The sequence below is a fragment of the Rattus norvegicus genome, chromosome Y (genome assembly GCF_036323735.1).
Source record: "Rattus norvegicus strain BN/NHsdMcwi chromosome Y, GRCr8, whole genome shotgun sequence".
NCBI lineage: Eukaryota > Metazoa > Chordata > Mammalia > Rodentia > Muridae > Rattus > Rattus norvegicus.
This window is the reverse complement of record NC_086040.1, coordinates 15,049,786-15,121,874: the sequence shown is the minus strand read 5'-3', so window position 1 is coordinate 15,121,874 and position 72,089 is coordinate 15,049,786. Positions and strand designations below refer to the sequence as shown.

Genomic DNA, 72,089 nt, shown 5'->3' with positions numbered 1-72,089 from the left:
TGCTGTGACTGAGACACTGCTGGAACATGAAGGGACCGACCAGGTAAACAGTTCTCTTTACCCAAATCCCTTGGGAGGTAGAGCTAAACTTTCAGAGAGGCAGACACGCCTGGGAAACCAGAAGAGACTGCACTCTGCAGACATTACTGATTCCAGAGGAAAAGACCAAACACCATCTGGAACCCTGGTGCACGGAAGCTCCCTGAAAGGGCGGTGCAGATCTTCCTGGTGGCTTCTGCCACGGAGAGCTCATAAGCAACACCCCATGAGAAAATTTGAGCCTCGGGACCACAGGTAAGACTAACTTTTCTGCAGCAAGAGACCTTCCTGTTGAAATCAAGACAATGGCCCAGAGGAACAGCTTAAGACCTGTAGATAGGAAAAACTACACACCCGAAAGCAGAACACTCTGTCCATATAACTGGCTGAAAGCAAACAGGAGAAAAGGTCTACAGCACTCCTGAAACACAGGCTTATAGGACAGTCTAGCCATTGTCAGAAATAGAAGAACAAAGTAACACCAGAGATAACATAATGGCGAGAGGCAAGCGCAGGAACCCAAGCAACAGAAACCAAGATTACATGGCATCATCGGAGTCCACTTCTCCCACCAAAGCAAACACGGAATATCAAACACACCCAGAAAAGCATGATCTAGTTTCAAAATCATATTTGATCATGATGCTGGAGCGCTTCAAGAAACACGTGAAGAACTCCCTTAGAGAACAAGTAGAAGCCTACAGAGTGGAATCGCAAAAATCCCTAAATGAATTCCAGGAAAACATAAATAAACAAGTAGACGCCCATAGAGAGGAGTCACAAAAAAAATCCCTGAAAGTATTCCAGGAAAACACAATCAAACAGTTGAAGGAATTAAAAATGGAAATAGAAGCAATCAAGAAAGAACACATGGAAACAACCCTGGATATAGAAAACCAAAAGAAGGGACAAGGAGCTGTAGGAATGGTACTTAAGTTCCCATACTTTCCAGGACTTTTATCATTAAGGGGTGTTGAATTTTGTCAAATGCTTTCTCAGCATCTAATGAAAGGATCATTGGGCTTTTATCTTTGAATGTGATTACTTAATGGATTACGTTGATGGTTTCCATATACAAAACTATCCCTGCATGCCTCGGATAAAACCTACTTGATCATGATGGATGATTGTTTTGATATGTTCTTGGACTCGGTTTGTAAGACTTTTATCGAGTATTTTTGCATTGATATTCATAAGGGAAATTGGTCTGCAGTTCTCTTTGTTGGGTCTTTGTGTGGTTTAAGTATAGGACTAATTGTGGTTTCATAAAAGGAATTTGGTACTGCTTTATCTGTTTCAATTTTGTGAAATAGTTTGGACAGTATTGGTATGAAATTTTCTATGAAATTTGGATAGATTTCTGCACTAAACCCATCTGATCCTGGACTCCTTTTGTTTGGGAGCCTTTTAATGATTGCTTGTATTTCTTTAGCAGTTATTGGTAGTTTAAACAGTTTTTCTGTTCCTGATTTAGATTTGGTACCTGGCATTCGTCTAGAAAAATTTCCTTTTTCTACAGATTTTCAAGTTCTGCTGAATACAGGCTTTTGTAGGATGATCTGATGACTTATTTAATTTGTCCTTATTGTGCTCTTATGTCTCCCTTTTCATTTCTGATTTTGTTAATTTGGACACACTCTGTGTGCCCTCTGTTTAGTCTGGCTATGGGTAAATGTATCCTGTTGATTTTGTCAAAGAACCAGCTTTTGGTTCTGTTCATTCATTTTATGGTCCCCTTTTTTCTACTTGGTTGATTTCAGCTCTGAGTTTATTTCCTGACTTCTACTACTCCTGCGCATATTTGCTTCTTTTTGTTCTAGAGCATTTAGGTGTGCTGTCAAGCTGCTGGTGTATGCTCTCTCCTGTTTCTATCTGCAGGCACTCAGAGCTATGAGTTTTCCTTTTAGCACAGCTTCCATTATATCCCAAAATTTTGGGTATACTGTAACTACATTTTCATTACATTCTAAGAAGTCTTTCGTTTCTTTCTTCATTTCCTCCTTGACCAAGTTATCATTCAGTAGAGCATTGTTCAACTTCCATTTATATGTGGGTGTTCTTTCCTAATTGTTATTGAAGAACAGCCTTAGACCATGGTGGTCTGATAGGATGCATTGCATTATATCTATCTTTCTGTATCCTTTTATGCCTGGATTTTGACTGATTATATGATAAATTTCGGAGAAGGTGCCAGGAAGTGTTGAGTTTTATGATAGAATGCTGTAAAATATCTGATAAGTCCGTTTGGTTTATAACTTTTGTTAGTCTGTCTACGTCCCTGTTTAATTTCTGTTTCCGTGATCTGTTTAATGATGAGAATCAGGTGTTAAAATCTCCTGATATTATTATTTGCGGTGCAATATGATCTTTGAGCTTTAGTAAGGTTTCATTTATGTATTTAGGTGCCCTTGTATTTGAAGCATACATATTTATGATTTAGAGTTCATCTTGGTGGATTTTTTATTTGATGAATATGAAGTGTCCTTCCTTATGCTTTTTAATGACTTTTGGTTGAAAGTAGATTTTATATGATATTAGAATCGCTACTCCAGCTTGCTTCTTCAGAAAATTTGCTTTGAAAGTATTTTTCCATCCTTTTACTCTGAGGTAGTGTCTGTCTTTGTCTCTGAAGTGTGTTTCCTGTACTGCAAAACGCTGGTCCTCATTACGTATCCAATTTGTCAATCTGGGTCTTTTTAGTGGGGAATTGCATCCATTGAAGTTGAGAAATATTAAGGAATAGTGATGGTCACTTTCTCTTATTTCACAGTTGGAAGTTAGTTTATTTTTGTGTGCTTCTTTTTGTTTTGTTCTGAAAAGATTAATTTCTTGCTTTTTGTATGATTTTACTTGCCTCCTTGTGTTGGGGCTTGGCAGTTAGTGTCTTTTGTATTACTGGATATGTAGAAAGATATTTTGTTAATTTGGATTTGTCATGGAATATCTTGGTTTCTCCATCTATGTTAATTGAGAGTTTTGCTGGATACAGTAGCCTGGGATGGTGTTTGCCTTCTCTTAGTGTCTTTATGTCATATGTCCAGAATCTTCTGGCTTTCATAGTCTCTAGTAAAAATTCGGGTGTATTTCTGATAGCTTTGTCTTTATATGTTATTTAACCATTCTCTTACTGCTTTTAATATTTTAATTTGTTTTGTGCATTTGGTGTTGTGACTATTATGTGATGGGAGGATATCCTTTTCTGGTCCCATCTATTTGGAGTTCTGTAGGCTTTGTGTATGTTTATGGGCATCTCTTTCTGTAGATTTGGGCAGTTTTCTTCTATAGTTTTGTTGAAGATAGTACTGTCCCTTGATGTTGGCAGTTTTTACTCTCTCCTATAGCTGTTATACTTAGGTTTGATCTTCTCATTCTGCCTTCGATTTCCTGTATGTTCTGGGCTAGGAGGTTTTTCCACCTTACATTATCTTTGACAGTTGTGTCAATGTTTTCTATGGAATTTCTGCTCCTTATATTGTGTCTTCTATCTATTTTACTGGTTGGTGTTTCTTGTATCTATGAATCGTGGTCTCTTCCCTTGGTTTTCCATCTCCAGGGTGGTCTCCCTTTGTGCTTTCTTTATTGTTTCTATTTCCATTTTTATCTCCAGGATGTTATTGTTCATTTCCTTCTCCTGTATTTTTGTTTTTTCAGTAGTTCTTTAAGGTACATTTGTGTTCCCTCTTTATGGGAATCTACTTGTTTACTTCTGTATTTTATGTTGTCCTGTATTTTCTTAAGGGAGTTATGTATGACCTTCTTAACATCCTCAATCGTCATGATAAAATGTGAATTTAAATCTAGATCTTGCTTTTCTTGTGTGTTTATATATCCAGTGTTTTGTTTTTGATGGGAGAATTGGGTTCTGATGAGCCCAAGTAATCTTGATTTCTGTTGCTTGTGTTCCTGTGCTTGCTTGTAGCCATCAGGTTGTCTCTGAAGTTTGCCTGCCTTGCTATTGCTAACACTGGCTTGACCGTCGTGTAGGCTCGTGTGTCATGACTGCTGTAGACCTGTTTTCCTGTTTTGTTTTACCCAGTTATGGGAACAGAGTATTCTTCTCTCAGGCATGTAGTTGCTCCTGTCCACTGTCTTTCAGCTCTCCCTGTGGGCAGGAAGCAGAAGAAAATTCTCCTACTTCTCCTAGGTACTTCTGTGTGGGAGGGGTCACAGATGGCACAAAATGTTTTCCTCTCAAGTCAGTAATCTGGGCAGAGAGTAGTCTTCTCTGATTTCCCAGGAGTGTCTGCTTCTCTGAAGGTCTAGTTCCCCCACCTCAGGATTTTCGTACAGGGAGCTGTTTGAGCAGTTCAGTTCAGGTACAGGCACAGTCTGGAACATGGTGCTCCTTTAGCTGTACTCCTCCTATATATCTGTGTCCAGAGACACTATGCAGTTTTGTCTTGGGCTAGAGATGTGTGCATTGATGGGCAGAAATGTCAGTCTCTGTGCCTTGTACCATTGGTATTGCCCAAACTCCTGGGTGATCAGCTCTCTCTCCCACAGAACCTAGAATCAGGGAGCTCTGGACTGATATCACCGAGTTTCAGGATCCAGCTAGAAACTGGAAGTGCCTGGTCCCAGGGTAGTTCTGCCTTTGCATGTCCTGAGACCACGTGTCAGCTCACTTCGAAGAGAGAAGTTGGATTCACCTCCTGTCTAAGTCCTGAAGTCCCTCATTGGGCTGACTTGAAATTTTCCATGAGGGGTGAAACCAGAAATGTTCTGCCCCTACTGCTCCTATGTCCCTATGCACAAGAGGCCCAGATGGAGCTAGGTGTTTTTTTTTTTCCTTGAGTCAGGAATGTGAAAAGAGTTCTCAGGGGTTTCTGCCCCTCTTACTGTCTAAGATTTCCTCACCCCACATGAGATTAGGATGTAGAATATTATTTGGACCAGTTCAGATCCAGGTGCAGTTTGCACTGCAGGGCTCCTACAGCTTGACTGCTCCTATTTTCATGTTTCCAGAAGCACTATGCAGTTTCCTCTTGGGCTAGCGATGTGGGCACAGGTGGGCAGAAGTGGCAGTCTCTCCTTCTCTGAGGTCTCAGTATTGCCCACTCTTCTGGGTTATCAACTCTCTGTCCCACAGAGTTTCCAAAGGACTTTCAAATGTTCATTCCCTATCCTACAAGTCTCCAGTCTTCTCAATTATCCTACAAAGTGTGTTGGATAAGACCCCTCTGATCAAGGGGAGGTACAACAGGCCCAATCAGACAAAGAGGACTGCAAATCTTCTTATCTTATAGGTAATCTCTGTGATTTCCATATTCCACAAATGGACTAAGTCCTGCCCCCTCTCCACATGAGGCTTTACTACCATCGGCAACTGCCAAAGCATGGCAGAGAGCTATGTCCACACACAAAGACACTCAAAGATGTCACCCATCTCCAACAAAGTGCCTTATGCAATCTGCTTCGGGTAAAATGAGTTTGAAAACTGATTCTTCTGACAAAGGGGATTTCAGAAATTCCCTATTAAACCGAGAAAAACTTCAAAGTCCTCCACTATTAAAAATGGGCTTAAATCATCACTTATGATCAAATGTGGACAAAATACAGTCACAAATCCCCAAGTGAACCTCATAAAACACATAACAGCCCAAGCAGAGTCAAAACTTTCTACATGTACACCATTACAACAAGGACGATGGCCAGTTTCAGAAGGGGCTCTTGAGTGTTCCATACGCATGAAAGATGTGGGAGAAAATTCTGAGTCCAACCAAGGAACTCTTTTGCCTTCTGCAGATAAAAATGTAATCTAACACCCTCAACATCTCCACCAGTACTTCCAATGTCCCTATACAACAGAGAATTATTCAAATATCCTCTACCACTGAAAAGGACCTCCTGACATGTCATCAGGCCCAAAAGAGCCAAATTTATCACAACACACAGTCAATGAGCCATGCAGACTCCATATTTATACAATGTTCAGAGAAGAAAAAAACATCCCCTACCTCCTCAGAGTACTCTCGGTCATTCTGTCCTGAAAGGAGAGGCTCCAAATTTTTCCACATGTATGTCAGAGATGCTAGAATTTCCCAAAACTGAGCAGGTTTCTATCTCAAAAAGAGAATGTAGGACAAGAAATATCTACAAAAGGGGTTCTACCCACAGCCACAATTTTAGAAATGGCTTGTGGATGTGACAAATGTACAAAAGATGTTCTAGGACATATTCCATCTGTAGAGAAGGTTATGGATCCAACCATATGTGAACGAGGAGTAGGGGAATATGATATGCAATCACCAGTGTCTGTAGCATCCTCGACATCTCACGAAAGGGATTACTTGGATTCAATTAGTGCAGAAGAATGCATACGACCTCTGCAAACTTAACGGTAATCTATAGGAACTTCCTTGTCTCCTCAATATCAGCCATCTTTCCAACTACAGAAGATGCTACACACTCTTCCAAATAAGCACAAACAGTTGCCATTCTTTCTTTATACCCATAAGTGAACCCAGAACATCTGCCAAATACCTCAAATTGTTTGGATTTTACCTTATCTTCTGGAGGGGCCATGGAACATGTTTTGTCTATAAAGCAGTCTAGGGAACCTGACACTTCTATGCAAAAGTCTTTTTCCACTTCTCCATCAGAAGAAATTTTTCTTGGAACTTCCACAATTACACAACAATATCTTGAAACATCCTTATCTGCTCATTAGGTTCTCAGACCTCTCACATATGTCCATAATGCTCTAGGAGAAATCCAAACTTCAGAGGTAGCTCTAAAACCTTTCCCCCATTCTGACGTCTCAGTCAGGCGTTCTTCACATATACAAGGTACATAAGACCTTCTTGATCTGAGAAGGATGCCTTAGGATATACTTCATCTGAACATCATGCATTACAACTATCCCCATCTACACAAGTAGATTTATTTCACATGTCCACTATGGGGAGTAATAGTCACACTCTACCAAAATGGACCACAGGCATCCAGTTTCTAGAAACAAAGTGTTAAGGTTTGATCCTTCTGATGAAGAATTGAGAATTTTCTCCTCTAAAGAAGACAGTTTCAATCTTCCCCCTAAGCCCAAAGGGATCTTGTGCCATTTTCTGCTGCCAAAGAGACACCAAAAGCTACAACTACTCCTCAGGTGAGTCCCGCACCTTCTCCATCTGTCCAAAGGGTCTTGGTTTTCCAAAAATGACAAAGGAATTGTTGAAATTTGCCAATCCTAATAAGGGAAAGCTGGATATTCTATATTGTACCAAGATGCTCAATTAACTCATCCTTGTACCCAAAAGTCATGTTCACCATCTGCCCTAGGGTTTCAGGGAATTTCTTCACCACTCTATGGCTCCAGAAAGTGTTCTCCGTGCTCAAAGTAATTTGTCATTCTGCAAATTAGAATTAAATATACAAAACCTTTTTTATATTTCCAAAGGTTGAAGAAAATCATCTAGAAATTGGGACATATCAGAAATTTTCCATGTCTTCTAATGCATCTAAAAATCAATCTGGCTCTAGCACTCTTTATGGGAAACATTTACCATCACCCATACAATCCCCAGGATCATCGAAATCTAGGAAGGTGTATCTAGGAACTTTACCATCTGCCCAAAAGTCTTTAGGATGTTCAGCAACTTCTCCAAGAGCTTGGTGAAACTAGAGAATAAAAGACTAAAGCCATCGACCCAGGGTGTTCAGGAAGATTTCGGATCTTCAATAAGGAATCCAGCACCTTTTCTCCATCTTCAAGAAAATAAAGAACTTTCGTCATTAGCACAAAGGGTTTTAGTACATGTTCCACATGATCAGGAGGACATGGAATCTTCTTTAAACACACCTGGGTTTACAGGACCTTTAATGCCTTTGTAAAGCCCTCTGAATCTTTCCACAACTATCCAGAGTACTGCTGCACCTTCACCAAATAAGCAAGGGGCTCTGCCAGCTTTGGTGTCTCTCCCAAGCAAAGTGGGACATGCCAATCTGCCCAAGAGATGCTAGGCCCTTTGCCAAGTGGGACAGAAGGTCTGGTAATTTCCACTTTGGAATTTGTGGCCCTGCAAGGACAGTCCCTATCTGGACAACAGACTCTAGAACTTTCCAGACCTACACAGGGCATTCTAAGACAGTCTCGGCGTAGTCCAAGAGATATGGCACCTGCTCTGTCTTCTCAGGATACCAAAGGAGCATTGCCATATGTGGAAGTGGATAAGAGGACATATGTACATGCTCAGGGATCTCCAGGACATTTGACAGATGTGTCAGGTTTTCCAAGGCACATGATGTCTGAGCAGGATCCTGGGAGTATTCCCTTACATGCTCAAAGAATTCTCACACATTTGTCCTCCACTCATGGAGCTAAGGGACTTTCTCTGTCAGCTCTCCAAGCACGAAATCTGTCCACCTTAGAATAAGGGACCATACACCCATTAAAGTCAGCTGAAATGGCTCTGATGAAACCTGCTTCTTCAAAGAACATTTAAAACGTGTTCCTGGTGCCCAAGATGCTTTGGAACATTTGCTACCTAGTGTGTGGGCTCTTAAACATTGTGTGGCTAATCAAGGGACTCAGAAATTTTTGGGATCTGCCCAAGAGGCTCATGAAACTTTGCAATCTAATGCCAAGGCTTTAGAAACTTGTTCAGGCACACGGGGTCTGCAATCCTCTCTGTCTGCTCCAAAGTCTCATGAATATATGCTACCTGCCAAAGATCTTGAAGAAATTTCCTTATCTGCACCGTCTTTGGATCTTTTACTATCTTCCCAAGAGACTCCAGAATGCTTAGTACCTTCATGGGAATATGTGAAACACTGCCAATCTGTCACGGAGAAACTCAGAACTTTGACACATTCACAAATTGTTGTGGAATCTCCTCCAAATATTTCAGGAACACAAGGGGCTTTGCCATTACCTTCAGGGCATACAGGATTTTCCTCATTAGGAAATGATAGACAAGAACATTCATAACATGCTAAAGGGGTCTTGAAATCTTCCTCTGTAACAGGAACTGAAGCATCTATGGGCTATTCCCAAAGATCCTTAGAAAATTCCTCATCTGGACAATGGGTTTTTCATTCTCTGACATCTTGTCAAGGAATGAAAGAATGTTTGCTTTTTATGCCACAGGCTGTAGAAAAGCCCAGGTACACAAAAGTGAGAATGGAAAATGCATCATTTCTTGAAAGGACAGTGAAACCTGTTTCTGATTTTCAGAAACTATCAGGACATTCTCTTTTGATTTAAGGTCCCCACCAACATTTAATATCTGTCCCAGGATTTCAAGGACCTTACACACCTGAAAGTGCCATTCAAAGACTTTGCAATCTCCAGAAGTTGGAGGAAAGTTAACAAGTGTACCAGGCGTTTTGCAACCAGGCCCTAATACCCTAAAATCTCTAGATCATTTGCAAACAGCGGAAGGAGCATTTGAACTATTTGTTCCACTACCAGGAGGGTTGGATCCTTCACCATCTACACAAGGTACTCTACAACCTTTGGTCTCTTCTCCAGTGGTTGTAAAACAATCAAAATCAAGATACAGAAAGCATGGACATTTTTTAAATGTGGGAAAAGACACAGACATTTCTCCATTCGACACAGGATCCGAGGAATATCTCATTCTGCTACACATTCGTCTCTTGCTACGGAGGCTTTGGTATCTTCGTCATCTAGCCAACTATCTCAAGGATCTTTGCTAGCCAGTAAAGAAGGTGTAGAAGACTCTCTCTGCACCAGATGCACAGAAGCCTTATCCTTCTACTACATGGGCCTTAGAAACTCTGGTAACTACCCAAGGACCACTGGACATTTACACACCTTTTAAGGAGAATCTGCATTCTTTGTCTTCTACAATAGGGAATTTACAGTTACAAAATACTCTCGAAATGCCCTCACTGCCACAAGGGAACCAAGAGCCTTTGGCATTTGACTAAGGGTAAGGGACAAAATACCAATCAGAAAAAGACAATCTGGGACAATCTATCTCAGGACATGTAAGAGTAAGAAAATCACCATGCAAGACAGGGGCTTTAGGGTCTTCTCAGCATGGTCATATGAAGGCAGAAATTTTGCCATCTAACCAAGGGGAGGAGAATCATTCTCCATCTCATAGTGGTGCTATGGTATTGCCCAAATCTGATTCTAGGACACCAAATGATTTACCATATGAACAATGATCTGAGAAAAGTTTCAATTCTTTTCAGAAGGCTTCTATACTTTCTGTATGTATACATGATACTCTGTGACATTCAACAACTGCTACAGAGGCTCTGAGATCTTCTTCATCTAGAAAAAAAACATTATCTTCCTGAAAGTTGTGAAAATTCCATTATCTGCACTACCTCCTCTGAAACCTCACACTATACCAGCAACACAAGCAACAGTGAGATGGAATCAAAGACATTCCATGTCAGTCCAAGGGTATGGAAGTTCTTTGTCATCTACCCCAGGGTTTTTAGAGCATTCAACATCTTACCAGAAGAAGCTAGGACACTCATCATGAATGGTAGAATCTCAGAATCCCTGACAAACTGTCCCAGGGACTATAGATGCTTTGCCATCTCACCCAGAGCCTATAATGCATTCAGCACATGATCACGGAGCTTAGGAATCATCCTTAGTAGGTTCAAGGGATCTATCAGAGTTGCTATCTAGGAAACTTTGCTTATCTGCTCAGTCAACTCTGGGACTGTCAACATATACTCAACAGTCTCTCCAGCAGCCATCATTTTCGAAAAAGATTCTGAGAACTTCTGAGTCTGCCCAGTGTACATATAAACATTTTTCTACCGACTTGGTTTCTTCACAAATGACTTCCCAGGTGCCAAGGACTTCAGGGACATTACCATATGTCCCAAAGCCTCTTGCCCATTCCTCACCATCACAAGCAAGTCCAGTCTCTCTCCCATCTTTGCAAAAAGCTGTGACAACTTTCCTATATTCACAAGCAAGTCTTGAGCTGACTGCATCAGGACACTTTTCTGTATTTCCCCCACTATCTACTCATGTAACCATACAAGCTTCCCTTTACTCAGAAGCCACTTTTGGAGAGTCCATATCTGTAGAGGGAAATGAAGAAATTTTGCATTCCAGTTCTGGGACTCTAAGTTATAAGGAAAGTGACAAGCAGGAAGTAGAAAGTTGTCCATGTATCCAAGGACCTCAGGGAGTTTCCTTAACTACCGAGGGAACTTTAAGATCTTTGTCTTCTGCACAAAGGGGTCTGAGTATTACCCTATCTGACCAAGGATCTCTGAATCTGCCCATATATAAACAAGAAAGTAGAAGAACTATGCCATATGTTCAAGGTTATTTGAAACATTCAACTCCTTCCCAGAGGAATCTCAAAATTTCTCCATCTGTTCAACATACTGTACAATGCTTATCAAGTTCCCAAAAGAAAACTGGAACTCTCCTATGTAGCCAGGCGAATCAGGAAACTTTTTTGTCTTCACCAGGTTATGCACAACACTGCTCATCTGCAGCAGGTGTTCAGGTACTACAACTATCTACTACAACAGCTGTAGGACATTTGCTATTTATCAGTGGCAAAAGGAAAACCCACAGCTGCAAAGGGAAATTTGCCTGAGCAAAGTCCTTTGTCATCCATTCAAAGAAAGCCAGAACATTCAACAAAATCTTCAGGGATATTGGCACAACATAAAGACACAGAGAGTACCCTGGTCCATTTGGCAGAAGTTAGGGAGGTTGTGGCATCTTTTCAGTCTGCTTCAGCTACACAAGGACCTTGGCTACCATCACCTCCAGAATATGATAAACATTCATCACCTACTCAAGGAGTTGCAGAAACTTTCCCATCTCGTCAAGGGTATCTAGCACATTTGCAATCAGCTGTGGATCATCTGAAACTTTCCATCTCAGCTAAACCCATGACGATTTCATCACTGTATTCTGAAAGTTGTCATGGTCCTCTGGGTTGTTCATCCTGGGAACATGGAACTCAAGTATCTTCTGATTTGTCTCATGCAGCTGTGAGTCCCTGTCTTTCTGCACAGGCGGCCATGTTTCTGCCCACATCTACAAAAAGATCTATGCAATATTCTACATCTGCCCAAAGGCTTTCAAGTCCTTCTTTACATACACAAGGTACAGGAACATCGTCCACCTCTACACACTGCACAGTAGCAGACTCATCATCTTCCCCATTGTTTCAGGGAGATACCCACCCTGCTCAAAAGATGGCAGAATCCTTGAAATTTGACCAAGTATCTGAGACTTTCTGCAAATGCACAAGGCTCTGTAGAATCTTTGGCATCTGCCCAGAGGCCTCTATAATATTCATCATCTGCACCAGATTCACAAAATCTTCAAAAGCTACCCTAGGACATGTGGTATATGATGACTCACCCCTGGATATTTCAATATCTGTAGAACTTAGTTCCTTATTTTCTTCCCTAAGCCTTTTGGATCATCCTTTTACACAGAAGGGGCCTTTGATCTCTGTAAATCTACGGAAAGTACTCTAAGACCTTCTACCTTATGCCAGGGAACAATAGAGTCTTTGGATTCTATTCAAGGCCTCCAAAAAAAGACTCATCTGCTTCAGACTCTTTAGGATCTGTGCATTCTTCCAAAGGTTCCAAGGAAATTTCTTTATATGCATAAGGAATATTAGAATCTGTATCATCTGCACTTTGTTTTTTGGCAATGTCCCTAACTGTTCAAGTGAGCCCGAAAACTTTGTTATCTGTTCAAGAAGTTAGAGGGTCTTGCCAGTCTTTACAGGAAAATCTAAAATGTTGCCCTTATAGACATGGTGAGCCAGGAATATCCAGTACTTCACCAGGAAATTTCAAAATTTTAGCAACTACTATGGTGAGTCTAGGATCATCTCTATCTGATAACTGTGTATGGAAAGTGTCACAACCTGTCTTATTGTCTCTGAGAGCTTCCCTGTCTGCTCACAGTTTCCTAGGAACATCATCATCTGACCAAATAGCTGTATATCTTTCCTCAGATATCTTGGGGAGCACAGAAAGTTTGGGATATGGCCAAGATGATACAGGGCTCAGTTCTCCTTGCATGGGAACTCAGAGAACTTCTGAATCTTCCCAGAGCAAAGAAAAGAAGTTACCAACTGATCACATGCCTGCAGAACTCCTATTTAACCCACAAGAGCCCAGGACCCTGTTTGGAAAAAGAAGCAATAGGACATGTGCTGTCTTATCCAGAATATATTGGACTTTTGGAATCTACCCATGGCACAGTAGAAACATTGCAATGTATGGAACACACTGCAGAAATACCACCTGTCACCCAAGAGTTTAAGGAAACTTTATCCCCTGCACAAGATTCTCTCAGATTTCTAACTTCTTCACCATTTACTGCAGAGGTAGAAGAACCTCTGCCATCTACCCAATCCAATTTTAAGATTTCAGAATCTGTGTGAAGGACTCTAGACTCTTGCCCATCTGTGTCAGGGGCTTTGGGGACTCTAAAACATATTAAACATACTCTGGACCATTTAGTATTTGAAGAAATGATCCTAAAAACACCACCATTTCCCCAGGAATTTCTAGTACTTCCTCAGCCAGGCCAAGGGCATCTAGAGCCAATGCCATCTACCCAAGATACTGTGGGAACTTTATTTTCAACAGACATTCCTGGACTTCCTCTTTCTTCACAAGATGATGTTTTCTCTTTTGATTCTCATGAGGAATGCCCAACACATTTCTTGTTCCAAGAAAGGCCCTAGACACATCAAATCTACCAAAAGGATGCGAAAACATGCCCCATTTTCTGAAGGGGACATTGCTTATTCCCTTTCAGAACTTGACAACTTAAAATGTATCCCTTCTGCTAAAAGTAGGTTCACATCTTTCAAGAATGCCTGAAAGAACTCAAGTCCTACCTTTACTCCTCAAAGGAGCAGCTCTCCCTTAAAATCGTCAAAATTAAGTTTCAGATCTCTTACTCCTCCTAAAGAATGTCTCAGACATTCTCCCCATCCAGGACATTGCCCCAGGCATTCTAAATCAGAAAAAAAAAATCAAGGCATACCTCTTCAGATCAAGAAGTTGTGAAAACTCTCTATTCAGAAGATGAGGGGTGGAAACACTGCCATTCTTCCAAATAGGGGTATGAGCTGATATGAGGGGTGCAAAGCTTAAAACTGAGACCAACAGAAACCTTACAACTTCTGATTCTGCAAAAGGAGCCTGTGGATCCTGTAAATCTCATGAGATGGTCATCAGAAGTCCCCCACCACCCCAGAGCAATAACAGACAGTCCAAGTATACTAAAACCACAAAAAAAAGGTTCCTTCTGAGCAAAGGGACACTCAATCATTCCATTCAGAACATGAGAGTGTCAAACTATCCTCTTTGTCAAAAATGGAGCTCAAACATTCTTCAGAGTCCAGAAATATGTCCTCTAATCTAGAGTGGATCAATTCTGCACTTGGTAGCCTCCAAATTAGCCCTTCTGCCCAACGAGTCAACAGACCTTCCCAGTCTGCAAAATGGGACCGCTAAGGCAGCCTATCGCCTGGGCCCTAGATTCCCTTAACATGACATATTCAACTCTATTTATTCACAAGCTGCCCTCATGTTTTCCCATGCTCTGCTACATTTGAAAAACAGGGGTTTAGAACTTTTACTTGTAATCAGCCATTTATCAAACTTACAGATTCTACGCCTATCTGCCTGAGATGCACACTGACACATCAGATAGGACCCTCTAATTAAAATCATGGCAAGCATTCTCCTTTTGATTAAGAGTATATCACAATTGGTAGCCAGGAGAACATGTTATAGAATTTGCTCCTCATGGAGAATAGCATGAGCTTCCATTGACCACTTTGGACCTACACCTATTTTATCTCACATAATAGTGACAAATCAACTCTCTTGATCTAAGATGCACAGAGTATATCATCTTGTGATACTCTGATCTTATAACCTCTGTTCAAAGAACTGTCCTCTGAGGTCCTAGTACCTAAGAGTAGAGAGCAGAGGCATGGGCAATGGATTTTATTTGTAAGTTTAATAAAGCTGTAAGTTTGATGAAGTTGGTCAACAGAAATGAGACAGCCAGTCATGATCAGAAGTAGGCAGCTGATTTATCAAGAGATCTATCTGGGAACTGCCTCCTAGAATGTTGGAGATTGATTACACTACTGGACACCCTGCATGATACAAATGTCCTAGAGTCCATTAAGCCTCAGTAAGGAATTATTCAGGCCTTTTCTACACTCCAAATTTACTCTTGATCTTCCCCTGGTATGACAGTCTTTGGCATTTCTGCTTTCCCCAACATATTATGAGACTTTTTGGCTCTAAAGGATGGTAACCATAACAGTTTGTTTGTAGATACATCTCAGTACTCATTCTATCAATGGGTCATACAAGTTGTGTTTTTGACAAAGAGGCCTCAGATTTATTCCTTCAGAACCATGGAGATTCACACTTTCCCCAATACCTGAAGTGGAGATCAAATCATTCTCTACGGCTCAAGGAGACTTCAGGCACACCCTATCTAAACCAGGAAGTCAAGCGCAATGTGCTTCATAACTTTCACCAGTAAGTCATTGGGGTTTCAAATATCGTCTCAACATCAAATGTGTTAGAAACTCCCCAGTAATCATAGTGCCATTACACTCACAGTTCCTTCATGAACTAAGAGACCTCCTGTGGAACAGTAAAAGACCCTGGTTCCCAGTTGAGGAAGTTTAAAAGCCTGGTGACTGTGAGGCGTACTATGCATTTTGACTCACTCCAAGAAAACCAGACCATTCACTAACCTGCAGTTCACCCTAGATTTGTTAGTATCAGTCATGTCAGGACAATGCCCCAAATCCCTTCACATTTAGAGAACATGACTACTGGTCACCTAGGCCCAAAACAGATCTCCCTTATAATGAGATACTGAAAGGCCTGGAGGCTTTACCAATGAATTTCCCTTTCCAAACACTCCTCCCTGCAGAATGTATTTAATCTCAAGCCCCCTCTAAGAAGTGGTGTACAGTTTTACTCATCCACTTTCTGCCATAAATACCTTGAAACTATAGACTGCTTCCTTTCTTCAGAATCCATCATAAGGAGTAACAGAGAAGTGCTGTGCCTTTAAAGAAACTATCTAGTCTCCTGAAGAAAGCCTTTGTGTGACCATCCATGGTGGATGCTGATGGAATGATTCAGTATAAGGTTTAAAGGCATTTATTTCATGGCAGAAGGTGGATGAGGAAAACTCTACCCCACTTCTCAGAGAGGGCCTGAGATTAACTTTTGCAGGGAACAATATCTGGCAGGGGAAATTAATGGGCAAGTCTCCAGGATTTTATGTACCTCATTATAAGGGAGATCTGTCTTGAGCCTTCATAAACCATGGTCGTCTCCTCTACCTGTTAAGGACCTTGGGTGTCACCTTGGCATGACAGATGGTCATAAATCTATGGAGGGGTTTTGGGCAAGTGACCTGCCTTGTTTCCCTGGAATCAGTTGAAATGCCTACCATCCCTCAGTTTCACCAGGTTTTCAAACCTCCTCAACCAGGAAAGATGGATTTTCACTGTTCGAGAACCTCAGACATTTATTAATTGTTCAAATTTACCTCAGAATTATGACTTTAGAACAAAGCTGTCACATAGGTTTCCAATGTTTGAAGAGGTTCTGTGGCATGTGACATAATAAGCAAAGAACGTCAGATCACAACAAAGTCTTAAGAATGACACAAATATAGCCCTTTTAATATCAGCATACAACAGAATTAATGAAATCACAACAGGGACTAAGATATGACTTCTGGAGCCAGGAAAATTTATTCCTCCAGCTAATAACTCCACAATTCATGCCCTCTCACTGGTAAACTATACCATGACTTCTAGGGGGCTGACATCCAGTTGGAATGTCCTCTGGAGGGGATCTTAGGCTTCTTTCCTCTAACCATAGTAGCCCCTGACTTTAATTTTTTACAAAGGAGTCAGATACCCTGCAATAAAAATACTTTATCTTCCTCTGCACGGGAGAGGTCTGACACATGCCCCTCTGATGAAGCAATCTATAGAATTGACCTTGTAACTAAGGAGTGTGTCTCAAACCTTCAGCCTCTGCTGTAGTGTACCAGAGGCTGAATCCTTGTGAACAAGAATCCATAGTAGATTCTCACTTTGTTCATGACTGACTCGGGTCTACCATTCAACTAAGAGATACCAAAACTTGTTCCTCAGACCTTATTGGATAGCAAATACAACTTGCACCACTAAGAAATGTCGGAAAACTATGGATTGTAGTCCCATGGCCAATGAATAAAAACACCAGCCTGGATCGAAAGCCATTTATCTAAGATTCTCACCAGAAAGGTCAATGTCCCTCACACCCACACCTGTGTTATTTACAATAAGTTTAAATAGGGAATAGATCCAGGGACTTTGACACAACATCTCAGAAGAAACCTCAGATTGCTCTGAAGTCTGGAGTGGAGGCCTCGGAGATAAGAATTTTCTTGAGTTCTCTGAAGATGAGGAGGCCAGGAGTGCTGGGACCATCCTCTTTTATATACCGTAAGCAGGGGTAGTCCTCTACTGTCAAACAAGATTGAGACCTTTCTTCTTTCAAAAACATTGGTATTTTTTTTCTACTCAGGATGAGTAGGCCTTAAAGTTACCCATTTGACCCAATGGTCTCTCAGAAGAATCCCTTCTGCCTGGGATCCATGGGATATTTTACTTAGGACCAAGGAGCATTGCTCCCTCTGGTCAGGGTTCACAGAAATCCAAAAGGAGGGAGTAAATCCAGGAACCTTATGCTAGTTCCTTGAGTAAAGTCACATGACAAGTTGTGAAATCGTCAGTCTGGTGCCCTAATCTTGTATGTTGAATATAGATCTTCGGAGGTAATCTTGCTTAGGACACTCTCAGCTCTTCATGAATCATGGGATCTATACTTAGTCTCTTGCAGACTAAGCTAAAGATGTGGATATGCTACACTGTGAAGTACCCTTAGAAGGTGAGGTAATGCTGGGACCTCATGAGCTATGGTAAGTGATTTAATTTTGCTCATACATGAGAAGTTGAATACTCTGATCATCTCTGCTGACACAGGGACATCAGCAAATCTTCTTTTCTCAGGGACACTTACCCCTTCTACATTTGATAAAGGAGGCATCATATCTTATCCCTGAAGGATAGGTTTCTTCAGATCATTCTAGTTTGTCCAAAGGAGGCGTAGACATTAATTTAGGGTGAGGAAATTCACACTACTTCCTGATATTACAGACTGAGCCACAGATATTTTCCTAAAGTTTCCCAAGTTTCTCCTTAAGTTCAAGGCAAACTGGAGGCTAAGTTGTGATGCGATGAAGAGTCCCTGACAAACATATTCTATCAAGGAAGATGCGTATATTCAACTTTCTTTGAATGAGGGAATTCTAGACGTACCCTTAAATTTGAACAAGGCTCAATACAAATTCTTCTGATTAAAGAAAATGCAGAGAAGCAAATGAAATGAAATCTCATACAGATGTTTATTTTTTCTTTAGGAAACTTTAAATTAATATCCCCTGACAAGAGTTTCTTCAGAGAATCCACTTCTATCAATAGCATCTCAGTTTTATTCTTCTAAGAGGTCGTAATGTTTCCTTTCTGACCTGGATGGCGAGGCATACATAAATGTTTGAAGGGATGGCAGACCACATGGACATGATGTCCTCAGACATGTCAGTGCAAACCTGAGCCCTAATCTTCTGTCTTTAATTTTGTCGCTTGAAATGAAGCAGTTCCATGTTTGTTGCCCATGTCTACCTTGCAGCTGAACAGCTTGTGAAGAACATAGAGCCAGAGATTACCACTCAATTTGTAAGAGCAAATTCTCTAATTGATGACATAAACACCTCAGAGTCCCCAAATCTTGGGTATTCTGGAGTGTGAAGGCAGTTGCACTTGATTACCTTCTAACAATTTATAGGGTAAACTTTTACCTGAAGGATTCTGTGAAATTCTCTTCTTCCCTATCCTCCTAACATGTTCTCTCTGAACAATGGGCCCATGAATTAAAAAAAAAGTTGTCTTATACCTAAGTGATCATAGATATTTCGAAAAGTGACTCCTTCTATAAACCAGGGACTCTACTCCACCCAAGTTTGAAGTCACAGAGTTGAAATTTAGAGTCAGAATATAAAACCCTTTCAACTGCCATCAGGCAAATCAATAGAAAGATAATAATTTCAAAATTTTCTGCTTAGATCTGAACAGCTGAACAAACCAGAAGAATTAACCTAGCCAGCAATAATTATCCAAAGCCTTTGGCAGAAGAAATATGTCCCTGCCTTTTCTCTCCTGCATTAATAGAATTTATGAATATATAAAGCTCTGAATGAGAATTTGAAACTTCTGATTACTGCTGGAAACTTTATCCACTGTATAAGGTACCAGGGACTTTTCTGTAGACAGAAATGTATATGGCACCTATATACCCTATGCCTGAAGAAGTTTCTCTTCATTTTAAATAGGGCTTTAGATTTTTCCTCTCTTACATGTGGTTCACTTTACCCAGTATTAACTTACTCCTTCTGATTATATTGTAGAGCATGTCAGTACTCGCCTAAATATAACATTACCCTAGACCCATTTTGGTAAAGGGGCCTAAAACATGTTTGAAGCTTTACACGGCCCTTTTATGTTCCTATTCCCATCAAGTGGTGTTGTCTTTTCTCCTTAAAGGGCTGCAAAACCAAGGGAGCCTTATACCACTCATCCTACATGAAAGAACATCTAACATTCCCTGTCTTTCCAGTAAGATTGTGGTCCAATTGTCTACTTCATTCCACTAAGTCGATTTTAGACCTTCAACTTCTGCAAATGGGGGCCTGGGAAATCAAATTCTATTGAAAGGGCTCTATAAATTATTCCCAGTGCACATCAATCGTCTCAGACCTCCACCCTGTGCACTATGGGAATTTTGGAGTACCTGTAGAACTAAAGAATCTCTAGAGCTGCCCTTCGGCCTATGCCTCACAACCCCCCTATTAACTAAGTTTGCTTAAAATTAACCTCTTTATTCAAGGTATTCATACAACACATATTCAAACAATGGTATCTTATATTTCTCTGCTTCTAAATCCTAGTTCAGAAGACACAAAGCTAAATTGACTCTTATACTATGTGCCTTAAAGTAGGTCTTCAAATTATGCAACATTCCTATATTTTATTCACATTTCTGTGCAGCTGAACACATCCTTGAAGAAGCATCATCGCTTCCTTAACCAATTATACTGTTGCTGTGACCATTGCCTGGACTAAAAGATATATAGGGTATACATATAGGTAACATACTTAGAAGTTACTGAGACAGAGTCAGAACATTCCTAGAAGACACAGTGTAGCCGATAACCTTCCCTTACTGACCATGGGTGAAGTGGATACTTCTTTTCTTCAAAATATGACTAGGGACCTCCACATTGTGAACCAATACATTCAGGATTTCTCTTTTGCTAAAGATTTTCTCAGAACTTCCCATTCTGCGAATCTCTTCTCAGAACTCTCCTGTTCTCAGATAGCTGCTAGACTCCTTCCACTTTGAAGAGGCCCTGAGAACTACCCTGAATGATGATGTGACTCCTTCCCCATCAGTGTGGCCTTGATGGAGTACACTGACTTTGACCAAAGGAAACTCACACATTCCTTTATTCACAAGGTGACATGAGACATGCTTTTTCAAATAATAGTGTCCCATACCTTCACCAAATCAGGTAACAATGACATACATGTTTCACAGGATGTTGCATGATACCAATCCCAACTCCAATGGTTTTCTAACACACACCATTGCACAATCAGATCTCAAAGTTTGCTCTTTCTTAAAGGGGTCGTGATCTTCCTTTTTCCCTCAGTTACCTAAGTTATTGAACAGAATGTCAGACCTCCCTCCTACAACTGAGTCTACTCTACACATTCCCTGTTTGCCTTGTGTCATCTCAATTACTCATATAAGGAAAGACCCTCAAACTTTGATTTTTTGAAAGTGGGTTCCAGTCACTTCACTTCTGACTAAAGAATCCCATGGTCTCATGGCATACCTCTGTAGAAGTCAGAATCAAATTCACTAACATGCATTTCATTGTAGTACAAAATGGGACCTTCAACTACAAAAACTATAGGCAGTCAGTTCCTGGCCAAGGGTGTATATGCTAAGGAATGATGCTCACACAGATATCTCAGCTTTTGCTCATATGAGCAAGTCTCACTGATTCCAACTTTACTTCTGAGGAGTTTCAGTTGTACTCTATATCTCTGGAAGGCACAAGACCATCACTTAATTACAAGGTCATCTTATACCTGATTTAAACTAGTTTTTTCTTAAGTGGCAATCTTGAACAAGATTGCAAGGCAATCATAATTGTAATCTCCCAGTGGGACATCATAAGATTCTTGGTGTAGATCAGAGGGCAGAGTATAGAAAGCTAAAATTAACATATATTCAATCTCACTACAGATGGTTGTCAGAAATGCAATGTTCCCGTCTCTCATTTATGGATATACATATATACATAAGTACATATATATAGGTACTTATATATGTATATAAATATATATGTATGTATGTACATTTGTATATTTACCCATATGTACACATGTACATATGTACACATGTACATATATACATCATCTATACATATACACATCATCTATACATCATATATACATCTATACATCATCATATACATCATATACATCAGAGTTCAGAAAATCACTTACCCTGATGTAAGAGAATGCTGACTGCTTCTTGTACTCTTCCCAACAGTCTCTAAATTATATTGATAATGGATGCTGGGAAGAATATTTGGGAGAAAGTTATGCAATACCTTACTGTTTTCCCACCACCAAAGGTGAGCTGGAATTTTCCCTTCTGCACAGTTAGGTGACCTGATCTTGATAATTGGATAAAAATGGCCAGGAACTTTCTTGTTACGCAAAGGAGTTCAAGATGACCCCATAAGTTGCACTCATGAACACAGGTTACTCAAATTGCACCCATTTCCTAGCCATCTCAACACCATCCCCTTTAGATGAAGGGGAATCAGGACTTCACTTTGATTTGTGGACTTCAGGCCTTTATTCTTTGACAAATAATACCTTACACCATCCCCTTCTGTCCAAGATCAGTTATAAGAATGACAGGAGTTTACTATTGAGATCTCATAAATTTCTTTTTGAGCAAGGGGACCAAGATTAAAGAGTCCTTAGAGCGTATTCAACCTTCATACCAGCTTCAAATATAACCCTCGAATAGGGAGCTTTAGATCATGTCCATCTAATTATGACCACTAAGAAATTGCAGGTGTGACCAAAGGTACTTCACTTACTTATGATCTGTTAGTAGATCGTGAAACTTTCATTATATGTCCTATATGCCATGCTTCATGCTTGTACCCATGTCATTGATGATTAGCTTCAAAAGGACTTAGAGACTGAAAATTATGACTGCTGAATAATACTAATGCTTGGATTCCTGAAAGGCCTACCATGGTGTAACTTAAGATGGGAATATATGAAGTAGCCCTAGCTTTCCTGCTCAAGGTAGGCTTGGACACTCCCTTATCCTAAAATAGGTTTGTCACTTTAAGCAGACTCTAAGTCTTCTTTAATATTCTAATCTTAAACAACATTACTTTAGATCACCAATATTTGTCTACTATATTTCAAATGTACTTTCTGTATATAAGAGGGTCCGATATCTTTCTTAAAAGACTGACAATTCCTGAGATCATCTCTGGCACCCAGGTCTCAAACTCCACTTCCAGTCAAGAAGGTCCTCAGTAGCTAACCTATTTGACAAAGAATGATTCTGAACCATGCTACTTTTGATGAAAGGTGGCACAAAAATTACACTTACCTGTGTCTTATATTCAAAACTTCCTCTAGGTTGGACATCAGAATGACACCTTTTGCTCCAGTTGTTCTCAAATTCACAACTTCTTTCCAAGGGGTATGTAAATGTCATCCTTTCATAGAAGAGCTTCAGTGTCTCTCCTTTTCCCTATGGGAGTATCAACACTCCATATCTACTCACAAGTATGTCACCTTTTTTCTCTGTATAGTGGGCAACAACACTTTCACCAAAAGCCCATATTGACCTGAAATATCTTCTTTTTCCCAAGGGGTACTCATGCCTGCACTCTCTTGTAGCCGTCAATAGCACCTCTTCTCTTGATTTTGTGAGCCTGCTATATCCCAACTGTCTAGGATTACAACCAAACGTCATCCTGCTACATGTATTCTGAGACATTCCTGCACTGAAGAAAGGGGCATTGATCTTTTCTTTTGTGACAAAAGTCTTCAAAGCGCAAAGACAACTGGTGGAATAAAATGCAACCTGTAGGAATGATGGAAGAATTGCTGCCTGGACTTTCAAATAACACAAAAATATATGGACATTCTAAATACTAAAAAGAACAGGAAGCTGATCAAGCAATACTGGATCTTCCTCTGCTCCACAAGGAACTTACACTTTCTCCAGCATGAAATGGTCTTTCTTGTTATTTTAAAAACAGCCAGAGATTTTACCCCTCTAAAAGACAGGTATAGAATATCTCCTTTGCACATTTTCTGAGAAATCCTGGTGATGTCCATGGTGCAATAATAATAACTTTTTTCCCATGAAGTCTGGCAAATTAACTTTTTGAAGACTGACACAACAGTCCTACTTCTGTGCAAGTTCCCTACCTCCACCATCTTACCCAGTAAGATTTAGACTTTCCCAATTAAGAGGACTCCAGGAGGCCAAGGAATTATCACAGATTCCCCGTATGCCAAATGCATTTCCTCTCTAAAATTTCTAAGTTTATTGGCCTGGGAAACACTGTTCTGACCCAAGAGATCTCAGAGAAATCTGGACTGAGTTCTCAAACCAGAGTCTAAAAGCATGCACAAATCAGACTACTGTCTTCATTGTGTTCCCTACACAGAGATGTCCTTTCACATGCAGAGGAATGTGTAGATGGACATATATTTGAATAAGACACTGAAACTAAGACTACTGCATTAAAGCCTCTTACAAGATTTCTAAGACTGTTGCTATGCCTACCATGGACATTCAGATGTGTCTTCTTTAGTGTGATTTCCAGTTTGGAGTTGCTGAAGTAGTGTGTGGCTGGAATGTTCTATAATTTTCAAGGTATCAATCAGCTTTCAACTTCTGCTCAATAGTGCTCCAGACATAAGAGGAAGAGAAGCTATGCACATTTCTTACAATCCAGGGGAGATCCTATTCCACCCTTCTATTTTAGAACATCAAAAATCTATCACCTTTTCCTGGAGTGACAGCAACAATACCTCTTCTGCATGCAGAGAAATTAGATATACCTCGACCTATTCAAAGGAATCTGTGTATGCTCTTTTCATTTATTGGATTTTTTAATTTAAATTTCAAATATTCCCTATCCTGGTATCTTGTACATAAGACCCCTATCTGCTCTCCCTCCCCTTCTTTGATAATAGTGTTCCCATCCACATCATCCACCTGTCTAGTCTTTCTGACCTTCCTTACACTGGGAGTCCACATTTGGCAGGACTAAGTGCTTTTCCTTCCCTTGGTCCCCAAAAAGGCCATCCTCTGCTACATATGCATCTACAGCCATGAGTCAATCCATGTATATACTTTGGGTGATGCTTTACTCCCTGGGACCTCTCGTTGTTGGGCACTATTGTCCCTATGCGGTTGCAAGTCCCTTCAGGTGTTTTAGTCCCTTCTGTAATTCCTCCACCAGGTGTTCCATTGTCAGATTAATGTTTTGCTGCTACCATTCAAATATGAATTTGACCTGTTCTGGCTGTATCTCTCAGGAGACATCTATATCCAGTTCCAGTCAGCATGTACTTCTTAGCTTCATCAATCTTATATGCTTTTGGTGACTGTATATGTGTATATGGGCCACAGGTGGGGCATGAATTGCTGTTCCTTCAGGCTCTGCTTCTACCTTTGCCTCCACAAATCCTCCTGTGAATGTTTTTGTTCCCCCTTTTAAGAAGGAGTGAAGCTTCCACACTTTGATTATTCTTCTTGAACTTCATGTGGTCTGTGGATTATATCTTGCCGAATTTGAACTTTTGGACTAAAATCCACATGTGATAGAGTGTATACTATGTGTCCTTTTATGTGATTGTGTTACCTCACTCAGTGTGACGCTGTGTAGGTCAATCCATTTGCCTATGAGTTTCATGAATTCATTGTTTTTAAAGCTGAATAATAGAACATTGTACAGATGTACCACATTTTCTGTATCCATTTGTCAGTTGAAGGGCATCTGGTTTCTTTCCAGTTCCTGGCTATTATAAATAAGGCTGCGGTGAGCATAGTGGAGCAAGTATCTTTGTTGTATGTTGCACCGTTTTTTGGGTGCATGCAGAGGACAGGTACTACAATCATTTGGTTGCCCTTTTGTCCTGATGACAGTGTCTTTTGACTTACAGAGGCTTTGCAGTTTTTTTTTTTTTTTTTTTATTAACTTGAGTATTTCTTATATACATTTCGAGTGTTATTCCCTTTCCCGGTTTCCGGGCAAACATCCCCCTCCCCCCTCCCCTTCCTTATGGGTGTTCCCCTCCCAACCCTCCCACCATTGCCGCCCTCCCCCCATAGACTAGTTCACTGGGGGTTCAGTCTTAGCAGGACCCAGGGCTTCCCCTTCCACTGGTGCTCTTACTAGGATATTCATTGCTACCTATGGGGTCAGAGTCCAGGGTCAGTCCATGTATAGTCTTTAGGTAGTGGCTTAGTCCCTGGAAGCTCTGGTTGCTTGGCATTGTTGTACTTTTGGGGTCTCGAGCCCCTTCAAGCTCTTCCAGTTCTTTCTCTGATTCCTTTAATAGGGGACCTATTCTCAGTTCAGTGGTTTGCTGCTGGCATTCGCCTCTGTATTTGCTGTATTCTGGCTGTGTCTCTCAGGAGCGATGTACATCCGGCTCCTGTCGGTCTGCACTTCTTTGCTTCATCCATCTAGTCCAATTGGGTGGCTGTATATGTAATGTGAATGCTTCACTCCTTCTTTAAATGAGGAAAAAGAATACCCTTGGCAGGGAAGGGAGAGGCAAAGATTAAAACAGAGACTGAAGGAACACCCATTCAGAGCCTGTCCCACATTTGGCTTTGCAGTTTTATGAAGTCTCATTTCTGATTCTTTTTTTTTTTTATTTTCTTCATCCTCCATCTTTTTTTTTCTCTTTTTTTTTATTAACTTGAGTATTTCTTTTTTTTTTTTTTATTTTTTTTTATAAACTTGAGTATTTCTTATATACATTTCGAGTGTTATTCCCTTTCCCGGTTTCCGGGCAAACATCCCCCTCCCCCCTCCCCTTCCTTATGGGTGTTCCCCTCCCAACCCTCCCCCCATTGCCGCCCTCCCCCCATAGTCTAGTTCACTGGGGGTTCAGTCTTAGCAGGACCCAGGGCTTCCCCTTCCACTGGTGCTCTTACTAGGATATTCATTGCTACCTATGGGGTCAGAGTCCAGGGTCAGTGCATGTATAGTATTTAGGTAGTGGCTTAGTCCCTGGAAGCTCTGGTTGCTTGACATTGTTGTACTTTTGGGGTCTCGAGCCCCTTCAAGCTCTTCCATTTCTTTCTCTGATTCCTTCAACGGGGGACCTATTCTCAGTTCAGTGGTTTGCTGCTGGCATTCGCCTCTGTATTTGCTGTATTCTGGCTGTGTCTCTCAGGAGCGATCTACATCCGGCTCCTGTCGGTCTGCACTTCTTTGCTTCATCCATCTTGTCTAATTGGGTGGCTGTATATGTATGGGCCACATGTGGGGCAGGCTCCGAATGGGTGTTCCTTCAGTCTCTGTTTTAATCTTTGCCTCTCCCTTCCCTGCCAAGGGTATTCTTTTTCCTCATTTAAAGGAGTGAAGCATTCACATTTTGATCATCCGTCTTGAGTTTCGTTTGTTCTAGGGATCTAGGGTAATACAAGCATTTGGGCTAAAAGCCACTTATCAATGAGTGCATACCATGTATGTCTTTCTGTGATTGGGTTAGCTCACTCAGGATGATATTTTCCAGTTCCAACCATTTGCCTACGAATTTCATAAACTCGTTGTTTTTGATAGCTGAGTAATATTCCATTGTGTAGATGTACCACATTTTCTGTATCCATTCCTCTGTTGAAGGGCATCTGGATTCTTTCCATTTTCTGGCTATTATAAATAAGGCTGCGATGAACATAGTGGAGAACGTGTCTCTTTTATATGTTGAGGCATCTTTTGGGTATATGCCCAAGAGAGGTATAGCTGGATCTTCAGGAAGTTCAATGTCCAATTTTCTGAGGAACCTCCAGACTGATTTCAAGATTGGTTTTACCAGTCTGCAATCCCACCAACAATGGAGGAGTGTTCCTCTTTCTCCACATCCTCGCCAGCATCTGCTGGCACCTGAGTTTTTGATCTTAGCTGTTCTCACTGGTGTGAGGTGAAATCTCAGGGTTGTTTTGATTTGCATTTCCCTTATGACTAAAGATGTTGAACATTTCTTTAGGTGTTTCTCAGCCATTCGGCATTCCTCAGCTGTGAATTCTTTGTTTAGCTCTGAACCCCATTTTTTAATAGGGTTATTTGTTTCCCTGCGGTCTAACTTCTTGAGTTCTTTGTATATTTTGGATATAAGGCCTCTATCTGTTGTAGGATTAGTAAAGATCTTTTCCCAATCTGTTGGTTGCCGTTTTGTCCTAACCACAGTGTCCTTTGCCTTACAGAAGCTTTGCAGTTTTATGAGATCCCATTTGTCGATTCTTGATCTTAGAGCATAAGCCATTGGTGTTTTGTTCAGGAAATTTTTTCCAGTGCCCATGTGTTCCAGATGCTTCCCTAGTTTTTCTTCTATTAGTTTGAGTGTGTCTGGTTTGATGTGGAGGTCCTTGATCCACTTGGACTTAAGCTTTGTACAGGGTGATAAGGATGGATCGATCTGCATTCTTCTACATATTGCCCTCCAGTTGAACCAGCACTATTTGCTGAAAATGCTATCTTTTTTCCATTGGACGGTTTTGGCTCCTTTGTCAAAAATCAAGTGACCATAGGTGTGTGGGTTCATTTCTGGGTCTTCAATTCTATTCCATTGGTCTATCTGTCTGTCTCTGTACCAATACCATGCAGTTTTTATCACTATTGCTCTGTAATACTGCTTGAGTTCAGGGATAGTGATTCCCCCTGAAGTCCTTTTATTGTTGAAAATAGCTTTAGCTATCCTGGGTTTTTTGTTATTCCAGATGAATTTGCAAATTGTTCTGTCTAACTCTTTGAAGAATTGGATTGGTATTTTGATGGGGATTGCATTGAATCTGTAGATTGCTTTTGGTAAAATGGCCATTTTTACTATATTAATCCTGCCAATCCATGAGCATGGGAGATCTTTCCATCTTCTGAGGTCTTCTTCAATTTCTTTCCTCAGTGTCTTGAAGTTCTTATTGTACAGATCTTTTACTTGCTTGGTTAAAGTCACACCGAGGTACTTTATATTTTTTGGGTCTATTATGAAGGGTGTCGTTTCTCTAATTTCTTTCTCGGCTTGTTTCTCTTTTGTATAGAAGAAGGAAACTGAATTATTTGAGTTAATTTTATACCCAGCCACTTTGCTGAAGTTGTTTATCAGCTTTAGTAGTTCTCTGGTGGAACTTTTGGGATCACTTAAATATACTATCATGTCATCTGCAAATAGTGATATTTTGACTTCTTCTTTTCCGATCTGTATCCCCTTGATCTCCTTTTGTTGTCTGATTGCTCTGGCTAGAACTTCAAGAACTATATTGAATAAGTAGGGAGAGAGTGGGCAGCCTTGTCTAGTCCCTGATTTTAGTGGGATTGCTTCAAGTTTCTCTCCATTTGGTTTAATGTTAGAAACTGGTTTGCTGTATATGGCTTTTACTATGTTTAGGTAAGGGCCTTGAATTCCTATTCTTTCCAGGACTTTTATCATGAAGGAGTGTTGAATTTTGTCAAATGCTTTCTCAGCATCTAATGAAATGATCATGTGGTTCTGTTCTTTCAGTTTGTTTATAAAATGGATCACGTTGATGGTTTTCCTTATATTAAACCATCCTTGCATGCCTGGGATGAAGCCTACTTGATCATGGTGAATGATTGTTTTGATGTGCTCTTGGATTCGGTTTGCCAGAATTTTGTTGAGTATTCTTGCGTCGATATTCATAAGGGATATTGTTCTGAAGTTCTCTTTCTTTGTTGTGTCTTTGTGTGGTTTAGGTATAAGAGTAATTGTGGCTTCGTAGAAGGAATTCGGTAGTGCTCCATCTGTTTCAATTTTGTGGAATAGTTTGGATAATATTGGTATGAGGTCTTCTATGAAGGTTTGATAAAATTCTGCACTAAACCCGTCTGGACCTGGGCTCTTTTTGGTTGGGAGACCTTTAATGACTGCGTCTATTTCCTTAGGAGTTATGGGGTTGTTTAACTGGTTTATCTGTTCCTGATTTAACTTCGATACCTGGTATCTGTCTAGGAATTTGTCCATTTCCTGAAGATTTTCAAGTTTTGTTGAATATAGGTTTTTATAGTAAGATTTTATGATTCTTTGAATTTCCTCTGAATCTGTTGTTATGTCTCCCTTTTCATTTCTGATTTTGTTAATTTGGACGCACTCTCTGTTTCCTCTCGTTAGTCTGGCTAAGGGTTTATCTATCTTGTTGATTTTCTCAAAGAACCAACTTTTGGTTCTGTTGATTCTTTCTATGGTCCTTTTTGTTTCTACTTGGTTGATTTCAGCTCTGAGTTTGATTATTTCCTGCCTTCTACTCCTCCTGGGTGTATTTGCTTCTTTTTGTTCTAGAGCTTTTAGGTGTGCTGTCAAGCTGCTGACATATGCTCTTTCCTGTTTCTTTCTGTAGGCACTCAGCGATATGAGTTTTCCTCTTAGCACAGCTTTCATTGTGTCCCATAAGTTTGGGTATGTTGTATCTTCATTTTCATTAAATTCTAAAAAGTTTTTAATTTCTTTCTTTATTTCTTCCTTGACCAGGTTATCATTGAGTAGAGCATTGTTCAATTTCCCCATATATGTGGGCATTCTTCCCTTATTGTTATTGAAGACCAGTTTTAGGCCGTCTTGGTCTGATAGCACGCATGGGATTATTTCTATCTTTCTGTACCTGTTGAGGCCCGTTTTTTCACCAATTATATGGTCAGTTTTGGAGAAAGTACCATGAGGAGCTGAGAAGAAGGTATATCCTTTTGCTTTAGGATAATATGTTCTATAAATATCCGTTAAGTCCATTTGGCTCATGACTTCTCTTAGTCTGTCGATATCACTGTTTAATTTCTGTTTCCATGATCTGTCCATTGATGAGAGTGGGGTGTTGAAATCTCCCACTATTATTGTGTGAGGTGCAGTGTGTGTTTTGAGCTTTAGTAAGGTTTCTTTTACGTATGTAGGTGCCCTTGTATTTGGGCATAGATATTTAGGATTGAGAGTTCATCTTGGTGGAGTTTTCCTTTGAAGAATATGAAGTGTCCTTCCTTATCTTTTTTGATGACTTTTAGTTGGAAATTGATTTTATTTGATATTAGAATGGCTACTCCAGCTTGCTTCTTCTGACCATTTGCTTGGAAAGTTGTTTTCCAGCCTTTCACTCTGAGGTAGTGTCTGTCTTTGTCTCTGAGGTGTGTTTCCTGTAGGCAGCAGAATGCAGGGTCCTCGTTGCGTATCCAGTTTGTTAATCTATGTCTTTTTATTGGGGAGTTGAGGCCATTGATATTGAGAGATATTAAGGAATAGTGATTATTGCTTCCCGTTATATTCATATTTGGATGTGAGGTTATGTTTGTGTGCTTTCATTCTCTTTGTTTTGTTGCCAAGACGATTAGTTTCATGCTTCTTCTAGGGTATAGCTTGCCTCCTTATGTTGGGCTTTACCTTTATTATCCTTTGTAGTGCTGGATTTGTAGAAAGATATTGTGTAAATTTGGTTTTGTCATGGAATATCTTGGTTTCTCCATCAATGTTAATTGAGAGTTTTGCTGGATACAGTAACCTGGGCTGGCATTTGTTTTCTCTTAGGGTCTATATGACATCAGTCCAGGATCTTCTGGCCTTCATATTTTCTGGCGAGAAGTCTGGTGTGATTCTGATAGGTCTCCCTTTATATGTTACTTGACCTTTTTCTCTTACTGCTTTTAATATTCTTTCTTCATTTTGTGCGTTTGGTGTTTTGACAATTATGTGACAGGAGGTGTTTCTTTTCTGGTCCAATCTATTTGGAGTTCTGTAGGCTTCTTGTATGTCTATGGGTATCACTTTTTTTAGGTTTGGGAAGTTTTCTTCTATGATTTTGTTGAAAATATTTACTGGTCCTTTGAGCTGGGAGTCTTCACTCCCTTCTATACCTATTATCCTTAGGTTTGATCTTCTCATTGAGTCCTGGATTTCCTGTATGTTTTGGACCAGTAGCTTTTTCTGCTTTACATTTTCTTTGACAGTTGAGTCAATGATTTCTATGGAATCTTCTACTCCTGAGATTCTCTCTTCCATCTCTTGTATTCTGTTGGTGAATCTTGTATCTACAGCTCCTTGTCTCTTCTTTTGGTTTTCTATATCCAGGGTTGTTTCCATGTGTTCTTTCTTGAATGCTTCTATTTCCATTTTTAATTCCTTCAATTGTTTGATTGTGTTTTCCTGGAATTCTTTCAGGGATTTTTGTGTCTCCTCTCTATGGGTTTCTACTTGTTTATTTATGTTTTCCTGGAATTCTTTCAGGGATTTTTGCGATTCTTTCAGGCATTTTTGCGATTCCTCTCTGTAGGCTTCTACTTGTTCTCTAAGGGAGTTCTTCACGTCTTTCTTGAAGTCCTCCAGCATCATGATCAAAAATGATTTTGAAACTAGATCTTGCTTTTCTGGTGTGTTTGGATATTCCATGTTTGTTTTGATGGGAGAATTGGGCTCCGATGGTGCCATGTAGTCTTGGTTTCTGTTGCTTGGGTTCCGGCGCTTGCCTCTCGCCATCAGATTATCTCTAGTGTTACTTTGTTCTGCTATTTCTGACAGTGGCTAGACTGTCCTATAAGCCTGTGTGTCAGGAGTGCTGTAGACCATTTTTCCTTTCTTTCAGTCAGTTATGGGGACAGAGTGTTCTGCTTTCGGGTGTGTAGTTTTTCCTCTCTACAGGTCTTCAGCTGTTCCTGTGGGCCTGTGTCTTGAGTTCACCAGGCAGCTTTCTTGCAGCAGAAAAGTTGGTCTTACCTGTGGTCCCGAGGCTCAAGTTCGCTCGTGGGGTGCTGCCCAGGGGCTCTCTGCAGCGGCATCAACCAGGAATACTTGTGCCGCCGTTTCCGGGAGCTTCAGTGCACCAGGGTTCCAGATGGTCTTTGGCTTTTTCCTCTGGCGTCCGAGATGTGTGTGCAGAGAGCAGTCTCTTCTGGTTTCCCAGGCTTGTCTGCCTCTCTGAAGGTTCAGCTCTCCCTCCCACGGGATTTGGGTGCAGAGAACTGTTTATCCGGTCTGTTTCCTTCAGGTTCTGGTGGTGTCTCAGACAGGGGTCCTGCCGCTCCTGGACCCTCCCCCACGGGAGTCCAGAGGCCTTATACAGTTTCCTCTTGGGCCAGGGATGTGGGCAGGGGTGAGCAGTGTTGGTGGTCTCTTCTGCTCTGCAGCCTCAGGAGTGCCCACCTGACCAGGCGGTTGGTTCTCTCTCTCACAGGGTCTGGGGGCAGAGAGCTGCTGCGGGCCGGGATCCGCGGGTCTCATTTCTGATTCTTGATCTTACATTACAAAAAACTGGTGTATGGTTCCGTAAATTTTTCCCAGTGCCCATGTGATCAAGACTCTTCTCTACTTTTTCTTCTATTAGTTTCAGTTTATCATGTTTGATGTAGAGGTCATTGATCCACTTGGACTTAAGGTTTGTACAGGGCAATAAAAATGAATCGATTTGCATACTTCTACATGCTGCCCTCAAGTTGTTGAAAACCCTATCTTTTTTTTTTCCTTGCATGGTTTTAGCGACTTTGTCAAATACCAAGTGACCATTGATGTGTTTGTTTGTTTTGCGGTCTTCAATTCTATTACACTTATCAACACTCCGGGCTCTGTACAAATACTACTTTATTGTTGTTGTTGTTGTGGTTGTAGTTTGTTTTTTTTAATCACTATTGCCCTGTAATACTGCTTGAGGTAAGGAATGGTGATTCCCCCAGAAGTTCTTTTATTGTTGAGTAAAGCATAGGTATGTTGTGCTTTTATTAAATTCTAAAAAGTCTTTAATCTTTCTTTATTTCTTGATTGACAAGTTATCTTTGAGTAGAGCACTGTTCTACTTCCAGGTATGTGTGGGCTCGCTGATGTTTTTGTGGATATTGAATACCAGCCTTAATCTGTCATAGTTTGATAGGATGCATGGACTTATTTCAGTCTTCTTGGATCTGTTGAGGCCTGTTTTGCAACCGGTTATATGATCAATTTTGGAAAAAATACTATGAGGTACTAGGAAGAAGGTATATTCTTTTGTTTTAGGATAAAATGTTCTATAAAAACCTGTGAAGTCCATTTTGTTCAAAACTTCTGTTAGTTTGTCTAAGTCTCTCTTTAATTTCTGTTTCCATGATCTGTCCATTGGTGAGGCTGTGGTGTTGAAATCTCCAAATATTATTATGTGAGGAGCAGTGGGTGCATTGAGCTTTAGTAAGTTATCTCTTATGAATGCAGGTGCCCATGTATTTGGAGCATACATATTTAGGATTGAGAGTTCCTATTGGTGGGTTTTTCTTTGAATAAATATGCAATTTCCTTCCTTACAGTTTGGAAAACTTTTGGTTGATAGTCGATTATAGTCCATAGTAGAATAGGAACTCCAACTTCCTTCATTTTTTATCTTTATTAACATTGTTCTCATACTGGAAACTATTATTTCTCTGTCACCAATGTGATTACTATCCCCTTCTCTGTTTTCAGTACCATTTTCAACATCAACCATTTTATAGTTGTTCTTTATTGTAGAAAATAAAATATTCTGTTTTTCCCCTAATAAATTATGTACCAAAAGTTTGTTCCATTGAAACTTTAGACATGAAAAACAAAGTTGTTACAAAGTGCTAGTTCTACTCAGAACTAACACAGAAACCTGGCTATGTGACAGGAATCCTAGGAAGAAAACTTCTGGAGGAGAAAGCAGAGCTTGTAGAAGACCTCATGCAGAGAAGAGCTTCATGCATCTGTAAAGAAAAAGTGTAAAAGACCTGAACATTCATATTGAGTGAAAGTTGTTGAAGAATATTCACAAGTGATTCTGAGTAGGTAACATAAGCAGGTTTATTTATAAATCCATGATAAATACTAGAAAAATGGCATCAAATTGTAATAGAGCAGAAAAGGAAATGAAGTTAAAAGTTGGTACAGGTTTCATTATGGATGTTGGTAATTTGAACATGCTGAAGATTATTGGACGATTTAATGGGATGAATGCCTCAGATACATTAACAATATTGCATGATTCTATAGCGAAACTACACAGAGTGAGAACACTAACAATCTGTGACAAAAATCTATTAAGATATGGCTACATTCTTTAATATTTCTTTTTAAAAACATTCATTTAATTAAATAAAATTCAATAAGGATCCAAAGATAAACCTTTTCATCTTTTCTATATCCAATCTCTAAACAGATAGGAGTATAATGGGTGAAACTTTGCCTACTCCAGGTATTTTTTAATTTCAAATAATAAGCAGGGCAGTGTATCATATTTGTTCGCATTGATTACTAAGGCCCGATTATCTCCTCAGAAGGACGTCCATTAAAAAGCAATCTAAAATATCTTTGTTTCTTTAAATATTAAAAATCTAAAATATTGAGCTTTCTTATCATTTTCACAGCATAGGACACCATATGTAATTATTTCGATTTTACATATCAATATCAGTCACTCTACCGTTCTGATTTTGATACATACCAAGCTTACCAAAGAGGAGTCTGTACACACTTCGCAACAGTCCTTACATTTCTCCCATTGTCAACTGCATCTGGGCCATATTACAATCAATGAAATTAATATTTTAAGTAAATGATAATGAGATGCAAATGTAGATTTTGATATTTCATTCAATAACAAATCAAAATATCCAATAAATATATAATTACAGAATTTACTTTTATATGAAGACAATAGGTTAAAAATACCTTATAATATCCATCCTTATTCATATTGAGTCAGTTCTGGAATACGTGTAACAATGTTTGTAAAAAGAATGAGTAACTTTTCTGTATCTTTTTAAAAACAATTGGACAAATCAATGAAGAAGTGTCTAGCTTAGATAAGAAGTAGAAATAATTCAAAAACTTTTTAAAATTATTCTTATAGGTAGTTCTAGAATATTTGAGTTCAGTTCTCAGTATAGTGGTGAACAGTTGTATTCCATGTGCATACACAACATTAATTTTCATAGGAAATAAATGTTTTAAAATCTCGAATGCTATATTTATTGAACATTAAGATTTTAGAACTATAAGATTAAACTTTTTTCCATTTTTATTAAATTAGGTATTTATTATTTACATTTCAAATGTTATTTACTTTCTGGGGTCCCTTTCCATCAACCCTAAATTCTTCCCCTCCCCTTCTATATTGTTTGTCCCCTACACAGCCATTCCCCTTCCTTAAAGCACCCCTCTTTACTTTCCCTACACAAACGTCCAACCTTAATAAGACCAAGGGCTTCCCTTTCCAATGATGCCCCAATAAATCTATTCACTGCAAAATTTGCAGTTGGAGCCCTGGGTCAGTCCATGTAAGACTTTGGGTAGTGGTTTAGTATGTGGAAGCTCTGGTTGTCTGGCAGTTTTTTTTTTTCTTATGGGGTTTCAAGCTCCTTCAGCTCCTTCATTCCTTTCCTTAATTCCTCCAAAGGTGGTCCCATTCTTAGTTCAGTGATTTGAGGCTGGCATTCTTCTCTGTGTTTCACGTATTCTGGCTGCGTATCTCAGGAGGGTTCTATATCCAGTTACTGTCAGCATGCACTTCTTAGCTTCATCTATCTTATCATGTTTTGGTATATACATACATACATACGTACGTACATACATACGTATATACATGCACACACACACACACACACACACACACACACACACACACATATATATATATATATATATATAAAATCTGTGACTCTGAATGGCCATTCCTTCAGTCTCCTAAAAACATTGCCTCCCTAGCCCTCTTATGGATATTTTAGTTCCTCTTTTAAGGAAGGAGTGAAGCATCTGCATTTTGGTCCTATTACTTGAGTTTCATGTGTTCTTGCATTGTATCTTAGGATATTTGAGCATTTGGGCTAATAGGCTAATAACTACCTATTAATGTGGTGTGTTTTTCTGTGATTGTGTAACCTCACTCAGGGTGATATTTTCTAGGTCCTTCCATTTGCCTATGAATTTTATGCACTCATTGTTTTTGATAGCTGAGTAGTAATTCATTGTGTAAATATATGTCATTTTCTGAATCCATAACTCTGTTGAAGGACATCTGAGTTCTTCCCAGTTTCTGGATATTATGAATAAGGCTGCTATGAACATAGTGTAACATGTGTGTTTGTTGTATGTTGGAGCATCTTTTGGGTATATGCCAGGGGAGGTATAGCCGGTTTCTCAGACAGTACAATGTCTAATTTTTCAGGAAACTTAGGACTGATTTAGAGAGAGGTTGTACAAGTTTGCAATCCCAACAGCAATGGAGGAGTGTTCCTCTTTCTCCACATCCTCACCAGCATATACACACATGAGTTTTTGATCTTAGCCATTCTGACTGATGAGTGGTGAAATCTCAGGGTTGTTTTGATTTCCAAAATCCTGATGACTAAGTATATTGTACATAACTGAAATCATTTTAAGAAATGATTGTATCCCAACTGCTGGTCTGGATGTAGCTGAATGCCAATTGATCCAATTTTATCTCTGTCTTCAAAGTTCAAGTCCAAGTGCATCAAGGAAATCCACATAAAACCATATATGCAGAAGTCAATAGAAGGGAAAGTGTCAGAAAGTTCCTAGAAAACTGCTGCATAGGAGAAAATTGTCAGAACAAAGGACCACAGGTTCAGAGTCTATGATCACCAGTCAATATATGGAATCTCATCATTCTGAAAACTTTCTTTAAATCAAAGTACACTGCCAATAGGAGAAAACAGAAATCTACACATTTGGAAAAGACTTTATCCAATCCTGTATCTGTTAGAGTTCCATAATAAAAATATAGACATAATTCTGAAAGGTACACTCCCACACAACCAAGTAAACCAACTTTTAAACTGGGTTAGAGAGCTAAACCAAGAATTCTCAAGTGAGGTATCTCAACAGCTGAGAAACATATCAAGAAATTTTCACCATTTTTAGTTATCAGGAAAACGCAAATTAAAATGAACTTGAGAGTCGACATTACACCAATAAGTGTGACTAAGACAAAAAACTAATGCGATAGCAGAGTAGGCTATGATGTAGAAAAAGTGGAACACTCCTCCACTGCTGGTTGGTATCTGTGTTGCCACTTTGGATATCAATCTGGAGGTTCAGAGAATATTGCAAACAGCATTGCCTGAAAACCCGGATTTACCACTCACTTCAATGCAAATACTCAAATATGGTGCACATATAGCAGTGACATGTGGTTGAAAATGTTCTTGGCAGCCTTCTTATAATAGTCAAATGCAGGAAAAATCATGATATACGTCAATTCAACTGAGGAATAAATACAGAAAGTGTGCTATATTTAAAGAAATACTACTCAGGTATTAAAAATGAGGAAACCAAGAACTTTGTAGGCAAAGGGATGGGCCTGGAAATTAGTGAAGTAACGGAGATTGAAAAGGAACATGACATGGGACGTACTTAGTGAGAAGTGGATGTTAGCCAACAAAGATCAGTATACCCAATACACAAATCAATTATGACATAGAGGGAAAATGTTAGAAGGCCAAACTGCAGATTCTTGCAACCCACTTAGAAATGAGAATAAAATGATAATGGAAGACAGAGTAATGGAGGGACCTTGCTAGAAGTAGAGAAGGATGGACAAAATGGGGAGAGTAGAAACAATATAAAGCAAAAAGAGTGAAATCTATAGGTCCCGTGGAGACGTCATATCCCAGAGAAGGGGGATGATAGAGGACTAAAATGGAAGTGGCATGTAGATGGGGGAGCACCATCTTACAATCAAAGAAGATCAGAATGGCTTGTGTGATTCAAGGAAAAAAGACAAATTGGGGAAATGACATTTGAAATGTAAACAAATGAATAGATTATTGTAGATATATAATGTTTATAACATAATACATTTATGTTTCCAAAAGAGAGAGTCACATCTCACTCCTTAAGGACTATACAGTCATTATCTGTACTACAGTTTACTGAAAGCTGAAATCCATAATTTTAAGATGTACTAATTATTGAAAATTTACATAGATAAATCCAATCAATATTTTATTATAAATCTTTATTATATTTATTTATATATAATATATTATATATATAATAATAATATTATATTTATTATAATAAATTTTTATTAACCTTGATAAATTTTAAAAAAAAGTGTTTCTACTCCATTAGGTTTCCATTCTATGACTGAAATTTCACTCAATTTCAGCTGTACATCTCTATTCCCTCCATTGCCACCCTCTTCCCTGTCTCTTCACATTTGACATTCCTGTTCCTGACAGTGTACCTCAGCAATTCATAAGTACACTTGTACTTCCCAAAATGAGGACAGCAGACACTAAACAGATCATACAGATACACATTTTGCTGAATTAACATTCAGATAAAAGTGAATAAGTATCCCATTTTTCCTTTTTATCTGGGTTAAGTCATCCATGATGACTTTCACAGGATACATTCACTGTCCTGAAAATTACATGTTTTCCTTTTTCTAGTCTATCACTTCACCATATTTTCCTTATGCATGCATTTGTTAAAGAACAACTTGAATATTTCCAAATTATCAAGGTTGTCTATACTAGAATAAATCAACATTTGTATATATGTCCTCGAGTTATATCTTTAGGTGTATCCATTTCTACATTCTTGAAGAAACATCATACTGATTTCTAAAGTTGCTGTAGAAGTTTGCATTCCCACCAGGAGAATAACAATGTTATCCTCTCTCCATAACACAGTAAAGATAAGTTTCCTCATGTGTTATTAAACTAAAGTTTCTGAAAGGGATGAAAAAATGTCAGAATAATTTTGATTTGCATTTCCTTAATGTATAAGGATGATATATATATATATATATATATATATATATTGCATTAGATTCTTAGTCATTTAAATTTCTTCAATTGTGAATACTTTGTTTAGATATGTACCCAATTAATTATTTTTTCTGGATATACAGTGTTTTAGTCTTTTAATTATGATTTATAGAAGCCCATTTATAAATGTGTACATGGGAAAAATGCTTACTATATTTGAAAATAGCCATTTTAAATTTACTAAGGTCAAATCATATAATGTGCTCCCTCTAAACTCACAGAATTGGCAGATCTGTTGTAACTAAGATAATTCATTAAGGTCACTTTGTGAAACATCCCTATATAATAAAACATTCTCTATGTACATAATATTGAGGAATATTATTGAATTGTTTTATTTTTTTGAGAATTTTCACCAAAATATTTTGATGATAATTTTCCCATTTATTTTACCTACATCACTATATTTCTTTGAATCCTACATTTGTATATCTTCTACATTAAAATACTGTTTAATATCCCCATGATGATCCCTTACAAAAATCGTTCAATCCTCCAACAGAAGACACTAACTGTCCATAATGTGTCAGTTAGGAGTAACAGCCTTCAGGCATTTACACTGCATTCTGCACTGTTGACTGGTTTGAAGCTTTGCAGGAAACCACAGCTGCTATGTGTCATAAAGTCAGCACTATGTGTATGCAGAAGACACGATTTCCCTATGATCACCCCCACATCTTGGGCACCTACAGTCTCTTTGAACCTTGTTTCAGGGTAGCCTTTGAGCCATGTGGAAGGGGTCTAACATGTATAACCAACTCATCCTGGCTGAAATCAATAAAATGAGGACAACAATATAATGAATGAAAGAAGAGTTCATTCGTGGAAAGTATTAACAAGATATTCATTACCTCTGGCCAAGTTAGTTAAAGAATGTATAGAATTAATAAATTAAAGAGAGGAGAGGAGACGTGGAGAAAACACTTTTTATATTTACAGTCCCAAATCTAGAATATTTTTAAAGCATTAAATATTTACTGGATGTATTGGATGTACTATTACATCACCTCAATATGCATAATTTCAACAGCACTATACTGAACAATGACAAAGAGTCTGGCATTTAATATCTCCCTCCTAAAATATAGGACCTTATGTATTCAGTTTAAAAATTTGATTAGACATTTAAAGAGCATTAAAGTTTCATAGACGATTCCATAAAGCGGACAAAAGGATTGAATACATTAATATTCCATGTTGAATCGGGTATTATCCAACAATTGACAGAGAACTAGAGAGAGAAAGTGAGGCAGGGGTAAAATGAGGTAATTAGAAATGTACAGAGTGAGGGTGAAAGAATTACAGACAACTGACAGAAAGAGAGGAAGACTGAGTATTCCAGACTAATTTACACCGATACACACATTCTCAATAAAATCCTTGTGAACAGATTCAAAACAACATTAAAAATAATCTTCAACCAGGTAAGCTTTCTTAAAATACCAGACATACAAGTCTGATTTAACATATAGACACATATACGTATGTATGTCAATTCTACTTCTAATCTGATCTTTGTGGAAGGATGCTACATCTTGACCCAGAACTTTAATCAAGATCTATTCTTTATTATTAATTTTTTAGTCATCTGCAGATACATCTTTTTTTAGGAATTAATCCTTCGCACTGGAGACCAGAGAAGAGACCTGAAGTTCCATGATTAATAAATGTCATTGCAAGATATCAAAGCAAAAATGTAATAGTGTGAATGGAATAAATAGTTTAGGACAGTGTTTTGCCAGCAATTTCTTTCATAGACAGTCTTTAAAGGAGAGCTCTGAAATTTTGCATTACATATATAATTTTTCTGGGACTCTAACTAGAATCAAATCACAATTGTTTGGGATTTTCTTGGCAATTAAACAGTTTCTGAACAGAGCTGAATTCATCATATGGTCTGTGTTATGTTATGTCTATGTTAATATTGCTACAGTGAGGAACAACTCTGCTAAAGTTCTTCATCTGTTTTTCAGACAGCATCCTCATACAAGTGTGGATTTCTGTGGGTTGTGGTAGGGAAAGGTTGAGAAAACTGGCTGAGAACTGTAAATGCAGAAGTACATTCTTGAGGCCAGTGTGTAGATCATAAACAACCTCACGGTATTCATTCTTTTAATAATCACTAGGAAGTGGACTTCTGCAAAATCACCTCAGCAGATTAGCATGATAGAAAAACAGTAACTGATTCACTGGAGATTAAGATGCACTGGATTGTTAGATATGGGCTTAGAGGTAGAGACATATCAGCACATGAAGAATGGATAGTCTATCCTGTGTGATCTGATAAACTTCCCTACACCATGGTTTCAGGGAAACAACATCAGATTTTACCACTGAGGATTAGAATAAAACCAATTTGTTGAAAATACCAATCATAAGAAAATACTAACATCCTCCATGTTGTACATCAAATCTCAGGTGCACTGGCTTCAGCATGACTGAATGTCTGCGGTCTTCAAGGGTTTTTACTGCCATCCCTTTCTTAATTGCAGAGTTCCAATCTGCTTCAGCCACGTCATCAGCTCCCCATTCTGTTGGAGGGAGATTAGATCACTGTGTCTGCCTATGCAGTCTTTCTTTACCTATGAAGAGCCAATGAACTGTTCTCAATCCACTGAGCTGTTGAAAGTAATCTTGAATAGCATTGGTGTTGTTAGTGGCTGTGATGTCTACAAGCATCCAGAACACCATGTTTGAAAGGGAGATGATTGAGAATTTCTTGCATATTTCTGCAAAAAGGTACATGTGGGAATCGATGAACAGAACTGCCTTCCCAGACTGGATCTTGCAGTTCACATACACATGAGTCATGCTGACAGGCTGCAACTTCACAGAAAAGTAAATTCAGTTGAAGATACTGGTCTGTTTGAGAATTGAACTCTCAATGTATTCTAAACCATGCATTCAACTTGAAGTCTATAGAAAACATGGAAGAAAGAAGCTTTTCCTTTTTCCTTCTTGCACTCACATTGCTACCAAACGCTCACAGACATTAGAACCTGCATTCTGAAGATTTATCAATATACTAATGACCAGATGAGATATCTAGACTTTTGGATTAAAAACTAATGGATTCTAGGACTTCCCAAATGGCCAGCCATTTTTAAATTATGTGGGCCATATCCTTGATAATTGTGACAAACCCCTTTTCTCTCTACGGAGAGATTCATCCTTTACATTCTGTTAGGGAATACCGGCTTCTGCACCAGGAATCTAGAGAAGACCTTTTAGAGCTGTTTGTGTCTAATAAGAGGTTCATCTCAATTACAAACTTCCAATGGCCACATTCCCTTAGCATGAATTTCATATGATGCTTTGATACAGTCCTTCTTATTTTGTATAGTTCTTGGCAACAGAATAAAAGTAGAAAAAGTAATCTGTCAATTCACAGTAATATATTTGCATGAATGCATCATGTAGAAGAATTACAGGATAAACAACAATTGGAAAACCAGATGTCTTTCCCTTTGTGGACCAAGACCTGGAAAACAGAACTATATAAAAATCTGAGACAAGTTGTCTGAAGTTTGTTCATTCTTTCAATCATGGGACTCCTAGGGAAGGATTTCAGGCATCAAGAGTCATCAAAAATTACCTTTATTGCAGACCCAACTCACCTGCTTAATACCTCATTCTCGGAAATGAAGAATCTTTGTATCCATCCCGCTATTATATATATATATATATATATATATATATATATATATATATAATATATATCACTCATATAGTGGATATATATATATATATATATATATATATATCACTCATATAGTGGATACTTTGACTCTTAGTTTCAAAACAACAGTCTGGGGAGACACAGAATTAATTCTTTCACACATTAATTCTCAGGCTGAAGTTTGGTCTCAATAGTTCATTGCAGGAGTTGCTTTTCAACAGTCATTATGGATGAAACACATTTTAAATGTTGAGAAATCTATTAGAACAATATCAACTACCGTTCTCCCTTCCCATTTTTTAACTGAATCATTTTTCGCCAAATGTCTGTTGTCTCTGCTGCAAGTTTCATCCCCCCAGATTAGTTTGAATGTTGCTCTTAGCACTCCATTTATGATACATCAATGTGATTTCCTTTCCACTTTCAGCACTAGTAGAGTTTTTCAATTCTTCATTACATCTGATGTGACAAATCTACCTTGTCACCAAGGATGAGATTTGAGACTTTAGAGATGCTGAGGTATAATGCAGTATCCACGAATAACCTACATGGATGACTGGCAGTTTAGAAAATGTCCATGTCTATACCATATATGTATTCCTGTAGGTATCACAAAACTTCTCTCTTTGGTTGAGTTTGATCCAGTTCAACTAATGCAGTACAAAATAAAGGATAAAACTCACGCACATGGGCTGGAAACATAGCTAATGCATTTTGAGCATTTGCTAAGCATAGAACCAAAAAGGTAACCCAATTCCATGTGAAAATCTCTCACCCAACTGGATACAGTGGGAATTGCATGTATATGGTGCATAGCACTTAAAGCAGGCAAAACACGTATATAAAAAAGAAACAATAACAGTGTCCTTTGCCTTACATAAGCTTTGCAGTTTTATGAGATCCCCTTTGTCGATTCTTAATCTTAGATCATAAGTCATTGGTGTTTTGTTCAGGAAATTTTCTCCAGTGCCCATGTGTTCGACATGCTTCCCCACTTTCTCTTCTATTAGTTTGAGTGCATCTGGTTTGATGTGAAGGTCCTTGATCCCCTTGGGCTTAAGCTTTGTATAGGGTGATAAGCATGGATCTATCTGCACTCTTCTGCATGCAGACCTCCCATTGACCAATCACCATTTGGTGAAAATGCTATCTTTATTCCATTAGATGGTTTTGGCTCCTTTGTCAAAAGTCACGTGACTATAGGTTTGTGGTTTCATTTCTAGGTCTTCAATTCTAGTCAACTGGTCTGTCTGTCTGTCTCTGTACCAATACCAAGCAGTTTTATCACTATTGCTCTGTGTAATACTGCTTGAGTTCAGGGATAGTGATTCCCCCAGAAGTCATCTTATTGTTGAGGTTTTTGTTATCCTGAATTTTTCCTTATTCCAGATGAATTTGGAAATTGTTCTATCTAACTCTCTGAAGAATTGGATTGGTATTTTGATGGGGATTGCATTGAATCTGCAGATCGCTTTTGGTAAAATGGCCATTTTTACTATATTAATCCTGCCAATCCATGAGCATGGGAGATCTTTCCACCTTCTGAGATATTCTTCAATTTCTTTCTTCAGAGGCTTGAAGTTCTTACCATACAGATCTTAAACGCAAATCTTCACTCCTTCTTTAAAACGGGAACAAGAAATACCCTTGGCAGGGAATAGGGAGGCAAAGTTAGGAACAGAGGCAGAAATAACACTCATTCAGAATGTGTTCCACATGTGGCCCATAAATATACAGCCACCCAATAAGATAAGATGGATGAAGCAAAGAATTGCAGGCCAACAGGAATCGAATGTTGATCTCTCTTAAGAGACACATGAAGAATACAGCAAATATATAGGCCAATGGCAACAGCAAACCACTGAACTGAAAATGGGACCCCCATTGAAGGAATCAGAGAAAGGCTGGAAGAGCTTGAAGGGGCTCGAGACCCCATATGGCAACAATGCCAGGCAACCAGTGCTTCCAGTGACTAAGCCACTACCCAAAGACTATACATGGACTGACACTGGGCTCCAACCTCATAGATAGCAATAAGTAGGTAATAAAAGCCCCAGGGAAAGGGGAAGCCCTTGGTCCTGCCAAGACTGAACTCCCAGTGAACGTGATTGTTGGAGTGAGGTTTGTAATGGGGGGACGATGGGGAGTGGAATCCCATAATGTGGGTGAGGGGGATGTGTTAGGGGGATGTTGGCCCAGAAACTAGGAAGGGGAATAACAATTGGGAAGGTAAATTAGAAATGATCAAGTTAGTAAAGATTAAAAAAATAAATAAGTAACAAAAGAAATATTAGCAATTAAAATGTTAATAATAATAAACTGACACAAACAGCTATTTAAAATAGGCACCAAATATATATTCAAGTCCAAAAACAAAAAAATTAAGTATAAAAAAGGTTTTAAGAAACATGGAATTAATTATCTCTCCCAAGTGGTTCCCACTGTGACTATATTTCATGAAACCTGAGGCAGATAGGTCTGGTTTTCCTAATTTCTATTTTTAATCCATTAGTGAATGTTTTCATTTCCTGAGAATCATTAGATCAAAACTATTGGGTTTCTCACAAGTTTGTTCTATACCATCATCCCTAGAGTACTATATTTTAGGAGAACCTAAATATATGACCACAATGATGCATCATGGATATCTTTCCATCATCAAATTGCTATCCACATTGGGCCATATTAGCGACATCGAAAGTGCAATCCACATGTTTACCTCTGGCTTGTTGTGAACAAATTGTCAATCCCAAGGGCCCTGAATGTTTCAGTGGTCTACCTCTGCATATGTTTCATCGGATTACATGAAGGCTACATCACACATAAAAAACAAGTTTCCGAAGATTTGAAAAACAAATTTATTCTGAAAAATATATATTAGCTTTTTTCAAAAAGTGATTAAATGATACAATCAGAATATAAAGTTTAGGACCTTAACTGAACTGAAAATTAACCAGAAGAACAAAAATTAAAAAAAGAATGAATAATAAAACTTCCAACCAAATGGAACAATGATAATAGCAGAAGAAATCAAAACTAAAAACAAAAACAAAACACAGTAATTAAGCTAATCAGCATTCTCTTGTTGAAGATTTAGCACCACATTCATACCCTGTGGCTGGCCTTGGGAACACAGCGGGAAGGCAATCAATGACCAATTGTAATAGAGTTTTAAAGATGAATCTAGCTATGCCTCTTTGGGGCCTTTACAAATCAAGGTGTTCCAAGGCTAATATGAGACATGTACAGAATTTGGTTTCTAGATTTTGAATTTCTCCTGACTGATTTCCAATAATAAACTTGAAAATCCCTCAGAACAAGAATGAATTAACATTCTGAGACTCCGCCTGGATGCTCAGCACTTTTTGATGTGCGTCAACATTTCTTTGAAACCCTCTGATGTTCATGTTCAGTGTGAAGGAAATTCCAATGTCTGAATGGAAACTCACTGCCCTTTACTACCTGGGCTGCTGCATTTACTCAGCTCAAATATTTTCACTCCTAAGGAAATAAAGATTTTAAAAATTCATCCTCTCAATGTGTAGCACCATATTAATAGCATATAATTTCTACCATTCAAAGTCTTATTAATCCATATTTCCTGAAGCCCTTAGCTTTCTTCATTTTAGTAACAGGTTCTGCATCAGGAAGTCCTTATTTAGATACAATGTTTCTCCTTGGCTTTGAACGAGCTGCTCAGTCTTAGGTACTGGATTTACCCAAGCACAAGTTTCTCCCTTTTGAATTAAGCTGTTCCCAGTACGGTTTCTTAGGTTTTTCAACTTGAAGAATTGTCAGAGCTCTTACTGTCCTTACAGAGTTATGACTAGTAATGACCTGGTTCAATCCTACAATCATGAGAACTGAGCATCTACAGTTCCATAAAATCAAAATTGAGTCACTAGACATCTCTGAAATGTTATTTTCAAAGTGGGATTCAGTTGTTACTGTTTTCAAATCATTACTCTTAATATTTAAAATGTAAGCATTGCTCATGTACAGAATTCTTTCTCAAGAAAGGAGGAGGAATTCTGAATTCTTTCACTGACATAGGGTTTGACTTACTTGTGGAGAATACACCTCATAACTTGGATCAATCCAGCATGCCCCAACAGCAGAGAGCAAGTCACTTATATGCAGGATGTGTCTGTGTGAGTGTGTGTGTGTGTGTGTGTGTGTGTGTGTGTGTGTTTGTGTGTGTCTGTGTCTGTGTCTGTGTGTGTAGGTCACTCCATGAGAACTCCTGCTACATGTTGGAGGAGCACGTTTCTTCAAAGATACCATGGCCTCCTTTGTGTTGTATACCTCTTTAACATATTTAATCATTTCAAATTGAACCATTTATGTAAACCTCTGGGTAACAGATTAAACTCATAATATCCTCCAATATCCATAGGAATCCAGAGCTCAATGTTAAATAAATTTTGGAGTATTTAGATTCAATTTTTGTCCAAAAACTCATTAAGTATTTATTGTTCTCTAAATGCAAATCCTGCTGATATTTTGGACATTTGAGTTTCAAGCCCAGAAATCATCAGCTAAATGCATTCCTTCCATTCTTGGGAAATTCCGGCTATGCTTCCCGAATATCATGTTTGCTGTGACTACCTAGTTATACAGTCTTATGATATGCAAGTGAGATCTAATATAGTTTTCTTAATACTCAATGGTTCTGATCAGAATCTGTAAAGTGAGAAATCAATCTCTTTGTGTTAAATGTAGGTTGGCAACTTCCTCTGGATAGATTTTGAATAGCATCTTCTATAGATGCATGTTCTTTTTAGATGGTTTTTCATTATTTATTAACAGTCTACATACCATAGTATCAGATTATTTTAAGTTTCCATGTGAAGTGATTTCTTGTCCCTCCTGGCTTAGAATTGTGTGGGGATACTTAGATCAATCTTTGTAGCTCTACAGGATTCTTCTTGGTATATTTTCATCTATAGGTGGTGTAATATCTACAACCTTTGATATACCTTTCTTCACCTGTGTATACCAAAATATTTTCATCTATGAATGGGGTAATATCTTCAACCTTTGATATACAGACTTTTATGCACCTTCCTTCACCTGTGTAAAAGAAAAATACTTACAGCAGTCAGATCCAGTAATGTTTTGGATACTTCATGATTTCCTTAGCTAAAATATGACTGTGCATGCTTATTCAGGCTCAAACAGGTTCAGGGGAGATGCCACTGACTAAAAATGTCAACTACTACTCAGATGTTTTCTATGTATACAGTCAGAGGAACAGTTACTGTAGTTCAGGTGTGGAACTGATGAATTCTCAGCCATTTTCCAAATTAAAAAACATTACTAAGACAAGGAATGAGGGGATGCTTTCATCTATGTAGAACATTAATTTCAGCCTCACTTACAAATGTGTGATGTGATGTAGTTGCAACACTGTACTGCAGAAAGAATAATATACTTTTGGGTATGGTCTTTCAGGAATAGAGTATGATACCAATAAAGTCTTCTGTGACAGATTTTCAAGCACATATGAACATATGAGAACTTCAACAGAGTAACTATGGCTCAAACAAATACACTTCATGTCATATGTGACCCTCACTGGGACCACCTAATATTAGGTGACAGAGTTCTGACTCATTTCTAGGTCTTTTTTTTCTTTTGCATCTCATGATAATTTTTGATGCTTTCTTTCCCCCATGGAATACTTAGTCAAGAGGCCTGTGTACCAGATATCAGCTGCATGTCCAGAGATTGGTTTTAATTTACCTCACTGCTGAATTCATAGATACCAGAATGTTTTTGTTTTTGTTTTTGTTTTTGTTTTTGTTTTTTTTTTGAGAAGGCCTTGATTTTCTAGAGTGTAGAATGTTGTTGTCCGTGGCTTTACTTTGCTCCTTCCATTCTCAGAAGGTTCATATCAGTGAAGAAACTGCACACAGAATGTGAAAAACACTTCCTGGGACACAGGATAGACACATTCAACAAATCTTTCCTTGCATGGGATTAGAAGTTAGTGGACAGGAGATACATTCAGCTTAGTCAATGAAATGTTCCCCCTGTATACCTAATGGACAAATGTTTACACACCTGGATTGACTTGTTAGACATGCCTGCTTACTCTGCTTACCCAGTTCCCAGGAGACTTTATTCTCAGCAAGGGATAAGGTGGTGGACCATCATCTTATGCTTGCTCAATTTCTCAGTTACTCCAAGAAAAGCAGATTCCTCCAAAAGGAGTTCCCATTTCCATCGTCTACCTGACTTCAGGTCTGACGTTATGACCCCATCAACAAGAAAATCTCCATAATCAAATCAAAGAAAATCTTTTCTTCTTTAGTGCTGGGGAGGATAGGGATCTCTGATGGTGTCTTCCTTATTGTAGGTTCTTCTTGAAACAGTAGAGGGGGAAGAGCATTGGAGGATGGTAAGTCTTGATCCATTTAGAGTTGCAGTATAATAATCATAATCATCATCATCATCATCATCATCGATATCATCAGCATCATCAATAAAATCATGATCACCATCAAAATTAATTTAGGCTGGTAAGATGATTCAGCATTTGAGTGCACTAATGCTTTTTCATAGGTCATGAGTTTAATTCCCAGCAAAAACATCGCGGCATAAAACCATGTATAATGGCATCTGACGCCCACTTCTGTTGTGCCTGACATTTACAGAATACTCATACAAATCATATAAAATAAATCTTTAAATTTAATAAATTAAAGTTTACTTATCAAAGTTTAAGTTACTGTGCTTCTGTAGCTGACCAGCTTTTTGTATTCCTCTGAGGACAGAAAATGAATTCTCTGTCTACTAAAATAAATGATGAGAGTTCAAACATTACTTGCTGTATCCCAGACCTTTATTCAAAACACAGCTTTTGCTTTTCTGAGAAATTAAATAGCTTCTCACCACACTTCTATCCTTTCTTAATGTTCTGCCTCTGAGAGGCACATAAGAAAATAAGTTTGTACATGAGGACATTACAGTTGCATTTTCCTGTGGTGTGAGGTTAACACAGAGGGGTCAGGAGAGTCAACAAAGAAGTGGGATTAATGGCTATCTTTTGTACAAATGTTGTTGGTGCAATGGGTTAGCATTTCTGGGAGTTTACCCAACTCACTGGTCATCTTCTGGAGCTCATTAGTCAATGTCTCCAACTTCTTAATCTGTTGTACTTGCTCACTGATGGTGGAAGGTTAGGATGATGCCTTCCCAGTAGAAAAACACAAGGGAACATTCATAGTAATGGCCCAGACACAGAAGAGAAAATGCTAAGACCCACAATGAAGCATGACGAAAGGGAAAATCTACAGACACTTGGAAGCACTGAAAGAGGAGGAATGCTCTCTTCAAGGTGGACCTATTAGCTATTTTCTTTCTCCCAACCATGATTGCTAGACATATGCCTCATTCTCTGTTGCAGTCCCCCAGTCCTTAGCAACAAAATCTGGCCAAGACATGAAGAAATGGAGGGCATATTCAGTTCATATCTGATGGGATGCAGGTAAGTCCTGGAGACTGTAGTGTTCAGGACCACCATGTCTTAATCATGTATGTTCAAGAAAAAGAGTCAGAGACCTTGATGCATGTCCAGGGGAGTAGCTCTGTCTCCATTTTGTTATAAAATTCCAATGGCATGTCCAGGAATCCTCTGAAGATAAAATTCAAAACTCTACCCTGAGAGTCAAAGCTTTTATCCCTGTGGCTCTTACTGTTATTCTTCTTCATTCAGAATGAAATTAATGAACTCACAGGAGACCAGCTGCCTGCTTGACAATTCCTGGCTCTCTGCCAAAAATTCATCAAATACTCCTGAAACTGGGTGTCTTCTTTAGTAATCCAGAGCCTTCAGGTAATAAGTTCTACTCCTAGAAGGCCTAAGCCAAGACCACCTCCTCTATGAAGCTCCTCAGAACCAACCCATTGCTCTCACTCGCCCTTTTCCACCAGATGATTTATGTTTTCATTTCTATAACAAGAAAGTATCTTAATTTCTTCTTCCTCTCTCTTTTGTCTCTCCATGCTCTCTGTTTTCTCTATAAGTAGCTTGATCATCCTGAAACACATTTGTGTGGGTAAACCAATAACTAATCCCACAAGGGCAGTTTCTGTTTCCATAACACTAGTGACATCACAGAGAATACCGTGGAAATTCCAGCATACATTAGAGAATCCAGGAGAGAATCCCCTTCAACAACACATAATTACCCATTAACTAGATCTTATCCAAATAAACAAGTTGTCCTTTTAAGGATCTTTGACTGAGACACAAGGGAAAACTTTCTATCACTATCCCTTCTAACCCAGAGATATCACTGATCTATTGTATTTTTTACCACCTTCATGAATGAATAGTGTAGACTCAATTTTATTTTTTTATTATTTTTTTATTAACTTGAGTATTTCTTATATACATTTCAAGTGTTATTCCCTTTCCCGGTTTCCGGGCAAACATCCCCCTCCCCCCTCCCCTTCCTTATGGGTGTCCCCCTCCCAACCCTCCCCCCATTGCCGCCCTCCCCCCATAGTCTAGTTCACTGGGGGTTCAGTCTTAGCAGGACCCAGGGCTTCCCCTTCCACTGGTTCTCTTACTAGGATATTCATTGCTACATATGGGGTCAGAGTCCAGGGTCAGTCCATGTATAGTATTTAGGTAGTGGCTTAGTCCCTGGAAGCTCTGGTTGCTTGACATTGTTGTACTTTTGGGGTCTCGAGCACCTTCAAGCTCTTCCAGTTCTTTCTCTGATTCCTTCAACGGGGGACCTATTCTCAGTTCAGTGGTTTGCTGCTGGCATTCGCCTCTGTATTTGCTGTATTCTGGCTGTGTCTCTCAGGAGCGATCTACATCCGGCTCCTGTCGGTCTGCACTTCTTTGCTTCATCCATCTTGTCCAATTGGGTGGCTGTATATGTATGACTTAATATGTAGACTCAATTTTAAAACACAGCCCAGAAATGGTCCTCCGCACCTTAGGTAGCACACTAAAAATGACAAAGAAGAAAATAAACTGAGAACATAGTTCAGAATGCTTGTCAGTAATGTGATGATTCGACACAGTTAATCCATCTCAGGGAGATCTTCCGTAGCTAAATGACCAATTTCTCAAAACTCTTCATCTATTCCTCCTGCTAAGTAATGTTGGATGGTTGGGATGATTTCTTCCCATTGGCCCATGTGCATAGATAAATACAATTAAGCAAAGACTTGGGGAAGATCCACAGATTAAAAAAGTTTTGAAAAGGGAGTTAAAAATACAGAAAACATATAAATTATTATAAGAACTTTCCTCAGTGCTTAGAAAATTAGTTATTTTAGCCATCAGGCTGCTTGTGATGTGATCAGTGGAACACAGTTTTGACTACAGGTGCATTGATTAACACAGCTGTAATTTGAGTCATCAAAACAAACACTCAGAGAAAGCATGATGGGTCAATCTTGGAATGAGCAATTAAGAAGTCAAACTGAAGTATAGAGAGGTATCATGAGGAAGAAACAGACAGACAGAGACAAAGACAGAAAGACAGACAGACAGACCGACAGATACACACACACACACACACACACACACACACACACAAAACAAAGCAGCAGTCATAGGGAAAAATATGTTGTAGGTCATTGGTAAGGAGCTTCAGCCAGGGAAGTAAAGTCAAATTCTCAATTTGTGACACATAGGCAACTTCTATACTCCTGAAAGGCAGTCACTACTACATTTATATACTACATCCATTAGGAAAATACAGACAGGGAAGGGTAAAGTAAGGGAAGAGACTAGGTATTATTACACGGTGCATATTTATTATATCCCCTTTATTATATACCTTTTTTCCTGAGGCTGGGAGTCCCTGTAAAGAGAAGCCAGTCCATGATCAGCCTGGGATGAATTTCTTGGATCTCTGAAATTTTTCCTTCCATACATGATACTTGGGCCCTAGGCTTGTTGGGAGTTGTTGAATATTCTACCTCTTCTCAGTTGTTAAAGTTATGGTCTAGTAGATTTGGACATTAATTCTATTTTTAATTGTGGTTCTCCAGTAGACAGCGAGTTCAGATCACACTGGGTTTATGAGAGAAGCAAGTGCGTAAACTGACATGAAATATGCTATCATTAGTAAAGACTGTTGTAGGAAAGCTGAAAAATGGGACAAGGAGGCACACAGACAGAGAAAGAGAGATGAGACTGAGAGACAGAGAAAGACACATATACAGAGAGAGAAAGTGAAAGAATATGCCTTGTGTATATGAAGCTAGAAAATAATTTCTGAATCTAGAAAACAAGGTGTAAATGACTGCCTGTAAATCCCAGTAACTAAGAAAGAACCCTGGAGACAGTTGTGCTATTGAGACTTCATACAGATTGGCCTATACCAATGTGAGACACTAGACTTCCATGAGCAAATCTTTAGCCTGAAAAATGTATTTATGGTGGTCCAGAAAAAAAAAACAGAATTTTCCCCTCTGTCTGCCTCTCATTACACTGATCTCCCATGTCACAAGAGGGTGAATGGTCTTCCACATACCCTGAGATGCAGCTCACAAGGGACAGAATCTATCTTAATGGTGCTTCATCTGAGCCTACCCTTGGATTGTGGATGGTACTCAGGAAGCTAACTGACAGGTTACACTTTGCCTAGCTTGGTGTCAAAGTTCAGACATGAGACCCCACTCTGTGATTGTCAACACTTCCATGTTTCCATTGAGAGGACAGTGTCACCATGGCCTGATGCTGTCTTGCCACGACTTTCGTATGATTCATGTGACCAGTTTGATAGCCTCCTTCAGCTTATTCACAGATCAACAGGATGCAACGTTGCTTCAGATCCTTCATGTCTGGCCACAGAAGGAAAGAGAAAATTGTCACAGTTAACAGTGATAATGTAGACATGCTAGGGCATTTCATCCAAGTTTTACTTTCAAGTGTATTATTTTATTGCAGATTATGCTACCCTTTGTAGAAGGTCATGTTGTGGAAAACATGAGGTTGCTGCCCCATCCACACTTTATAGATTTCTCACATAGACTCCTTTCAGTGAGGAGGTCTCTGTAAACTTGCATACAAACTAACCATTGAAGCACACAAACAGGAATACACACACACATACACACACACACACACACACACACACACACACTCTGTATGGATAATTGAGAAGAGTTTATTGAAGAAAATTAGGTCAGTTGGTCTAAAATATAAAATGTAAAGTGTTTCACTAAAATCTACTACCCTAGAATGGTGGATCGGAAAATGGGAAAGAATTGTGGGTCATGCTTCCCCCACAACTTGGCCACATGAACAATGAAGTATGAGACAATAGATCTGCCTGATCAAACCCAAAGACCAGGAATATACAGATCCAATTGAATGTGAAAACAGCTCATCTCTCTGATCTCTAATGGAAGAGTTCAGGTGTTTCCTACACTACAGACCTTTAATTGAGTGAATATTTCATTACATTTCCTTATTGTACTTTCTTTATATGGAAATATATATATATATATATATGTACATATATATATATACATATATATTTCTGAATGTGTATTTAAAAATTGTGTGTTCCAATTCAAGTTTTTGCAATGATTTTGGCAACAAAGTGGGCACAGTTATATTGTGAGCATAGCATTGTAAATACCTTGGACCTTCCTTAAATGATAAACTCCCGAATCCTTATTTTATCCAAAAATTACCATACATCATTAAAGAAAAGTTCAGGTTGGACTATAGAATTCGGTTCCCTAGTCCCATTTGATGTCTGATCTGCATTATCTACCTTATTGCGTTTTCGGGAAGAGACTTCAGGTTTTTGGATGTTTTACCATGATTCTTTCTCCAGGCAAAACATAAGATTCAGGAGGATGTGCAGGAGGAGGAATAGCTTGAGGTCGAGTGAAACCTCAGCTTCATTAGTTTCATAAGAGAAGGAGAGAGTCTATTTCGCACTGTCATTTGTGGATTCAACTTTCTTGACCTTGTTTCCCAGAATCCATGTTAAAATTCAATCTAACTTCATAGCTGTAGCTTACCTACACACACACACACACACACACACACACACACACACACACACACACATATATATATATATATGATACAGATACAGATACAGATACAGATGATATAGATGATATATATAGATATAGATATAGATATAGATATAGATATAGATAGATATAGATATAGATATAGATATAGATATAGATATAGATATAGATATAGATATAGATAATGTAGATAGATATATCTGCCACCAAAACTAGATAAGATTGATGAAGATTAGAATTGCATGATTAGAAGAAATGCACATAGGTCTTTCCTGTGAGACACAGCTAGAGCATGTCAAATACAGAAGTGAATGGTAGTGGCAAACCAGTGAACTGAAAACAGATATCTTGTTGCTAGATTTTGAGAAAGGATTACAAGATCTCAAGGAAGTTTCAATCCAATAAGAAAAACAATGCAAACAAACCAGAAGTTTCTGGTACTATACTGATATTCAAAGATTGTGCATGGATATACCTATGGCTCCAACTGCATATGTAGCAGAGAATGGCCTTGTTGAGCAACAATGGTAGGAGATGCCCTTGGTCTGAACTAGTTTTTATTACCAATTCAAGGGAATGACAAAGGGCATTAAGGGGGATTATACAAGAAGGTGAGAGGCACCACTTAGGTATCTTATGGTCAGGAAACTGGGAAAGGCAAAAATATTTGAAATGTAAATATGGAAAAATCAAATAAAAAAGCAAAAAAAATTGTTAAAAAATAAAACAAATTAAAATAGTTAAAGATAATACAACTGCAATCTACTCAAACCTATTGACTGAGAAATCTAAAGGGTCACTATCAGGCAATGGGAGTCAGAGTAATACAAGTGGAAAGACTGATACGATGAACTAGAAACATGTCTCATCCCAAATACCAGTATCAGACACAAACTGCACTATAGGTATCCAAATAATGAGCTGAGGACACAATACTTGTAGGAAATTTTTAGGATCTTTAGGACCTTTTTCGTCTGGGCAAAAAAGTAAAAGTCATGAGCTCTAAGGAAAAGAACAGTGCCCTTCCCAACACCTGGATTTTGGAACTAAGTCATTAATGATATAAACTCTCTAACTTACAGGAACCACTAGAATCAGAGAAGTCAGATGCTTCTGACAGGCTCCGCGCTCCTGATCCCATGTGTGGAAGGATCAGATCATTTCTATCTCTTCAACACTCCTACTCAGCTCCTACCAAGGACTCAGTGAGATTTCCCAGTGTCCACATATTTCTTCATTTATTAATACCAAGACAGAAGGCCATCTCTGTTCTCCCCATGTCTGAGCATTTCATCCCCTACATTCTCACTCCCAAATTGCTGTTTGCTCTGAACTAGAGGCCAATTAGTAAACCCTATATGTAATGAAGGAATATGTGAGAGGCATTTGCAGACAGGACAACACTTTTGACATCACAGGAGAAGCTAGGACTCTCCTGGATACAAGAGATTTTTCATGGAAGGCCTAATGATAATGTAACTGGGAACTGCCATGGCCTACCTCTAAACACCTTTCCTTACATTGACTAGTTTCGAGAGTGCCTTTTCCAGGAGTGTCTCCTGTGGCACAGGGGAAACCTTTATGTACTCCATCTCTCTAAGGCTAGAGACTTCTCTTTGCTTCACTAGTGGTTACAGGCTCTAAATGGAGAAAGTAAATAAGTGTCCAGGCATGGGTAGAAATGATCTAGGAACTTGGAGTGGAGGAGTTTCTTCTGGATAATATTTTATTCCCAGGTACATTCCTGTGATATACAATTCAATTTTCTAGGTTTTCTCTGTATTGTAAAGGCCAGTATTTTCCGACCTGTACATTTTGCAAATGAATATGGTATTTCACTTTCTTATTGTGCATTCCTTGATAGGAGACTTTGTAATTATTCCTGAATGTGTACTCAAAAATTCTGTTTTCCAATTCCACTTCCTGCTATTGGCAACAAAGTGGGCCCACCAATAGAGTGAGTATACAAGCATAAATACTGTGTACCTACTTCAAATGATAAACACAAAAACCCTTATTTTATACAAAGATTACCAGACCTCAATAAAGCAGAGGACCACATGGACTATATATTTCTTTTCTCTAGTCACATTTGATATCTGTACTACATTATTTACCTCCTGTGTTCCCATGGCCAGACTTGAAGGTTTTAGATGTGTTACCATGATTCTTTCTTAAGTCCAAATATAGGAAACAGGAGGATGGGCAGGGAGATGACAGGCTTGAACAGTGAAATCTCAATTTCAATACCTTCATAAGTACAGGAGGGAGTCAATTTGACATTGTCATTTGTAAATTTTACATTCTTGACCTAGATGCGCAGAATCCATGTTAACATTCCCCCTAACCACCTAACCAAATAGCTGTGGAGGCACCAAACTATATATGTGTGTGTGTGTGTGTGTGTATATATATATATATATATATATATATATATATATATATGCATACATATATATGCATACATACATACACACCCACCCACACACACACATATATATATGTATATATATATACATATATATATATATATATATATATATATATATATATATATATATATATCAGCCACCAAAACTTGATAAGGGTGGTGAAGCTAAGAAGTGCATTCTGCCAGGAAAAAGATATAGATATGTCCTGAAAACACAGCTAGAGCATGTAAAATAAAGAAGTGAATGCTAGTGGAAAACCATTGAACTGAAATGGACCTCTTGTTGGTAGAATCTGAGACAGGATAACAAGAGTTGAGGGAGGTTTCAAACCCATAAGAACAGCAATGCCAATGAACCAGAGCTTTCTGGTACTAAACCAATATTCAAAGACTGTACTTGGACAGACATATGCATCCAAATGCATATGTAGCAGAGGATGTCCTTGTTGGGCACCTAGGGAAGTAGAAGACCTTGGTCCTCCCTGGGTTTGACTGACAGTTAAAGGAAATGTGAATTGACAGTAAGGTGGTTTATAGAATAAGTGGAGAGGGACCAGTTAGGGATCTTATGGGAGGAAACTCTTAAAGTAAATAATGATTTAAATGTAAATATAAAAATTTATTTATTTAAAAAAACAGTTAAAATTTGAAAAAATAAATAAATAATATAAGAAATAAATGAAAAGAAAACTGCCAGCTAAGAACAGCTATTGACTCAGAAATCTAATGGGTCACTGTCACGGAATGGTAGTCAGAGATATAATAATGGAAAGACTGAGATGGTGAAGTCTCAAATAGAAGCACTTCTCTCTCACAGATATCAGTGTCAGACACTAACTGCCACATAGATAACTAAAGAATGGCGGAGTTTGCTCTGAGCTATTGACACAATACTTGTCCTTATTTTCTTCCTTAGGTCCTTTTTTTTCTGGTCAAAAAGAGTAAAGGCCATGTGCTGTCAAGAAAACAACTGTGCCCTTCCCATCACTTGGCTTTTGGAACAAAAAGAATGAATGATATAGACTCACTGACTTCCAGGAACCAGAAGAATAGAGAAGTCCAGATGCTTCTGAGAGGACCCCAGCTCCTGATTCCCATATGTAGAAGGCTCAGATCAATGTTATCTATTCAGCAATACCACTCAACCTCTACCAAGGAGTCACTGAGCTTTCCCAAACACACATGTATCTACCTTTTTTTAGGCCAAGACAGAAAGACAGCTTCTGATCTCTTCATCCTCTTTGTTCTCACTCCCAAATGACTCTTTACTCTGAATTATATGTCAATTACTGAAACCTAGAGGTAGTGAAGGAATACCTTAGAGGTAGTTGCAGACAGGACAACACTTGTGAAATCACAGAAAAAGCTATGGCTCTCCAGAATACAAGAGATTTTTCAGGGAGGCCTAATGATGATAGCACTGAGAACCGCTATGGCCTACCTTCTAAACAGCTTTCCTTACATTGACCAGATTTCAGGGTGCCTTTTCCAGGAATGTCTCCTGTTTAACACTGGAAACCTTTACATACTACATCTTTCTAAATCTAGAGACTTCATTTTACTTCATTAGTGGTAACATGCTCTGAATGGACAAAGTTAGTCAGGGGCTTAGCATGAATAGAAAATTTATAGGAACATAGAGTTGAGGAGATTCTTGTAGATAACATTTTATTCCCAGGTTCATTCCTGTGACACACAGTTCAATATCCCAGGTTTTCTCTATTTTCCAAAGGCCAGTATTTTGCCTACAGACCTTAATTGAATGAATATTGTATTTCACTTTCTCATTGTACATCCCTTGATAGGATTTTATTAATATTCCTCTATGTGTACTCAAAAATTCTGTTTCCAATTACATTTTCAGCAAAGCAAAGGACAAAATGACTATAGAATACAGTTCTCTAGTCCTATTTGGTATCAGTACTACACTATCTACCTTCCTGTGTTCCCATTGCTAGACTTGAGGGTCGGATGTTTTACCATGATTCTCTCTGAAAGCCAAACATAAGATAGCAGAGGATGAGAGGATGGGCAGAAAGAAGAATGGCCTGAGGACCATTGAAACCTCAACTTCAATAGGTTCGTAAGAACTGGAGGGAGTGTGTTTGGCATTGCCATTTTGGAAATCTTCATTCTTGACCTAGTTGCTCAGAATCCATGTTACCATTCCACCTAACCACATAGCTGTAGGAGCGACCAAACGTGTATGTATGTATGTATGTATGTATGTATATATATATATATATATATATATATATATATATATATATATATATATATATCAGCCACCAAAACTAGATAACATTGATATAGCTAAAAAGTGCATTCTGCCAGCAACCGGATATAGGACTTTCCGGAAGACACAGGTAGATCACGTCAACTACAGAAGAGAATGCTAGTGGCAAACCAGTGAACTGAAACAGACCACTTGTTGGCATATTTTGAGAAAGGATTACAAGAGCTGAAGGAGCTTTCAATCTCATAAGAACAACAATGTCAATGAACCAGAGCTTTCTGGTACTAAACCAATATTCAATGAATGTACATGGACAGAGCTATGGCTCAAACTGCACGTGGTAGAGGATGGCATTGTTCATCATGAATGGAAGCAGAAGCTATTGGTCCTCTCTAGGTTTGTCTCCCTGTACAAGGGAATGTGAAAGCGCAGTCAGGAAGGTTAGAGAAGAAGGGGAAAGAAATGGGTAGAAATATTATGGGCAGGAAAATGGGGAGCGAAATAACATTAAATGTAAATATAGAAACATCAAGTTAAAAAGCAATAGAAATTGCTAAAAATAGGAAAAATTAAAGAAATAAAAGAAGAGAAAACTGACAGCTAATCATAACTATTGACTCAGAAAAGTAAAGTGGTAGTCAGTGGAAATATTAGTGGAAAGACTGACATGATGATGTTTCAAATAATAGCACTGCTGCTTCCCAGACTGCACTAAAGATATCCAAACATGGAGGGATTTACTCTGAGCTAGGGGCACAATACCTGTCTCTCCTTTTTTCCTTAGGACTTTTTTTCTTCTTGTGCAAAAGAGTAAAGGCCATGAGCTCTCAGGAAAACAAGTGTGCCCTTCCCAACTCTTGGCTTTCGGGATAAAGAAATTAATGATATAAACTATCTGATTTCCAGGAAACCTAAGAACAGGTGTCAGATGCTTCTGAGAGGCTCCCAGCTCCTGATTCCCATAGGTGGTAGGCTCAGATCAAGGCTATCTCTTTATCAATCACACAAATCCCTAACAAGTACTCACTGAGCTGTACGAAGGACCACACATTTCTTTCTTTTTTTATACCAAGACAGAAGGCCAGCTTCCTTTGTTCTCCCCATATCTGATCTTTTCATCCTCTTTGTTCTCCCTCCCAAATGGCTGTTTACTCTTAGAGGCCAATTAGTAAACCCTAGAAGTAATGAGGGAATAACTGAGAGGCAGTTGTGGTAACGACAACACTTGTGACATCACAGAAGAAGATAGTGATCTCCAGGTTACAAGAGATTGTTCAGGAAGGGCCTAATGATGATGTCACTGATAAGTGCCATGGCCTACCTCTAAACAGCTTTACTTACATTGACCAGTTTTCAGAGTGCCTTTTCCAGGAGTGTCTCCTGTGACACACTGGAACCTTTATGTACTCCACCTCTCTTACACTAGAGACTTCTCATACCTTCACATGTGGTTACATGTTCTGAATGGAGAAAGTTAATCAGGCACGTGGCATGGGTAGAAAAGATCTAGGAACATCGGGTGGAGGAGTTTATTCTGGACAATAATTCTATTCCTAGGTCCATTCCTGTGACATACACTTCAATTTCCTGGGTTTTCTCTGTTTCCCAAAGGCCAGTATTTTTCCCTACAGACCTTTAATTGATTGAATATTGTATTTCATTTGCATATTGTTCTTTCCTTTATAGGAGACTTTATATATTCTTGAATGTGTACTCAAAAATTATGTTTTGCCATTCCATTTTTTGCAATGAATTTGAAACAAAGCCGACCAGCATAGAGTGAATATAATTGTAAATATTGCATACCTAATTTAAATGATAAACTCGCAAATCCTTATTTTATCCAAAAATTATGAGACATCAGTAAACAAAGAACATCATGGACTATAGAATGCAGATCTCTATTCCCATTAGATATCATTTCTATAATATCTACCTTCCTGTGTTCCCAGTGCCAGACTTAAGGGTTTTGGAGGTTTTACCATGATTCTTTTTTCAGGCCAAACACAAGAATCAGGAGGATGGGCAGGTAGAGGAATGGCTTGATGTCCAGAGATACCTCAACTTCAATAGGTTCATAATGACAGGAGGGAGTCTGACTAGCTTTGACCTTTGCTGATTCCACATTTTTGACCTAGTTGTACAGAATCAATCCTAAAATTCAACATAACCACATAGCTGTAGAAACCAATAAATACATATATATATATATATATATATATGTATGTATATATATATATATGTATATATATATATATATGTGTATATATATATTCATACACATATGTATATGGAGATAGGGATAGATAGAGATACAGATAGATGATAGATAGATAGATAGATAGATAGATAGATAGATAGATAGATAGATAGATAGATAGAATCTGACACAAAACTACAAAGACTGATGACGCTAAGATGTATGCTGCCAAGAAATGGATATAGATCTTTCCTAGGAGACCCAGGTAGAACATGCCAATTACAGAAAAGAAGGTTATTGGCAAACCAGTGGAATGTAAACAAACGTCTTGTTAGTAAATTTGGAGAAAGGATTACCAGGATTGAATGGGCTTTCAGTCCCGTAAGAACAACAATGCCAATGACCCATAGCTTTCTGGTAGTAAAACAATATTCAAAGACTGTACATGGACAAAAGTATGGCTCCAACTGCATATGTAGCAGAGAATAGCCTTGTTGGGCATCAATGGGAGGAGAAGCTCTTAGGAGTACCAAGCTGGAACCCCCAGTGTAGGGGAATGTCAGGGGATGCTGGGAAAGGGAGTGGTTGGTGAGGGGGAACACCTTTATAGAAGAACTGGTGGGGAAAGGGACAGGACTCTTATGAATGGAAAACTGGGAAAGTGAATAATATTTGAAATTATACAAAAATATCAAATTTTCATAAAAGGAAAAATAAAAGTTTTACAACCTGAACAGCTAAAGTGAGGAGTCGCGATCCCACTTGAGAGGGGGAAGAAATGAACCACCGTAGGGAAGAGAGAGGGACCTGGGTGAGAAAGAAGACAGTAAGGTTAAGAGGGGAGCATGGTCAGGTATTGGTGGGGAGAAGGACTGAAGCCCTGAGTGCCAGCAGAATGAATGAAAACAGGCAACCTCAGGAACTACAATTTTGGAGGTGGGGTGGCTCTAGAATATTCCAGAGACCTGAGAGGTAAGAGACTATCAGGACTAACTGAAATGTCCAGGAGTGTGTAGAGGGAACTTGTAAAGACTATCTCCATGAGAAAGAGAGAGCACCAAGTGAGGGATAAGGTTGCCATCCGCAAATCAAAAGTCTGACCCATATTTGTTCCTGTCTGAAAGAACTTCAGGGACAAAAACAAAGAAGAGCCTGAGTAAAAGGAAATCCAGTGACCAGCTATATCTGGGAACCAGATTAAGTAGAGGCCTTCAAGGCCTGACACTATTACTCCTGCTTCGTCATGCTTACAAAACAGACCTGACATGACTACCTTCTGAATGACCCAATAAGTAGCTGAAAGAGCCAGATGAAGAAGGTTACACTCAGTCATTGAACAGAAGCTGCTAAGCACTGTGGTTGAACTTGGGAGAAGCTGGAGGACGCTGAGTAGGGAAGCAACCCCGTAGGAGGACCAGCAGTGTTAACTAACCTGGATCCCGGTGTTTCTTTCAGACACTGAGCCAACAATGTGGCCTCATGCACCAGCTAATATGTGGCCTCTAAGGATGGAGTGCTGGTTCTTGACACAACAAGAGAAGATGCACTTAACCATCAAGAGACTTGATTCCCCAGGGTGTGGAGTGTTCTGGTAGACTGGGGGTGGAGTAGGAGACAGCTTCATTCAGATGGGCATGAGGGGAGTAGGTATGGGATGAAGAACAGTTAGAGTATGGGCTGGGAGAGGAATGAAATCTGGATTGTAAAATTCTATTAAATAAAATTAAAAAAAAAGAAAATGTAAACTAAAATAAACACCTTCTTCCCCAACTTTCTTTTTTCTCTTTTGGTCATGGTTTTTCATTATAGCAAGAGAAACTCTGGCTAAGACACAATTTTATGGACAAAAGTGTGCAAATGGTGATTAGAGATGTATGACACATCTGTGGATTCAAGTTGAATGATGTGATTCAAACTTCCATATTCAGAGGTAGCAACAAACAAGGAATTTCTAAGACTAAGTTTATTATCATGACATAGTGAACACTTTTTAATCCAACCATAATGATATCTGTGATATCCAGAAACAAATCAAGAGACTGGGAATATTAAAAGGGAAGAATCTTGTTTAAGCATTCATGGAAGAAATGAAATTCATATCTATTAGATTACCACAAAGAAGTTGATGCTTCTGATTGCTGCCTGCTACCCAACACAATCCATATTCTCTTTATTCCTTCCAAAGTAATAATAGATTAATTAATAAGACTCTATATATAGAGAGAGAAAGTTTGAATTTATTGTGAACTTAACTCCAAAGATATCACTGTTTGTATGGGAGTATTTTGTTTACTAAATTTATTATAAAAAGTATTTTGTAAGAATGTCGATCGGAATTGCGTGGAAAAGTTTCTATAGCTTGCAGATATGGTTTTACTTTAGTGAGATTTTACTGTAGGAGTGAATTACTTTATATCATGGTTTATTCTACATCTACTGATGGAAATGACAATATTTAGATTAATTCTGCAACACCTGGATAAAATTCCACTTATCAAAGGAAATGATTATGGAATAGCTGCAGCAATTATCTTTCTCAGTACTGATGGACTTTCTTCATGTACATTGGTATTGGCTTTTGGAAAAAGAAAGCAAAATTCATTTTTGAATGTCTTAAGTTAGCAATAGTACTTTAGAAAAAAAGTCATTCTACTCTTAATAAGGAGATATTTATCTAATGCAAAATAAGTTTTAAAAGAATTTAAAAGTATAGCTTTTGTGTTCTTCTTTAACTGTCCTACAAGAAATAAAATGCAGTTTGGTTATTTTGCTTTTTAATGTACCAAGGAGTACTAATGTCAGGGTATAATTCTGTGAAATAGAAATATTGCATACACAATAGTCATCCCATTAAATTAGTCTTGTCAATTTTGATTTTGCATTCGCTTGCAATTCAGAATAGGAATCTTATATTTTCTGGCATTTTAGCAATTGGGTATTCTCATTTTCTCAAATAATAATTTTACATTTTTATCTCAGTTTTTTTACAAATTTTGCAAAAATATATGTACTAAAGAGTTTCCTTTATGCCTGTACTTAATATCAAAATATATCCTGTAAACTTTAGCTGTTGCAATTCCATTCACCATGACACATCAGATTTATTCTGGCTCTACATGTTTGACAAATATGCACCCACATATATGTTTGTTCCTATCCCAGGGCAGACAAAAATTTGACAAATGAAAATGTTGCAATAAAAATCAGTCAGCTAAAATTAAATTGGTAAGTCGGGTAGAAGATTAATGCATGCTAGCTGGAAAACAGTTCTGACCAAACAAAACTTCACATGTGTGATCTTTATAATGTTTAAATAACACATATTGTTCACATAGGCAATATGAACCTATTCTAAAATGATCATCCTTATGACATATTAGAAGATCTAAAATATTTATATTATTCTTTTCAAAGTATAAAGGCAGTTTATATTTTATAGTGAGTGTTTTCTAAGAGGCTCTTGTCTCTTATATTCTTATTTGCTTTAAGATTAGATAATGGAGAGCCAAAATTCCATACCAGACAGTAAGACTGTAGATGCTGTATTCCTCTATTATACCACAGCACTTTTAACAATTATTTAAATAAATTCATCTCCTAATATTATTGTAAGTGTGAAATTCATATCCAAACTCAGTATTGCTTCATATAAGTAATTATATTCTTAGGATTTCATTCAATCCATTAATAATTTTGTAATTTTCCAGGTTAAATGGATGTTTTAATGTGACTGAAAATACATGTAAGATACCTGTATCCCAACACTGACCCATACTCTCTATTGCTGTCTTATCCCATAAAAATCTTTCTGAGAGTGGTTTAAGCTATGTTGGAAGATATGCCAATGATTCTTTAACCAATAAAACCAGCTGTCTGTTTTTCTTTCAAATGACTCTGTGTGTTCATATAAGAAATTGGAACTATTATTTCAACTACTTTTCTTTAAAAACATAAAATGCTACAGTCTGCTGATCCTGGCCTTTAATATATAACAAAGATTCTTGAATCTTTTAACTTAAACCAGCATCTAGAAGTTCTCTCATTTCTTTGAGGTAAGCGTCCTGTTCCTTTCTCACTCATTTCCTTTTTTATTTGGATATTTTGTGTATTTACATTTCAAATGTTATACCCTTTCCTGGTTCCGGTTCCCCTCTCTCCATTCACCATCGCCATGCTTTTCTTAGTTTGCTACCAATCCTGCCTGCCCACTCACACCTCAACACTCTCTCATTCCCTAAACTAGGGAAACCAGACTTCATAGGACCAAGTCCTTTCATCCTATTGATGCCGGACAATGCCATCTTCTTCAATATATATGAGGCTGAAGCCCTGGATGACTCCATGTGTACTATTTGATTGGTATTTAGTCCCTCACTTCCTTCTTCATTCACTGGACAACACCTTATTATGATTCACTGCTGTCAGTGCTCTCCTTGCAACAGGAAAACAATGGTCAGTGAGCCCGGACCTCAGGAAGCTGAATGCGCACACAAATGCATGAACAGATAACCAGAGCTTGGTTACCACTGGAAAAAAAAGCATGCAAATATTTTCCTCATATTGTGCAATGAACACTTGCCATGGGATTCAATTCTGTTTACCAATACTATTGCCAATAGTCCTTGGTGGCCAGCTCCATGAATGAGTGGTCATCATTTATTTTAGATTATTTATTTATTGTTGAATATTGAGAGCCTCTGACAAAGTTCTTACAGCAGATCTTTATATACACTCACCGTTCTTTATTTGTTTTTTGTTTGTTTGTTTTGTTTTCTTGGTATGGTTTCTTATCAAAATATGTAAAGCACAAAATTTAGCACTTTCCCATTTTTGTTATAGTGCTCAGCATCTCTGGTGTGTACCTGTCACTCCCTCTCTGACCCAGATCTGTTTGAATTCATGGAGCTGAGATGCAATGCATTTTACACATAGTAACCATCTTCCTTCTCTTTCCTCCCAGACGCCAAACGTCCTGCTTCTTACCACTGTTGATAAAAACTCTATATACACTGATATATGCAGGACAAGAAAATGCCTGTCTTTCTGCTGTTAACTTGGCACCCTCATGCTCCTTCCATGCAGCACAAGTCAAATGCCTGAGTGCTATTACACCCCAAGTTTAGCCCACAGCTGATAACTCTTTAAACTAAAACTTTGTTTTTTCCAAATATCAATATTTGCTGATGACTCTTAAAATCTTTAACCTCTGTGTAGCCCTTCAGACACCAGAGGTAATAGAAAGGATGGGGGGTATTGGGGAGTGGGGGTGGTGGCCCTGTTTAGAAATGTTCATTGGAGCAACTCCCACCCGTGATGTCTGGAAAGCAGAATGTCAGTTCTCAAGTTGGAATAGACAGTTTGTTCCATTAGCAAACATTTCATGAATACACTAGTTGTTCACTTCTGTAGAGTTGTCATAACAAACAGGAAACGGCAGCAATGGCACAACCTAGTAGAACAGCCAGGCTTCTGTCAGTAGCCTGGACAGAGAGAAGCTCTATACTGTGCTTCTTCTCTCAGGGAATTGAAGATCAGCAGAGAATCAAGATGCACAAATATTGATGCTGCTGCTTTATTTGCCTGTCACAGTCTGCATAGCCAGATTTCCCTTGGAAAAAAATATAAGATGTTTGAAACATTTCCTGCTGCTACAAATATATTACTGTAGCTGAGTAACCCTGTACATCATTTTCTACTCAGAGGGATAGAGATTATTCCAAACATTTACAGCTATTGCAGCCAATGTTGAAATGTGTAATCCAGTATGTGATCAGAGGAGAAAAATCAAGACAGTGTAGAATCCTTTGACCACGTTTCCAATATAAAAAGTTTAAAAACACTTCCAATCTATGAGCTGTAATGATAATGCAAACTCTTAAAACCACTTCAATATCAGTTACTTATTTCTACTCTTGTATGAAATAAAATAAAGTTACTTTAAAAAAGTGATAACAAGGTGTTTTTGAATGTATAAGCCTGTTGGTGCCTTTGGTTAAGTTGATAACCATCAAACTACGATTTCAAGAAAATTTACAAAACAATGTATGTAAGACATGGAGCTTATCTGCTAATTTTCCTATTCTGTTTGGCCAAAAGCACATGCCATCTAGTTGTAGGGATAAGTCTGCTTTATATTGTAGAAACTCAGCGTAAATATACATGTTTTTTCTAGCATCTACCAGAAGGTCACAAACTGACAGTTTTATTTCAATATTCATCTATAAAATTCCATCAGTTCAAAACGATAATCCCACAGTTTTTGGGAATCAGTGGTAGAGTTTTTATTTTTTTCTAGTTCTGTGTTAAATGTAAAGATACGAAAGGTAATAAGTGAGTGGAAAAACAAATTGTAATTGTATCTGATTAATATATTTTCCTTAGATTTTATTTTGGTTTATATTTTACTAATAAAATTATTGAACTCGGTGACTCCAGACAGGAAGTATACTACGTCTTTAAAAATGATTTTGAGCAATATATTATGTGAACTAGAATTCTAACTCCAGTGCTCCTGATTTTCAAAGGGACTATTTCACACTTTTGTTTCTTTTATTTAAAAAAATGAAGTGTACTGATACCTAAATCCAGTTTTAGAGGAGCAAAATGATAGAGTATGAAGGAAATACTTAGACTATATTATACTTTTAATAAATAATGATATTTGATTATATCCTCACTAGATGGTGAAGCCCTTTAAGGAAAGCAGAAGCTACATTTTTTTATTAAACTATTTTCTAGACATGTACTGGAAACATAATAAGTAATCACTTATTTTTGGAAAAAGAGTATGAATGAGTTAGAGTAGTACATATAATCTCCAAGTACAAAAAGTCAGATTTGTGGAACCATCAACATGTTAAACAGCAGAAATGAGTACTCAAACATAGCCATTTGACAATAACATCATGTTTCTCTTATTTGGCTAAACCACATACATTATGCCTATGCAATTTCTTTCAAAAGCAAGGTTTTTGTTTTGTAAAAGCATGTATGTATATATGTATATGAGTATATATCTGTATTTTTGTATCTGTACATAAGGACATATTTATACATTTGTGAATGTGTATATATGTCTATTTGTGTATGTGTACGTAAGGACATATATATGTGTATATATATATTTTTTGTATATATATATGTATATGTATATGTTTATATATGTGTATATGTATATATGTGTAGGTGGACACATCTATATACATATATATGTATATATATATGTAACATAAAAATGCATTCTACTCTAATTTTATGAAAGTTTTCTCATATACAGTAGTACTCAAGGATTTTAAAAGCTGTTTCATAAATTTTGATTCATTTTAAAATTTCACTTCAGAAAATAGATTCAAGGTAGGTAATTAATTTTATACTATCAAATTTCTTAATCTACTTCATAAAACAGAAAGATTTAGTTTGGTAATATGACTGTATATTTGTTTTAGCATCAGACATATCTAACTAGCTTCTCCAGCATGTGATATAATTTCAGGATACTGAAATATATCAAATGGATTTATATAACAAATGGATTGCTATATGTGATAGATAAGAGTGATAGATAGATAGATAGATACATACATAGATAAATACATATATACATACATACATAGTTACTTATATGAAAGATCACAGATGATAAGTAGACAAATGTCACATTCTCAGAATCTCAATCATGAAATAATTAGTATTAAAAGGTGAAAATATCTCCTTATACGAAGCAAAATTTTAAATGTGATTTATTTTCATATCTTAATACCTAAAGGAAGATTTATCAGCCATAACCTTAAAATAAAATGTCTATTCGACTCTTACACTCAGGTAATTAACAGATATGAAATACTTAGGTTCCTTTACATTAATCTGTCAAATTCTCCCATCATCTCGTCTTTGTTACTTAAAGGCATAACATCATTTGTCTCTATTTGCAAATCTTCAGCTACTTTCCACCATGCTCTGCATTCTACCTCAAATCTTATCACTATATTTAAGTCTCTAAGAGATCCTCATGTGTTATCATGAAAATTAATCATGATTCATCATTTTTTATCCTTACTAACATTGCTTTCATACAGGTAACTATTATTTCTCTGTCACAAATGGGAACACTATCCACATCTCTGTTTTCAATACTATTTTCAAGATCAACAATTTTATAATTGCTCTTTGAATGAGATAATAAAATGATCTATTTTCCCCAAATAAATTTTCTACCAACAGTTTGTTCCATCGAAACTTTAGAGAAGAAAAACAAAGTTGTTACAATGTGTTAGTTCTACTCAGACAGAAAATGGAAAGCTGGCTATGTGACAGGAATCATAGGAAGAACACTTCTGGAAGAGAAAGCAGAGTTGTAGAACACCTCATGCAGAGAAGTGCTTCATGCAATTTTAAAGAAAAAGTGTAAAAGACATGGACATTCATATTGAGTGAAAGTTGTTGAAGAATATTTACAAGTGATTCTGAGTGGACTACATAAGGAGGTTTATTTACAAATCCATGAAAAATTCTAGAAAAATGACATCGAAGTATAATAGAGCAGAAAAGGAAATAAAGTGGAAATTTGGTACAGGTTACATTATGGATGTTATCAATTTAACATGCTGAAGATTAGTGGATGATGTAATGTGATGAATGACTTAGATATACTAACCATATTGCATGACTCTATAGTGAAATTACACAGAATGAGAACACTAACAATAACCTGTGACAAAAATCTGTTCAGGTATGGCTATATTCTTTAATATTTCTTTTTGAAAACATTCATTTCATTAAAGAAAATTCAATAAAGGAACCAAAGATAACTCTCTTCATCTTTGGCATATCCAATCTGTAAACAGACAGGAGTATACTGGACGAATCTTCTTCCAGTATTTACCTACTCCAGTTATTATTGATTTAAAATAATAAGCAGAGCAGGGTATCATATTTTTGGTCATTGGTTACTAAGACCTAATAATCTCCTCAGAAGTACATTCATTAAAAGGAATCTAAAATAACTTATTCTTTTAAATATTAAAAATCTTAAATATGAAGACTGCTTATCATTTTTCACAATACATACACCATTTGTAATTACTTCATTTTTACATATCATTATCAGTCACTTTACCTCTCTGAGTTTGGTATATGCCAAGCTTAAAAAAGAGGAGACCCTATGCTTCTCAGCAGTCCTCACATTTCTACCATTTTCCACTGTATCTGGGACATATAACAATCAATGAAATTAATATTTTAAGTAAATGATAACGGGATGCAAATGTATATTTTGATATTTCATACAGTAAAACAAGTAAAAACATCCAATAAATAACTAGGTACAGTGTTCCGCAAGCAACCTCCCACCGGCAAGAAGCACACGGACACATAGATGTCCTTGTTGTGTTTAAATCTTTATTCTAATCTTGAGGAGAAGCCCTGCTGCACCAACATGGTGCGCTTATAAACCCCCTAGTGCTGCGCATCCACACCTGATTGGTTGCTTTACCCATGATCTCATTAGGCACGCCCCAGAGTGGGCAAAACCTGGCACAAAGGCACTCTTGCACATGCACACATTTAACTTCCTGAAAGGGGGGCCGGCTGGCGGGGCGAAGGCTGGCACCATCCTGTAATGGCGGAGGCTATCCTGGCCTACCACATGGGGTGCAGTGGAAGCCAGCACCATCTAGTGGTGGCGAATGTTATTGTGGCCCTCTACATCTCACCCTTATAAATTATATAATTTTGTAGTAGTCATGATCACCCTATCGCATGCAATGTGGAAACCTCAGCAATTTCTAAGGGCTGATCATAGGAATACTAAGTCTCTCTCAATCCCAGTGTAATGGATCCACAGGTTCATGTGGTGTAAGAGCAGAGAACTCAGATACAGAGAGAGTCCCTCTCCTCCTAGTGTAATGGATCCACAGATCCATGGGGTGTAGGAGCAGGGAACTCAGATACAGAGTAAATCCTGAGCAAGATTCCAAATTCCAGGGGAGGCCCTTTGTACAATGGCCACAAGTGTTTGAGTGATAACGGCCTTGTCACGTTACTGTTGAGATCTGAGTTTGTAAACCAACCATGGTATGAATACTGATCTACAGCATAGGGCTGTATCAAACAGAGCCACTCCTCATAAGTAGTGGGCACCTCATTTGGTCCTCCTCAGCTGTTACCACCAAGGGCCGTAGTCAAGCCACTCCTATAATAAAATTTAGAATTCTCAATTGTTAGTAACTACTCCAGAAAGTTCACCCACTGTACTTGTTGAACAAT

General features: G+C 38.2%; 1 pseudogene; it reads right to left on the bottom strand.

Moving 5' to 3' along the window:
- Positions 41,715–42,060, bottom strand: LOC103694797 (glutaredoxin-1 pseudogene; annotated as a pseudogene).